Source organism: Triplophysa dalaica, chromosome 18, assembly GCF_015846415.1.
Source record: "Triplophysa dalaica isolate WHDGS20190420 chromosome 18, ASM1584641v1, whole genome shotgun sequence".
Classification (NCBI taxonomy): Eukaryota; Metazoa; Chordata; class Actinopteri; order Cypriniformes; family Nemacheilidae; genus Triplophysa; species Triplophysa dalaica.
Genome location: NC_079559.1, coordinates 4853096 through 4914043, shown reverse-complemented (window position 1 = coordinate 4914043; position 60948 = coordinate 4853096). Strand labels below are relative to the sequence as shown.

The 60948-nt window shown below is 40.8% G+C and overlaps 1 protein-coding gene across 1 annotated transcript; it reads right to left on the bottom strand.

Annotated features, from left to right (window-relative positions):
• Positions 1–2579: 2579 nt before the first annotated feature.
• On the bottom strand, positions 2580–59111 carry skia (v-ski avian sarcoma viral oncogene homolog a). The gene is made up of 7 exons (XM_056773215.1): positions 57753–59111; positions 10728–10847; positions 10115–10230; positions 8810–9087; positions 7792–8120; positions 7479–7709; positions 2580–6440 (listed from the first exon to the last, which is right to left on the bottom strand). The coding sequence occupies exons 1-7, from the start codon at positions 58662–58664 to the stop codon at positions 6243–6245; spliced, it is 2184 nt and encodes a 727-aa protein (XP_056629193.1). The 5' UTR covers positions 58665–59111; the 3' UTR covers positions 2580–6242.
• Positions 59112–60948: the final 1837 nt, after the last annotated feature.

Below are 60948 nucleotides of genomic sequence, written 5' to 3'. Positions count from 1 at the left end.
ATTATATTAGCAACTTAAAGATTGTGAGTTTGATTTCCCACTGAACACATACTGATAAAATATATACTTTAACTTGAATGCACTGTTATTCACTTTGGTTCAAAGTGTCTGCCAAATGCACAAATGTAGTAATTTAATGATATTAATGTTTATTTTGTATTCATTAGTTTGGGCATAAACCATGGGGACATAAAGTGGCAACATTCAACTCTATGTTTACTTAAAGTTGATTTTGTGAGAAAAGAACAAGTTCAGCTGTAATGAATTTCTGGGTCTACTTAATTCAAGAAACGTATATATATATATATGTTCTGTATATATAATGAGGATCTAATGGTTTCTGCACTTTAGGAAGGATTTTTCAAATGCATGACTGTCCTGCATCCTGACAGGCCTCCTTCATATCTCCTACATCTCTCCCTGGTGAACAATCAGAGGCTTACGGTCCTCAGAAACAGAAGCTGGAGTACCAGGGTGATCTCCATCCATGCATGGTGCTTGTGATGGAAACACCTGGATTTTTCTCCAAGAATTTTCCAGCCGGCTAATTTATTAAAGCCAGTTTTCAAACAACGGCGGTTAAAACATCAGTCGAGATGCAGAGATGGCCACGTTTGGAGCTGGTCCACCCAAACCACAACGTATGTATGTATAAATCAAATCTTAGATTTTTTGATATTACCACCCACAATACAATGTACAATGTACTTAGAGGTGGTGAATACTTGGCAGTGTAACATCTTTTGTGTATGAGAGGGCTGATTTATCATACCATACATTTATGCATTTGGCAGATACTTTATCCAAAGCAATTTGCAGTGAATTCAAGCTATGTGCTTTACTACTGCATGTACGCATTCACAGGGAATCGAATTTGTGATCTTATCCGTGCTGTTGAGCTACAGGAACGTGATAAAATCATCCATTAACTTTGGTCTGACTGCTTTATTCAGTAAATTCAACAGTTTGAAGTGGTAAATTGTCTATTGTTAAAACAGATAGTTAATGAAAATTCCTTATGTTATTTATTCACCCTTGTATCATTCAAACTATCATTAAAAAAACCCCAAAAGAAGATATTTTGAAGAAAGTTGGTAACCAAACAACATTGGATCCCATTGACTTCCATTGTAAGGACACAAGTCCACTGAGACATTTCTCAAACTATCTTCTCTGAAAGAGTCATGTGCAGTACAGGCTTTGAAGTGTTTTTTTGGGGGGGTGAATTATCCTTTAATAGCAATCGTTTTAAGGTGGCACCGTCCCAGCGGCGTCTGGAGCAAGAGAAGAATGAATCATCCAACTCCACATCATTCCCCTGGGAGAGTTAAAGAACTACATTTCCCATGTACCATAATTCAGTTTGTCAGCCCAGACGTCCAGTCACACACAGGGTCAACTGAAATCGACCGATGCTCGTCCCCTGAGGTTCACTGATTCAATAACAGCATCACAGTTCAATGGCACATTATAACACTGTACTCCTCACAGCTGCTATATAGCATTTGTCGTTCCAACAAGAAACATCTGCCTAGTCAAAACAGCATGCTGTTTGACTCCTCTTATTGTAAACAAAAAGGCCAGGGGTCTGATTACAGCTTAACACAAACCGTATTACCAAATTTACATTAGCCAATTGAAATAAAACCATTGAATACATTATATTGTGTAATACTGGTGTGGAATAAATAGAAAATAGACTTTAACGGATAAAATAACAATAAAGTTTTGCCAGTTTAATGTAGAATAAATATTATGATAATATTTAACAAGACAATGGATCTTTTAACAAATGTCCATTTGCTCCATTTAATGGGATAGTTCACCCACAAACGAAAATTCTGTCATCATTTACTCAACCTCAAATTGTGAGTAAAGATCTCGTCCCCCATTTATTGCCATACAGGGGAAAATAAATTCTGGGGCTAAAATCTGTTTGGTTACTGAGATTCTTCCAAATATCTTACTTTGTGTTTAGCAGAACAAAGAAACGTATTTAGATTTGGAACGATCTGAGATTGAGGAAATGATGACAGAATTTTCATTTTTGGGGGAAATATCCCTTTAAAGGCAGATTAATCTTTGATTTATTGACCGTGTGCTCCAGTGATCTGATTCATTACCTCTTGTGCATGGTTCTTTAAAGAGTTCAGTATATGCTATTATCAATAAAATCAAAACAAAAAAGTACTCCAAACGGTTTTGTCTAAGCTACATAAGAGTCTTTAATAGCATTTAGGCCTTTACTGGAATCTGAATAGAAACCTTACACTGTTAATGCACATGACAAGATATGAGATAATCTGAAGAATTTGTAAAAATTTCTTTTCTGTGCCTTCATTGGTCAATAACTTATCCATTTATTCGTTTTTGCATTAAAAAGCAGTTTAGCCTTATTAACGTAAAGGACATTATGTGTTTCACCGGTACACAATGTATCTTGAAACGTCTGCATTCACGCATTAAAATACTGCAACTAATGCACCATCACATGCATACAAGCACACATTACGTAGATACATTATTTGCATATTGTTTTGTTTCACAGCACGATAGATGAAATGACAAAGCACGCAACATCTGGACAAACAACTTTATTTTTGATTATGGGTCTATACACTGTACATCCTGACATTGCAGTATATAAGCCGAACTACTTTCAATTCTAGTCTCATAGAGCTGTCTATCTTACATTTTATAGTCCATGTGAAGAGGAGCGAAAGTCTAAGAGGGAGAAATTGGCCAGATCAAACTGTATGAGCGGCATCAGTAGAAGAAAGCATACATTAATCTCTTACATAAAAATAATTTCAAGAGTTGCAAAGTTTGTAGTATATTGTTATAGCAGCAGTGAAGGGCTAAGAAGATATATATTGGGATGGAAAAAAGAACAGATTGTTAAAAGAATGATGTGGATGTCTGATTCAACCAGAGTTTATGTATTTGATATTTAATCAACATAACACTGAAGACTGAAAAAGAAAGGCATTTACCAAAAGATTCTATTGAACATTGTTATTGTTCTTTGTAAAAACAAGATAATGTGGAATAAAGTTGTTCGTTTGTATTGGGGATATAACTTTTGAAATAATTGTTTTAAAAACATTCTTCTCGTTTTTAAAAACACAACGTAAAATTGAACAACTATTAGTAAGTTTTCTCATTCTGAAAAATGAAAAAGAACACAATATACATTTATGATACAATTTTGTAAAATAAAAAGAAACCAGCTATATACATTGGTGAATTTGTATTTTATCATCAGACTGGCTAATCCTACTCATTTATCAATGACGCTATGTTGTTATTGCTGTATCGTAGCTTCTTTTGTTAGCAAAAATGGCTCTTTTAGAAAAAAATCCACATTTATTTTGTATAATATCGGGAGCAATGGAGCTTCTTGAGAACAATATCTCCCTTTCTCATAGAAAACTGTGAACAAAGTAAACTACACGTATCAATTCGTGTGTAAAAACAACTACAAAACAACCTCATCTGAAAGATTTTTTTACTTTTTTTGGTCTGTAAAAACGCACAGCTTCTCTTTTGTTTAAGACCCTGGGCTTTCTCTAGACCCCTGTTTGCCAAAAAATGATAACCATATCATTTTAATAGCTCTTTTTTTATAACTATAGCAAAAGTAACCTTCTCTTAAATATATTTAGTTTATTCTTTAAAAACAGAGAAGAGTTTATTTATTGAAATACGTTTAAAAGCTATCTTACGTTAAGATTTTAATTCTTTCAGTGGAAATTGGAGCATTAGATTCTGCTATGCATTTATTTATTCATTCATATCTATAGAAGAAAACATCAAAGGAATACTGACAAACTGACATTAAAACCTATCAAATAAGCTGCGGCTTGCCCTTAAGCAATGATAGTCAAGTTCATTCTGGCAAAATGGGGTGAACCCAGTGGTGCAAAAAAGCGCCCCACAAGGTTCGCCCCCACGTGAGAGTGCAAATGGGCCGGCCTGCACGAAACAGGCTCATGTAATAATTGTTCCTCCTCTGGAACCCCAAGGGGCCAAAAACAGGCACTTGAGGGTGTCCAGCATTGCATATGCACATAAGGTTTGTATTTAGCCCAAGAGTAATGCCGTTAAATGTGTACATTTTGCATTTTTAAGAGCTCTCATAGTGAAATTTATTGTCGAAAGGGTGTCGTTTTCCTTTGTGGTTAAAAAAGAGATTAAAATAGCTTTATGTTTCATAACACAATAAAAATTACATATAGAGTTTTAATGCCCAATAATGAATAATGAATGGCAGACGTTTGTCTTTTTCTTTAAATTCCATGCATATGAAAGAAATTACATAAGCTTGCTATTGAAAGAAGGAACATAAGACGAGCAACAAAACATTCACATAATCTGAAAAAAAACCAGACGAAATGAAAGAGCCAAAACGTTACATACATTCTGATTGCATTGTACCCAATGTATATAAATCATGTATAAAATATATGTCTATCTCAGCTAATGTGTGAGCGCTTAAACATTTTTTTAAACCATCTAAACTTCGTTCATTCATCCATTCTCATCATGTTTGTACACAGTAATATGCTCTCTCTCACAGCACGACACCTTTTAGCCGAGAGAAGCACCTGCATTGTTATTTAAACTCCCTTTACCAATGCTGATGTGTGTGTCTGACGCCCATACGTTCCGAACGGTTATAAATTTGATTCTGAACCGTTCAAAACACGCAGGAATCCAGAACAGTAACAATAACACTTTAGCAACGATTATACTCATATATCGATAACTATGATAAATGTTGAATTAAAGTCGGATCGGGTGGACGCTTCACGTCCACGTTTCAGCAAGCAAGCAGGTAGAACCTTTATTCTTTTAAATTCTTGCGGTTTTATTTACAATAGTTTGTCTTAAACACATGATTACATTGCATTTATTAGAACTGCATATAATTAACAAAAACTTTAATTTTTATACTTAGGAATACTAAACTCTCTGAGATAAATGTGTGGGAGAGTGTGGGAGCGTAATGCGTTTAGACAGTATTTGTAATGACAAAGTGCGATTCATTATTGTAAAGTAAAAAAGGAAAAAAGCGAAAAGGAAAACATTTTCATATTTACATATTATAATTTACTTAAAAAGAAAAATGTGTGGTTCTTGATCACATGACACCTCCAGCCCTAGAAGCCGAATCGTTTTTTGCTTTTATTTTCTTTCTAAAATGGCCGCCCACGGTTGTGAGCCGGGCCAAATCTCTGCACCTCTGCCCACGGAGAAGCACTGCGCTGTATGTGTGTGTGAGCCGCAATGAGAACATAACCAAACCCTCAGAAGTCTTACAGAACAGGTGCCACAAACCTCCACACAGACACCAAACTGGAGTGCATTTACACGTCAACGCACACACTAATGACATCAAACTTTTATTTTAAGTCGTACGTGCGGTATGCACGTGGTGTGTCTGTGCGGTCTCGTGTACAGCTCGTGGGGGAGCATTTGTTTACCATTTAATTGAAAGTGCTTGTGGGTTGATCGTAACACTCGAGCACAAATATCTCTCCCCATTCAACAGAGCTGAACTTCTCCACCTCAAGCTCTCCACAGCCCTTCAACGCTCTCTCTCTAACATTGACAAGTGTGTGTGAGTCTGTGTGTTTAACTATTTGTGTCCTTGTCTGACGATGGCTCCTTTTAACCAGCATGACGTGAGAGAGATTCGTTCCTCTCTTTTTGAAGAGAGGGATCCATTTGAGGCTCTTGCAGACGGAAGGTTTTTCTTTTGTCTCATACACGCTCACCAAGAAGTCTCTGAAATAGCTTATTACAAAGTGAATTTCTTAGTACTTCCCCACAGAAAGGAACGTTAATTCGGGAGGGATAGCGAGTCTTTTTCTCCGACGTTGGGGCAGACAGCATGCTATAAAGGTAATAAAAACTCTCATCGTCAATTTATCATAGAAAAGTCTTCATTTGAAAATGGGTTCAGTTTCAGGCACCGTTAGCTTTTGTGCTATTGGCTTTTTCCTTTTCCGAATCGACGTTTCCTTGTTATTTCTTGTTGGAAGTCTGATGCGTTTCAGTGCTCTCAAAGTCTAAATCCCCTCAACAGAAGTTCCAGGATAGCTCCGGTTTGCGTCAATTTTGCACTGGCGAGGAGCAGGTGGGGCAGGGTCACCTGCTCGCTAGTTAACGTGATTGGGCGGTAGGTGCTGTCGATTAGGGCCGTGTTGATGCGGATTGGGTGGTGTCACGAGAGACGATTAGTTTTTCGAGTCTTTGGCGATGGGGGGTGCTGCCTCTGTGCCGTTCTTTATGGGGCTTTTGGGCCAGAGTTGTTCTTGTAGCTCTTTGACTACTCTCTCCAGATGCTCCCGGGCCTCCCGCTCCTGCATCAGATCGGCTCTGAGCTGCTCTCGGTCTGCCTCGGCATGCTGCAGTTTTACCTGCAGGTCCTCGATCTGAAAACATGACGGTAAGAAGGTGTGTGAGTTTATCCACAGGTTTAGTTGAAGTGTATCAAACATTATCTAACATAAACGCAGGACTGGGCCTATATCATTTTCTTTCCCTGTATGTTTTTGTTTTATTATATATGTAGATACATGGATATATATTTGCTCTAAATATCTAGAATTTCTGTTTTTGTAAAAGCTTGTTATGTTTCAACTTTTTCATCTCTCTGCTTTACATAACAAGCAGTCTGAAAGTCAGGAAGCTACAGTTTCATAGTAGCTTCCCCAACACACACACACACACACACACACACACACACACACACACACACATAGACACTGCCAGACAAACATCTCAGTGCTGTCTCTCTCTTCTTGTTTAGTCTGAACTACACGTCTCTGAAAGGAAGTAACCCAATTTCCTTCTGAGAAATGAAACGTATCTCACATCAGACTTGCAGAGACACACCCAGTCTGATAGTTCAGCTGAACGTGTAAGGGTGGGGTGTCTTGTTGCATGCATCTCAGCATACACACTTGTAAATGCTTATCCATACCCACTTCTACTACAATGACTGTAGATCACCCAAAAAAGTATGCTTTATAATTAATTCATGTGGTTATTCTGGTTATTCTTTTGCAGTGGGTTCCAACAAACCCGTTCAGTTAAAAAAGTGCTCAGGGATAATATGCTTACTGTTATAACTAATGGTAACTTAAAGGGATAGTTCACTCAAAATAATCATTTACCCATTCGTATGTCATTCCAAACCTATATGACTTTTTTGCAGGATACAAAAGAAGATATTTTGAAGAATGCTTATTAACCAAACAACATTTTGTGCCCCATTTCCTTCCACTGTATGGACGCTAAACCCCCAAGACATTTCTCAAAATATCTTGTGTCCCACGGAAGAAATAGTCACATGCAGGTTTAAAATTACACGAGGGTGAATAAAGGATGAAAGAATGTGAACCATGCCCGAACTAAAGCTACAACCTAGAATGTAGTCTGCATGTCTGTGAAAATCCGCTTGAACTAACCTGTGCAGAATACTTGGCTCGCAGACGGCCAGCTTCACAGCCCTTGTCACACACTCGCATCTGTCTGGCTTGCTCCAGCTCTCTCTTCAGCCGTATACGTGACTCGTTCGCCTCCCTCATCTTCCTCTCGCTTTCTGCACGCAGGCGCTCGATTTCCTTTCGCAGGTTTCTCTTGGCCTCGGTCGCCTCCCGTAGCTTCTCTTTCTTTGCGACGCGCAGAAACTCTAGCTCCTGTGGTGCAAACCGGTGATCAGTTATTTATGCCATGCTATTAACATCTGTGTAAATGTTTGTGTGTAGTGTGTGTCTTTACCTGTTGAAGGCTTCGTTTGGCCTGTAAGGCGGATCCTAGTTTCTCCTCCTGTTTCACTCTCATTTTCACAATCTCGTGCAGAAACTTTTCCTTTGACTCTTTTGAATCCAAACCGTGGTCCAGCGCCTGCCTCAGCGTCTCGAGTTCAGACTCCAGGTTAGTCATTGCGTGTCCCTCAGCTGCCGCTACCAGGGGGCCCTCAGGGGTCCCACCAGTCGGCGTCAGAACCGCCGGGACAGAGGCGCCGGGGCCGGAGGGAGAACTCAGGTCTTTAGCGGAACTCGAGGATGTGAAGGATGGAGATGAGAGAGATGAAAGTGATGATGTGACTGAAATAAAGACAAAGATTGAAAGTGGTTCAAATGTGTGAGCCCATATGCCTCATTGGTTCATATTTCAATAGCAGTTGCAACAGTGTTTTCATGTAAGCACCACAAGAAGTGCTTTAAAATAAGCCATAAAGAAAAGGGAGCGACTGGAGCGCCATTGATTTTCTGACACATTCACATGAAAGCCTTTCGAGTTCTAATCCACCTCTCCAGAGCGTTCAAGGTTGACTGATAATAAACTGTGTGCAGAATCAAGTGTGAATGTATTTAAATCAGCGACATAATCAGATGTTTCGGTTCCCTAACATGAAAATATACAGGATTATGAGATGGTTTGAAATCTTTCTACGGACAGAATATGTCGTATTACAAACAATCGGTCTTTTACCAATAAACTAAATGTGCTTGAAGTAACGTTATAATAAAAATTTTGGTAATTTTGGTAAAACTGCATATATTAATCAGTCCACATAAATTTATATTAAAATCTGTCTAAATCATTCTTTTACCAAAAGGACAAGAACTTCCTTTAAGACTAATGGACCTCTGTTTATGCATTACTGATGTAATTGCTACGAGCTTTTCGTGGCAATGATAGGAACTAAGTGAATGATTTTCGTTGTTAGTTTAATGTAAACAACACATACAATCTATGTCTTGGGTTTATTTCCATGCATCACTATACTCACATTCTTCACGGCTCTCCACTTCCACCTCCACGTCCGACTCTCTCTCCTCCTGAGAGGGTGGTATGGGCTTGCTGGCAGTGGCCGAGGGGCAGGGTTGAGGGCTGGGTTGGGTCTCGCCCGTCAGCCTCCGCTTCCTGCCGCGGCTTGCCCCTTCACTTTCCGCACCGTGAAGGTGTGAGGTGCTGGGGGCGGATGGAGACGCCTGCCCCCCTTTCTGGAGGGGCGTCAGGGCTACGTTGGGGGCCACAGCGCTCTCCAGACTCTTGTAGTTGTAAAAGCTGTGGGAGGCAGTGTGGTGAGTGAGCGGACCACGATATGGAACGATGATGTTTCTTTTTCTGTTATAGTTCATGTGTGATTCATAAACCAATAGATTTAAAGGAACAGTTCGATTAAAAACTCATTTTCTCACCCTCACGTTATTCCCAAATGGTAAATCTGCACATTGCTGGTTATATAAAATGTTACTTTTAAGAGCTCCAGTCCCCATTCACTTTCATTGTAAAATCATTGCAAAAGGTGAGTAGAATATTTAATTTTTCGAGGTTGAAGATAAAAAAGTGTTTTAGTTTTGGAACAACATGATTCGAGTAAACAATGACACAATTTTCAAGTCAAACATGCCTTCAGTTTTGGACTGCTTTATTACTGTTCTTGTGTAAGGGTGTTAGCTAACATCCCTTGTCTTAAAGCATAGCACTTAAGAAAATCCAAACCAAATGGCAGGTTGACAGGAAAAAAGCATCTTTTCAGCCCACAAACGAAGGGTGGGGAGAGAACAACGGCGGTTTCGAGCGGTTTCACAGAAACCACCGATCGGTGCCTTGATGAGGTGACTCACTCGAACCCTCTCCAGTTATGATGGCATAATGAAAACCACATATATCTAACAAGGCAACAGACAGCGAGCTTGCATAATGCCTCTCTGTGCCTAAGACTCCAACCTTCTGCTGACTCGCCTAACCACAACCAAGCGTGACTAACAAGCTGGTTTTATGCACACATTCGCTTTCACACAAATATATACACACCCGTTCTTATGGTTTTTCTGCACTAGGTAATTTGTACCTTACCTTTAGCAATTTCTATAAGCTAATGAAAACATTCCTGAGATCTTTCAGTGGTTTGGGGTTTCTATTTGGCTATGTTTATGGTTAGTTGGTCATTATTACAAAATAACCCCCCAGGAAGACCGTGGTGGATACCTTGAAGATCCTTGTTATGTGATACTGAGCAGCTGTTTACCAACATTTGGTATTTTGGAGTAGTGTGTAAGAATTTTAGATGAACTTTTATATTGCTCACCTATCACGTAACATGTTTGCTGGTCTGCCGACTCCTTCCTTGTCATTGACAGAGATGTTCGGGGACCATGGCCTGAAAGCAGAGGGTCTCTGTCTGGGCTGGATGCCGTTGAGCCCCTACAGAATGAGAGACGGCGAATAGATGTTTAAAGAAACAATATACGTACAAGCAATGCAATATGTGAGGCTATATGCACACGAAGCATGTGAAACATTGCATGAAATGTCTACAAAAAGTCCTTTGAACTGAACTGAGATCAAGACAAAGCCAGCTTAAATAATGACTTATTCTCCAAGCACTACGAGTACACCGAGGTCGCTGTGTCTTGTCTGAAATCGAACCTGTGCTACCCTATTTCCAGGCGCTTTTCATTTTAGGAGCGAATTGATTTTTCAAAAGAACATCATCAGTTATTTTGGGTCGAGATCTCGTTTCACGAGAACCCGATTCTGCGGCGAGAAAAAAGTTGCTCGGCTCCAAAAATCCTCATTGAAGAGGCCAAACGCCAACTTTCCAAACAGGCTCGTGCATTATTGATAAATATATAAATATATAATCATATGAGCTTGATACGCTATAATCGCTTGTTTCATTTGAGAAAGCGCTTTGTTACCTTATTGGCTGACGCAGAGAGGGATCGTAGCCAATCGGGTTGCTTGTCTTTGTCTCCTGAGGGCGACTGTGCTGGTAAATCATCGTGTTTGGACTTCTTGGCAGGAATGGGATCAGACGCCTAGAGAGAGATGGGATGAAAGAGAGAAAAGGATGAGTATTGCTTAGAATTGATAGAAGCATAAACTCACTGTTACACATCATGTTTTTGCATTGTACTGGAGTATAGGGTTCAGTACACATCGTGTCTCTTTGCTGTTTTACAGTCCTACGGCTCTAGATATATAGTACATTGCAGTAATAGTAGGATCGATGAAAGCAGTCTGACAGATTAAATGAGTGTCGAGCCAGAGGGCGTCTATCACCTCTGACAGAACCGTGAACAAGAGGAGACAGGTGCAAAGTGAACGTACAATATCTGCCTAAGACTCAAACTGTGAATGTTGTTTTTGGCGTAGAGAGTGATGTCGGAGTACACGAGGAAGGCCTGCAATGGTACGAACATCCAAACCAAACAAATGTAACACGCCATGACATGAAAGATCCGTATCTTGGCACGTGTTTCACTGTAATCTAAATAAAAGGTTGACTTACATCAGCATTTGATGATCTTAAATGAATTCTAGATATTTTGTATTCAACCAATGAAAATGTAGTAAAATAAAATGCAGTTGACCCAGTCTGGTGCCCTGACTGGCGCAGCAGGGGAGTCCTGGTAAAATTTGCATGGCGTCTGACAGTTTAACACAGTTAGCCAATCATCAGATGAGAAATCTGGAACGTTCCGTGCGACAGTCAGCAACTAAAGATTCAACTTTTCTATTGCGGCCAAATCGTACGTTTCTGCAGCTGAGAAAACAATTTATTTTCGGTCTCGGACTGAAAAGAACCCTCACCCAAAAGAACAGGCTGTGCATCGGCCCGCCGATGTTTGCATACATGAACGATTGCATCACGTATGACCTCATCTGCAGGCGATACGTTGGGCGTGGTGAACTTTCAGCAACCGAGTGTGATTATCTGATCCCAAGTGCAGCCATTTGCCACGTGCCTGTGTTTGTACATGAATCAGACGCTTGACATAATGAGGCCCTAATGTGCACTCGGGGCGACCGGGGGGGGGTCAGCATCCCTTGTGCATCTCTTATGAAGCTCAGATGGAGAAAAAGATTAAGAGGAAAGCGTAGAATCCATTAGAAGAGTGTGGAAGGAGTCGGGTAAATTTGAAATCAAATGAAAATACGGTAAAACGTTGACGTTTCGATTTCTGTCAGACATTTTCGTTGGTCAAAAGTGATGCCTTAATAAGAGATTATAGTTTCCTTTTTTCCAAAGAATAACGTTTTTTTTTTTTATGATGTAACCATAACTTGAAATGACTTTGTCACATTGACCGTGAAGGTTACTGGGTGAATTTTCAAATGCATGAGTAAATCAGTTTCAAATTGACTTCAAGAACCCTCCACCCTTTCATTCTCAGATAAAACGTTATGCCGTAAACTTCAAAAATTCTGCACATACCCGCCTGTGCAGCATATACGTGTGATGGAAAGGATGCTAGAGACAGTCATCCGAAGCTCTCTAACACAAGCAGACAGGAAATCACACCTCTCAATAAGACGCAGGACCTGGCAGCATGCGAGAGACTTTCTTAGATATGAGATTAACTTTAAAAAAAGCATGAAAACAGTCTTTCTTTATTTGTCTTTCTGAGGTATATCTTGCATCTATTTCTCGTAATGCTATCTTTGGCATGGTTGGACAGTACATGTGGGGGTTGACAAAAAATGTACGACACACACACACAACACTCACAAAAAGTGCAAAGGACGGACAAGTTTCTGCAAAGCAGTTTGTATCTGCAGGTGTCTAAGGAAGGGCGGGGCGGACTGTTGGCAATCACACACATAGGGTTCCTTGCACGTTGGTGTGAGAATGAAGGAAAGGTTTGTGTGCATTTTCGTTAATTCGCTCTAGGGTTTTGTCGCTTGCTGGAGGGACAACAAAGGAAATGTGTTTCGAAGGGTTGAACACCCACACGAACGTTTACTTCTTGCCACATTACACACAATTAACCTACAAAACAAGAGTTGCTAAATAGCCTTCTCTGTCTCTCCGTCCTCTTAATGCCTCCCCCTGTCTAGTCCTGTGTTTCCTGTGGCACAGATTGCAGGATTTCCCTCCTAAACAAGCAATCATGTTCCAAATCGCAAACACGATAACTGACAGAAACTTCCTGGTGTGACGCTGGCAATGTAAATATTGTCCTTAGGGCTCCAGGATATTGCGGACGTTTAAATAAAGCAAATAGCTGCAAAAAGGCATGTGTATATATGTAACTATGTTTATTATAAAATTATATTTATTTATTATAAAATATATACTATGTACAGTATATAATAAATATATGTATAAGGAGAATTGACAAATGTGTAAATGCTGTGCTCTGTCGGCAAACATGTATACGAAAATGATCTTCATAATTAATTTTGTATTATAAATATGAATAATTTAAAACAATACATTAACAGATTTTTTTTTAAAGTGCTATGTCACACCATATACACATCTACGTATTTTTTTTCAACTACCCATACTTTATATAAATGTAATACAAATTGTAATTTCTTTCTATAGTATATATATGTTTTTTTTATTTTTTCTAAATATTCAAAGCATTTTAAGTCTGTTTTAACGTTGTCATGTAACGCAGGAACCTTATGCATTTTAGGGACTTGCTGATTTGTCTCATCCACACCAAATTTCAAGTGAGAAAAAAACACACTTGTATTGTTTCTGCAACATATTCAAATCTAGTGCGTTCCTGTATATAAGTTGTTACAGCATTAGTGTTAGAAATTCAAAGGTCATGGGTTTTGATCTCTGAGAAACACAAACATGAGCACAGGGGAATTGTGCACCTTGAATACACTGTAAGTCGCTTTGGATAAAAGCGTCTGCCAAATGCATGAATGTAAATGAAGAGTGGGAAATGTGTATCTAAAGAAAAACATTGGCGTTGTTTCTTGAACGTATTCAAATCTAGTTTTTGCAAACTCTATGTCTGCCGTGCTGCGGCTTGTTCCTGTGCCGATTCTTCTCCTGGCATTTACAAACATGTTTGCTATTTAACCATGAGACAGGTTTGAGGAACTTGTGTACCCACACTTTGTTGAAGGTGAAAAGAGCAAACCAGTTTTTTGTTTGTGTGACTGTCAAAGTGTGTAAGCGATACTCCACCCTCTCTCTGACCTGAACATGGCCTCCCCCTTGAGCTCTGCTACAGGCCTCAGCCGGAAGGGAGGGACTTCCTGTAAAACTAGCAGAGCGCTGCTCTCTCTCTCTCTCTCTCTCTCTCTCTCTATGTCTCTTGCAGTCTTCAAATGGGCTATCATTTTTCTCACCAGGCAGTGACCACAGAAACCTTCAGTCTAACAGGGCATGTTCGAGTTCCCAAACTACAGGTCTCAGACTGCACATGACTCACAATGTCACAACCGAGTCATTTTCACTTAATATCCCATTTAACTCTCTACTATCTAATGTTTGGAAGCCTAGGCATGAGTGCTTTGTGCGTTTTGAAGTAAGTACTAGCACAAAGATGTGCAATATTACTTAATTTCAATAACTGCACTTAATGCGGAATGCAAGACTTTTAGGATGTATTTTAATGACGGATGGCCAAAAATGTCCATTTAAGTGTGCCATGCTTTAAAGAGGATCAAATTAAATTGTCTTTTGAGAAATCCAGAGTGGAATTTTGGGAGGTGAAGGCGTAAAGTGAAACTGTGAAATGAATGGTTCTCTCTTTCTCTTATGTGTCGAGGAGTGAGACGTGCACGCCGGGCGAGTACCCAGCTCATTAGAAATGTAGCGTCTGTACACCACCCCGCTAGACAAAACACCTCCCTAACTATGCCAACACAGACGCACACACGCCTGTACAGATGTTTAAGGCATTTTTCTCACTTTCCCAGACTATCAGATGTTCAGTCTATCACATCGCGACTTTAGATTGCAATCCAGCTCGTTCATCTCCAATCTGTTCACATGAAAAAATATAACCTTATGTAACGTGCTGAACTTTATACTGTGACCTATCCTTAGTGTTTGAATCACCGAAAATAACCGTATGTCAACACATCAGGGTCAGAGCTATTTTTAGTCATCAGATTGCATAGTGGTTAACAGTCTCTTGCTGTACACACTTGGACAAAGGTTTCGGGCGAGGACCTAAGCTCTGTCATTACTGTCATTAGCGTCTTTGGTGTGTGTGTTGAGCTTGGGCTTCCAGGAAAGGTCCAATGACTTCAGACATAACAACGCCGCACAACATTCACAGCACTCACAACTACACCACAATAAGGCAAAGCGACGGCGCTAAAAAAGACCATCTCCAACCAACGCACACGCACGGTCCGCCGCATGTACCCTAGAGACCGCACACACAGGAAAACATCAAAAGTTAGATGCACGGTGCAGCTGCATGCTTGCATATTCAACTACGCACACACATCAACCTGGTGATGTCTAAACTTGGGCACACCAAAAAGAAAGGATAGGGTTCCACTTCCTCTTCCAAATTTGCTTTGGCAACGGCTTGTGTGGGAACGGAGTAGATCCCGTTCCCCTCGGACGCATAGGGGGCAAGTCCATGGTTCAGGAAAGATGGCACACGTCCTGCTTTTTCTACCATTGTCATCACACAGCTCAGTGTAATCAAAACACAAACGTTCCTGCAACGTTTCAATCTGCAAAACAAACTTTATTCAAAGTTTGAACCTGCCCGTGCAACCAATAAAAAGCTTTTTGGAAGTTAATGTCAGGGAAAGAATAAGAGAGGGAGGGTGATGTATATATAGATAAAGAATGATGGAGGGGGGAGAGAGAGAGCCCTCGGGGAAAGGGGAGGAAAGAGAGAAACCCAGAGAGAGAGATAAAACTATGACTCATTTACTCTCAAAGTTAAAAGCATCTAAGAGCAAGATAATCACATTTCAGTGTTTTTCGAAAGTTGTTGAAATCTCTTAGGCTGGACTCTAATGGACGCTTATTGATCCTGGAGTATGTGTGTGTTCATAACTGTTGCTTTCTTTGACCATGTCTTACCTCATGTCTACCAATAGCCAGCATCTCTAATCTCTTGATCGAATCTGTTTTTGTCAATGGATTGTAGGGATGCACAAGTTTAGAGATTTCACAGTTTGGAAGCAACGTAAGAGAAATATTATAATTGTGAAGCTATATTGTTCTGTTGTCTTCCATGCTTTTAAAAAGTCACAATGATCACCAATTCTGAATTTTACATGCATCAAGTAAAATATATGTGTTCATTTTATTTGATACTATTAAGTTAAATGTATGTATTGTGTACATATCGTCGTTATAATGGCTTTTGGTTACTTTCCTCACTCAACATCAGTATGTACGCATCACCCTTTTGATAAACCCTTCTGTTTGTGTGATAGAAATGATTGATTTTTTTAACAGGTTAACCTCCATTTAGACACTATAAATATTTTGATGATAATCCTGTAAAAAATGTTGGACTAAACAGACGCAGTTAACTGATTTGCATAATGAAAGTAAATATGAGCGTTATTATTATGTATTATCATTATATTCGTGTTATTATTTATTATAAGTATTATTATAAGCTTTTCTCTAAGTGTCACTGATCTGCTCTCAGCGGTGAGACGGCGGTGGCTTTCTGGCTTTGCGAATGCCATTCGTTTCTAGCAGAGTTCAAATGCAGTGACACTATAAAGCGCCTCAGGAGAGAAGCCTCTTTCAGCCAGGACTCGTTTTTCCCTTCTGCCTTTTTTTCCTCTCGTTTTAATGACTGCCTTTCAGCACTGTCAAAAGAGCCACCACCACGAGTGCGCTCATAAAAATATTCAGAGATCCTCACCGAAAAATTCCAGCGTTTATGACCTCATAAAGTCAATCGTGGTGAGATAGAAAAGTGTCTGAGAGAGATTTCTGAAGGGAGGAATCGCAGAGAGATGAAATGACAGTCTGGGTGAGGGACATGATCTGCCAGCCAGAGCTCATGTGGATGTGTGCATGTACCAGAACGATGGCCTGGAAGGGGGTCACACACACATATTTTGGTGCACACTTTCACTTGAGAGCAGTGGAACACTGTAAGGTATTTCAGGAGTTTCTGTGTAACGCAAATGTTGTTTAAATGTGACTGTCCGAGAGGAGCACCAAAACACACAAAATATGAAACATGCTCAAAAAAACACATGCATGCAGTTGGAAGATTATAAGGTCGCAGGGACAAGCTTATGAAAGAAATGGAAAGAAAAAAGAGTGTATGTGTGGTCCCAAATGTCTCCACAAATATAGTAATACCAGTCATTTTTTATCCTATGGCGACATAAGTAAAAAAAAGATGTTTAGTTGATAGTATAAAGATGCTGAAACGATTTGTGTGATGGGGTTTAGGGGTAGGGTGAGGAAATATAGAATATCCAGGAAAGTCTCAAATTCTCATTTTATCAGAGTCCAAGAACTAGTAATGCTGATCTGAATGTGAGGTTTGCATTCTGTTGCATTGTGACTTTATATCTATTTATTAATTTGAAGTTTACAATGTATTGCCTGTCTCAAAGAATGCTGAAATCCATTGTCTACAAAATCTTTTTTTAACTCTCATTTGCGATAAGTCATTTCCTGTAAGCAGGAAGTCTAAAAAAACATGACTAACAGTGGCTGGGTGTCTCTCCGTCTGTTTAGTAATATTCCATTTTATCCCTTTTTGGAATTCCTCCAAAATACTTGCAGTCAACACAAATCGAGAAATCAATGGTCCGTTTACTTCCGACTTTGGGGTAAAAAAAATCTAATAAAACAAATTCTTCCGGCTTGTGGCCCGTAGAATCTATAAAGAAATTATTGCGGAAGGTTGGGTTAAAAATAGCGGAGATAGGGAAAAGACACAACAGGACAAACTCAAACCACCCCACCTCCTGTGTGCCGTATCCTCCCGGTATGCGTCGTCTAGTCGGAACACACGGGGACATGTCGGTCATTACCGGCTTAGATTCATGAAAGCATTCGGAAGTGTTGAGGACCGTTATGGAAAGTGGAGGACCGCTGGGGAACGGTGGAGACAATGCCTGGACCCTAACCCGAACCTGAGCGCCACACATACGGGATGCGGCACGGGGGGGTGAGCAGGTTTTAATTAGCCCGGGCGCTCTTGTTCCTCAGCGGCAGGAAGGAGAGACTGAAATAGAGAGCTACTATTAACAGCAGGCCTGATTATAGCAGCCATGAGCCGCCACACAACCAGCCCGCCCAGCAGTCTTCCGAACAGGGTCGGAAAAAGAAGAGCAGAGTTTTCTGGTGGAAAGTACAGCTGTTAGCGAGAGAGAGAGAAAGATGAGCATTCCTCCTTAGCAGCTGCCATTTCCACAAGAATATTCTGTTCTTCTCTTTCCATCGTCTCCCATAGCAACTGCAAAGCTGCATCTTAATAACAGAACAAAGATTTCTTTCCTTACTTGTCTTCCTCGCTTTTTACTTGTTTCGCTGCTTTTAAAATAAAGCTTAAAGATTTGGATGGGTAAAGGAAAGACCTTTAAAAGAATAGGGTACACAAATTCTTCAGGCATCATTTAGTCACCCCGTAGTTTTGTTTCAAAACCAAATGTTCCAAACCTGGTACATTAAAGTAGAAGCAGTTCATAGCTCATTCCTTATGAAGACTTATTATGATTCAACTATAGTTATAGTTATATGTTTTTTGGTAAGCTAATATACCAAGTTCTCACAATAATTGCTATAGTTTCTGGCCACAAGTGACTACCATGTCAGGAAAAAATACTTTATAAATGTCTTTGTTCTGTTGAAGCTATTTTAAAGAATGTAAGACAGCAAACAGTTCTGGGACACTTTTAACTACCATTGTAATTTTTTCTACTATGGTAGTCAATGGTGGCCAATGGTGTTCGGTTACAAGCATTCTTACAAATATCTTTCTCTTTGTTCATCAGAACTAAGACATTTTTACACATAAATAATGTCAAAATTGTTATTTTTAGGTGAACTTCCCCTTAATGTGCATAATGCTTGACATACAGCAACATAGTAACGGTAAGCTGTCAAACTCCCGAAGCATAAAATTTGTATGAATTTATATTTGTGAACTATTTTCCAAAGCAACATGACAGCTTTTCAATATTAACTGTTGTTATATGACAAGTACATTTTCTACTTAGTGTGCTCTACAGAACAAATAGTAGCATGGGGATGAAAAATAATGGCAGCCTCTACCCGGGTGAACAGGGTGCCAGTGCTGGATTGAGGTCACATGGCGGTGTGAACGTGGGCCGCTGACCAGGAGGGGGGCGGATGGCAATACCAGGTCAGGCTGATTTAGCATGTTATTGTCAGGTTCATTTACAGCATGGCTCCAGTCTCTGGCAAATTAATGGGAGATGGCCCCAGTCTAACACAATCACAGCTGACCCAGACACTGCTCCACTAATGTAACTCGCTCTGTCTCTCTCTCTGTCTCTCTCTCTCACATGTATCGTTGCATGCACACACACATCCTTTTAGTGTCCATCTTTGTTAACATTTAGGACAACAGTGATACGACTGTCTGGCCAAGCTAAATCCCAGTTATCCACCTTTCCAAAATTACAGTTTCAGTGGTTTAATGACAACTCCAAATGCCAAACTAACAGTCATGGCATGTTGTCCTCTGAAACAGACAGACAAATCCTCTGTAAGAGAGCCATGTGAAAGGGATTTCACAGCATGCCTTCGTATCATCAGGGGTTGCTGGTGACTGCTAGACAGCAGTCCACATACACAGCCTGTCCAGACTGAACGGATAAATAAAAGCTTCCCTATCTGAAAGGAAATAGATCATCATGGGAAATGGGGAAATGGATTTCCATAGATGTGAGGAAAAATAAAGGTCATTATTTCACAATGAACAGAAAAAATACCTTGCTTTTGTAATGTTACGCAAGAAAACTCTAGCATGTTTTGTAAACTCAGAAACACCAAATTTAGAAATTTGGACATGTACACATTTGGCATTTTTATACTTTTACTTTTAAATGTCTTACAGTGCATTCGAGGTATACATTTTATTTCCTACATACGCTCAAAATAGGGCACAATAAATTGTATTAAAATGAAGGAATTTTCCATATTGATTTTTTACAGTTGTTTCACCTCTGTGTGAAATTTAACACTGAACTGCGTTGTTTTGGCATTCATGGAAAAAGCTGTAAAAAGTAAAACATCCCGGCAGAAAAGATCAGTGCATTTTTTTAAATAGCGTTTTTATCAATATGCATTTGGGATATTTTGTATTAACACCATCTTTTAAGTAATAAATAATGCTAAAATGGTTTCATGTTTTATTGTTTAAGAGATTTATATTTTAAATTATTTCAATATAAATTATTTATATCATTTTTTAATATAATATTATGTGAGATTATATATATTATTAATACTTTAAAGTTCAATTAATATACATAACATTTAAATTCTACAAAGAATGCACTGCAAAAATGTATAACATAAAAAAAAACATTTAATTGAGGAAGAATATATAAGAAATTTATAAAATTATTATATCTGAAAATTACTCTTAGCATTTTTGCTAGCTGCCTTTCTGGCCCTCATATAGAGCACTTTTGCAGAGGTGTGCCTGTACTGTAGGTGTATTGGTCTTTGGTACAAATCAATTAAGAATGTCTCTGCCCTGATCCAAATTGAGTCGTTACCATTGATTCTATCTTTAAATTGACAGCTAGTAAGAAGAGCTGATAGAAACCAGGCTGATCCAAACATACCCACCAGATGGTGGCTGCACAGACTATGTGTGTCGCACCCAAGCTCTATTTACAAGATTTCCTGGTGGCTCTACAGCCAAATCTCATCAGACACACAAATGCACTTAGTCCACGAGGAACATCTTCCAGTGGTGACAGATGGGATTATAATCCACCCAAACAGACAGCCTTTTAAATGAGTATCCTAAAACCCTTACTAACACCCGTGGGACCCCTGTCATAATCCATTTGAAACTAGTTTGCTTGATGTTTCGTATATTGGTAATCAAAAAAGAGGGAAGCAGACTTCTTTACTATATATAAATGTGATGTAATGTGATGTATATTGGCTAGTAACACATCATTTGTGCTGGCTGTGCTATGACTGTGACGAACAACGTCAGGGCCAGTTGTAATGGAACTTTAACACGATCCTTCGCCAACACCGGTCAGCTGAGCTGTAGCGGCATTTCTGCTGACATCCACAGACAAACGCATACAGAAATACACAGAGTGCCATAATATTAGCATCTCAAAGCAGGCGGTCTTACTTCTCCAAACCGGGGATTGGAAAGTGTGCCAGAAAGAGAGAAAGCGAAGGTGAAAGAGTGGAAACGCTAGAAAGGGAGACATGGGAAAAAATGACTCTAATGTGCCCAAATGCCCTGTCCTACTTCTGTCAAACATCTCTAATTCCCGTCCTCTGCCAGTCAGCCAACTGCTGTCGCGTCATTCCGCACCCTTTTAGGGACACATTCTCGTACCGTTTTTTAATTGCCGGTACGAATGCGTCAGAGGGACGTCTGTGGCCTATGCAACATGAGCATTGCTTTTTTAAGGGTCCGGGTTGAGTTAAAAATAGTCTGAGTACTGTTAACCAGTGCAGGCCTTCTATATTCATTTGAAACCAGTGGACCAATCAGAAAAGACATATTAGTGTCTATGTGTTATTAACATAAAACCAGATAGAAACAGTTCAGCTGGAGAAATTCTTGTTCTGATGAAATGGAGTAATGGTGTTTTATGAATTCACTTTGTGCTGACAGTGTGACATGTAGCTGTTAACAGTGGTCAACACACACACACACACACACACATAGACGCTATAAGTGGACTGTGACTTTAACACACTCTGTCCTACACTGCTGAGTTCACACTTTGGCCCTCTTCAAACCGGCAATCAATTATCAGTCTAGCCGGAGCAAGGGCAGAACACATGAGACCTGGGTGGCTGTGTGTGTGTGTGTGAGTCTTGGCTGGTGTCCACAGCAGCTCGGGCAACTTTGCGAGTGTGTATATGTGTGTGTGTCTGCACAAGTCACGGGGTTAAAGTCAAAACCAGCACCTGCTGTTCTTAAAGGGGTTGTATGACACGACAAAAAAAGAATATTATCGTTAGTTTTAGATGTAATGTAATGTGTAAACACGATTAAGGTTAAAAAACGCTGTATTTTCCACATACCGTGCATGTTTGTGTCTCCTCTTTGCCCGCCTCTCTGAAACGCATGGATTTTAGCGAGGTGTGCTATGATTGGCCAGTGAACCAGTGCTAGTGATTGGTTGAATACTGCAAGCGTGTGACGCAAATGTAACTCCTCTTGCCATGTTTGGAAAATCAGGTTCCTAAGCAATTGTACTGACAGGTAAACCCACCTTACTTGCATACACATTTGGGCGGTCTTAGTCAAATCATATCACAAACTGACGTAGATTTGTGGGGGTGTGGTTACACGAGGCGATTCAGGCAGGTCTGGGAGAGCATTCGGTTTTGTTCTGACTCTTAATTTTTTGCAATTTTACGAGTCTAATACATGCATGGACAATTTATAACACACCAAAGACACATATTCGTGCCATATGAGCCCTTTGAGTGTGCACATTACGGGCCTGCAACATGAGACAGGGCAGACTTCACAGGCTCATATGTGCAACACAGACAAACTCATACACAAACACCCTCGACCTGAACACAAGATTTGTTCTTCATGTTTCTAATAAACATGATTTTTTTTTTCATCCATAACTGGAAACTGAGTTGCATTTAAAACGATGTATCTATTCAAATCTATAAAACTATATCTATTTATAAACCATAAGACATTGTAGCAAAGTTACAGCTAATGTCCCGCCCTCAACTTTTCTTATTGGTCCATTGGTTTAAAACTGACACTGAATTGCTGAAAAACCAAAGATTTTAACTAATTTTTGTCTATTTTCAGGATAACTTTAGTTTTCTTTCTGTTGAAGCTGTGTGACCAAACGTCTTGTCGGTCAGGCACCTGCACACCAGTATCCAAAACCAGTATATTGAAAACACAACATATGCTGGTCTTCTCAACAAGGGTGTTGAAGCATACGCACCACTCTCCTTGCCACATCTACGACAAGACCCTAAAAAAGCCCAATTCCTCCATTTAAAGCATAAAGTGTACAACAATTGAAAAAATGGTCAGATAATGCAACACTCGTGTTTAATGACTTTGCTGTTACTAGAGTATCTATGGGAAACAGGGCGTTTCACTGATGGCATCTTTTTTAAAAACAAAGTGACCACAGAACTGACCAGGTGTTAAACTGATAAACAGTAAAAACTGAAAAAAGTGGTAAAAGGAGAGGGGCAAGAACAACTGAGAGCTGTGAAATTGAGTGCAAAGGGCTGTAAAAAGGCAGGGCCTGTAAAAAAAACCAGGGGGTGAAGTTGGGGTCGAGCTATCTCTCTGTTTAGGTGGGTTCACTCGGAGGTGAGTGACCAGTCCTGAGTCGTAAACAGTCTGAAGTTTACAGCCATCATTCCGGTTGTTCTGCCTCCCCCCCTCGCGAATCAGGCTGAAGAAAGCAAGGCCACTATAAACTCCATGCGGAGAGGGGGGGCGTGCGCTCGCCAAAGCCAGGTCAGGGCAAAGCAGAGGGGGCAGAGGGAGTTCAACTGCCCTGCACTCAGACTGCTGGGAGATCGTAAATGTAGCTTTGTTTCCTCTTGGTTTCTTGAGATATTTTGAATCGAAACATTTGGGTTTGAAAGAATATAGTTAAATATAAAGTGTATCATTTTTTATGTTCAATTAATTTCTCATACAACTGAGAGACAAAAAGTCATTTGTAGACTGATTTCCCTCATAACTCTAAACACTGTAGCAAAAAGTGCTCCATTTGTTTAAGATTCCTGAACAAAATGCCAAAGCATTAAAAGTGTCAAACCAATCAGTGAGTTTGAGGCGGGACTATTGTTTGTTCAACCAATGGCAGATGGGGGTGTTTTCAGGCAACACTTTTTATTTATTTATTTGCAATTCAGTTGGATGCTGCAGAAGCATACTTAAGCTTTAAATAATAAATAAATTGAACAAGCAGTGGTTAAAAGATTGTTTATCATTGGGAAAGAGAAAGGATATGGGTTTAAAGAAAGAGATGCAAAGAAAAAGAGAGTTAAGTGGTCCGGGGTCACAGAAGATCTTAATTCCATCTGGTCCATATCAAAACAAGCATGAAGTGTGAGGGATATAGAGTAATGTTCCTTTGTCTTTGATGAGTGGAGGTGTCAAAGAAATAACAGCAATGAAAAAGAAGAGGGGGGGAGAGAGAGAAAAGAGCAAGAAAAGACAGGATGTTGTGGTTGGGAAAGAAAAAATAGGAAGGGAAAAAGCTTGGCACTTTCCTCACTGGAGTTGGTCTTAATTAAAAAGGATTGGTTTTATGTGACTGCCGGAGGGGAGAGACAATTTACTGCAAACATGTTCAGACAGACTGAAAGAGAGAGTTAGAGAAAGAGAGAAAAGGGAAAATATCTCGGTCTGGGTGGTTCTGTTTAATCTCACGTTTATAGCTGGTCTCAGACCCTGAATGAACATGTTTTGATGTACGCAAACGCAAAGGCAGCCCCAAAACTGAGATCCACAAATTCGCTTTTGCAGACGGAAGAAAATCTATAATCATTTTGTGGGATTTAAGTGATTAAAAAAGGCACTAATGTTAAATTTATTCTTAGATGAGTCAGTAAGATTAAAGGTTCAGTTAATGAAATTGAGCGGCATCTAGAGGTGAGGTTGCGATGTGCGACCTATGTCTCACTACACCCCTCCCTTTCGAAGCACTACGGTGGCTGACACAGAACTAAGATGTCGTCAAGTTAGATCAGTTAAGGTCAGTTTAGGGCTACTGTAGAAAAAACAATGGGAATTCCATGTAAGGGGACGCATGTGTGTAGATTGAAACTCATTCTAAAGTAATAAAAACAAAACGCTTCATTATATAAGGTCTTTATACACCTCTGAACACATAGCTATGTATATTATATTGCAATTCTGTCAGTAGATCCTCCAAAAAATTACACACTGGTCCTTTAAATAACCAAAACTGCATTAATATTACAACATAGTTGATCAATTAAAAAAAAAAGCATATATATATATATATATATATATCGTTGCAAAATCAACTACGTTATGTAACCCTCGAGTAAAATACACATACTCAAACCAGCCCATTCGCTCTATCCTCCTCAGGGTGTAAATCAGTCTGTCTATAAGTGTTGCGTGCACACACACCGACAACAAGCCCTACAGTCACCATGACTAACAGAGACATCACTGGATTATTAACGATCACTCATGCGCATCATTTCGATTAAAGAAGCACGTCTCACATCTACTGGCTTTCACACCCTTAATCTGACCCGTTAAAACGCTGTCTAGAACAAACCCGAGCAGCGCAATAACACTCTATTGCACCATAATTCTGAAAACACTTTTCTTGCAAACTGTTTCTTGCTAACCGTTCAGAGATCAGACAGGAAGATGGCTATTTCCTTTGTAAAAACAAGCTCTATGTGTGTGTGTGTGTGTGTGTCAACAGCGATGGCAAAAGTGCAATTTTGCTAAAGAATGTCTTAATGCAGGAAAGTCTGTCTGACACTATAACTGTACATAATAGGAAAGCAGTGACCTTTTCTTAGCCCCATCAGAAAACACTTTCTAGTTATTCATTCACTTCATACATCCTGCATTGATAACAAATCATTTAAAATGAACCATGGTTTAACTATAGTAACCGTAGTTTAACCATGATTTATAGTTAAACTACGGGGATACAAATGGTGATCTGTTTAAAAAGCAAGCCTTCTGATTTGGGTTTTTTGGGTTGTGTGAGTAGTCCCGTCCACAGTTTATTGTCATTGGTCCAACTGTCTGCCCCATGTATGTATTGTACAACAAATATTCTGTTTAGTTCTGTTTGTATTGTAAAGTGAGGCATTTCCATGTTTAGATGTTACGTCATAGAGATTTTGCTGAACTCACAGCGATATGTTTCTTTAGAAACATTGCACAAAGAAACATCTAACAAAGATATCCATCATGCCTCTTTCCAGACTAAACTATTTTAAACTTCCCACCACACACACACGCACTAGACTAAACTAGAATAAAGTAACGCCAGAAATGGCAACGTTATCCGGGCTGTGATCTTAATCCACTGACCGTAAACAGAAGGGTCTAAATGCGCATAAGTGTATTTTGCAAGCCGTTCTCCCATGTGTCCGAGAAAATCCTGCCAAATCTACAGTGCCACTGATGTTACTATAGCAATGCCCAACACACTGCAATCCAAATAGTTGCGTTTGTGTGTATGTTTAAAGAGATTTGTGCCCTGTTTGCCGTAGCAGTCAGGGTTAGTAGTGCATTAAAAGGGAGTGCCAGCTTCTGTGTGTGCATGCGTAGGTGTGAGAGCTTGTCTGGTGCACGCATGAGTGTGCATGTGTGCATACAAGCATGAATGTGTGTAAGCTTGTCTGGTGCACACATGCATGCGTGTGAACGCGTTTTGTTTGTCCGCACCTGCCTCTGAAGGTGGGCACATGCTGGCATTTCTCAGGGTCCCAAGCAGGGCTGTGCATACCTGAGCGCACCTGAGCCGACGATCTGATAGCAGCGTGCGAGTACAGACACGAAGCTGGAAATTCCTTTCCCTCGTTCACAAACCCCGCCAGAAAAAAAGGGGACAGGCCTCTATGAGGCGCTGAGGCGTATCCGACTGTACATCTGTGTGTCTGCGTGTTTGTTTAATGTAAATCTGCCTTTCGACAGTCTTCAGCAGGCAGAACGAAAGCTTCGGCTCTGACTGAATGAGAAACAAAAAACACAAAATCACCAAACCACCCACACACGTTCACACGCACAATCATCCGAACCCACGGTGACACGCTCTCTCACCCTCCCCAAATCCCCCCTAAATTGAAAAACCTACACTAAAACTAATTTCCTACTCTAGGAGATGAGTGACTTGACACACACACGCACTAAAGCACACAGTAATTATGAAAGTGCCTTGGGTTCTAGAGCGTTGCTCTCTTTAAAAGTTGACCTTTGCCTCAGTTCAATCTGTCGAATAAAACGCAAAGCATCAATCATCTGTCTCTCAAAGCTCTATCGCTCCTTTTCTCTCTTTCCCTCTATGCTAATGGGTCTCATCCCTCATTCATGACGACAGACAGGAGCGAGTTGTAACTCACCTCGTAAAATAGACAGATAGCGCGTCGTGCGCAGAACGCATGAGAGAGCGGCGGTGGAGAGGGAAGAGAGAAAAAAAAAAGCTTCCCTATCTGTTTTCATTATTTAATATTAGCATATTTTGGGGCCATGAAAAGAATGCGCGCGCCGCGCGTTCGTGCGAGAGCGCGTTATTTATCACTCAGTACTGCAAGATACGCCGTCTGTCTCCACACCCTAAAAATTCTTGGATGTGAGGTTTTATTCCGACGTGCTTTTTCTTTCGCTCCCCTTCTTCTCTCTGTTTCTTTCCTTCGTTCTTGTACGCTTCGGTGTCTGGCAGGGAGAGTGTTTTTCTCCATGGAAACCGACATAACAGTCTGTGTAAGCCAACTCCAGCTCTGCAAACAGAACCAAATCAAATCTATCATCCATTCGTTCTGTTCCATGCTCTCTCTCTCTCTCTCTCTCCTTAAGCTCGGCCAGTTCTGAAGGATACAGTTTCGAACACAGACGTCATTCCCAAACTCCCGGGGATCGTTAATATTTGTAAGATGAGGTTGCGCAAAAACGAGAGCGCGTTCGAAATATAAGGAATATAAAAGATGAAATCATCGACGCCACGCGAGGGTGTAAATTCAGTTCAATCATGTGGTTAACCTTCACGACTGCTAATACGATTTTGAGCGTGCATTCGACCAGAAAACTGGCTTTTCCTTTAATGACAGAATCCCAAATCTTGGTTACATAAGCGTTTAGCCCGCAGATGGAAAAGATGACGAATGTTAAGAAGTAATGCGTTTCCGAAGGCTTTCCCAATGAAACAATATGAAACGCATTGTTCTTTAACAAAACCTTTTGAAGGACTCAAATAAGGGAAAAAGCACACGCGTAAGCAGTTTTGTCTTGAAACGTTCCCATTCTTGCACCAGTCCACATGCATGAAGTAAGTTTGTCTGTGTGCACGTATTCTTTCATGCAGAGTGTGTACTTGTTTTTAGCAGTGATAGGCACACGATTGATGTGGATAAGCTAGAATCCCAAGTTTATAGACTGGAAGGTGAAAGGTCATTCACTTGCACAGAGCTTAAAATACCAATACAGGCAATTGACTCATTGGCTTCTTAAATGAACAGCATCTCTGAGAGATTTGTGAACGTTTGAGATTGCTCACCATGCTTTTTTCCCCACATATTACACTCTGTTTTGTCAGTGGTGATGTTAACAAGATTCCAGACCATTCAGAAGAACATTCATGAACATTTTAATGTTGAGCCAAATATAAAGAAACGTATAGAAAAAAGTACCAATACAGGAAAAAGAACCACAACAATTTCCCAGATTTCTTTCTCTTTAGTAATCTCTTCCTTTTCCGATTCACAAGTGAATATCACAACTTTGCACATCACAATGAGGTTTACTGCAACTTTTTCACGATCATGTATAAGGCATTCAAAAAGAGTTTTGCATAATTTTCCACATTGACTCAAGAGCGAGTTCCTTGGCTTGAGTCAGGCTTCCGCTTTTACATTTCCCCAGTCAGCCTGCGATGCAGTAAAAAAAATAGCGGAAGACAGCAGCTGCCTCTCAGCGAAAAGAGAGAGAGACACGGAGAAAGTTACGACAGGGCTGGGGGTGTGTTGACGAAGAGTAGGATGTACCAGCGTGAGTTGGCAAGACTTTGGATTTTCCACTAACAGGCCTCCCTCAAGGTTCCTCAGGCGCTTCCACACTCGGACGCTCTCTCGTACCCTCACTTTCTCTCTTCCTCTGTGAGTGGGTCAGTGTTTGCACTCTCTGAGCGGGGGAAGCGGGGTGGCTGGGAGAGGGGCGTGTTTCCTGCTGTTCTCATCGCCTGTGTCTTGGCTCGCTGAGGGGAGAGTTTTTTCCACACCAGGAAAGCCACGGTGGAAAAGAACAGAAGAGGTGGGGGAGGTTGAAGAAAAGAAAATAATAAAATAAAGCCCGAAATGGAAGGAAATCGCCATTAGGCAGGCGGATAGAGGGATGCCTTAAGGGAGAGCTTATGTTTTGCTACAGTTTTCTCTGTCCATTGCTATATGTAAACGGAAAGCATCACGTTTAGTAATTTAACAGTATCCGACAATTTCTGTCTCATCCGTCCCTATTGAAATATTTTTCAAATGCAGCATAAAATCTCAATTCTATAATAAATTAAGGAATTTGAACTTTGTCAATGAGGGGGGTTTGAATTCTGTGTGGTCCTTAAGTTGACATACTGTAATTCTCATCTCTCTCTCTCTCTCTCTCTCTCTCTCTCACTCTCTCTCTCTTGTCTTAGGCAAACATTGTCTTTATCAAAGAGTTTCCACGCATATAAACAATCATTTTCACGTGCAAGGCTGCATTCTAACAGGATGATTTGGTGTATGTTGTAGGCTCTTCTAGTCGTCTTCACACTGCTATGGATCGATATGTGTGGTCACCCAAAAGCTAACAAGCACCAAAATACAGCCACGGAAACCAAAGCAATGCCCTGCATGACCACGTGCTTTCACTAGAAGTGATGTTCCCTGGCGACATGCGTCTTAATCTCTCAAGGCATTGGCTGATGCGTTCTCGTGCCAAACGCTCTGAACAGCAGTTGGGCAGCTGTGAACGTTTTAGAGGGGAAGATTTGCACCAGGTTTTAACTATAAACAATGAGCTCATTCTTTTGCATCTGCGCCCAACGATGCCGTTCATTCAGCTTAGATTCTGAAATGCGAATCTACATTTTCTATTATGTGTCTCCACTAGAATGACCTGCTGTAATCTTTTTTCTCGTTTTTTTGTTCGTACTCAGTTGTTCTCAGTTCTGCCTTTGTTTTTCCATCCATTCTGTTACATCACATCAAATCGTCTCCAGGAAAAATGGCCTGACAGTATCAGAAAGGAAAAAGAGGGAAACATCTATCAACACCCAATATGGCAGCGAGAGAAACATCAAGCCATTTTGTCCGAGCCATTTCCTGTTTAAAGTAGAATGCGAAGGGATAAGAGCCAGTAAAGCTTTCCTGATGGGTTCTTTGCTCTTTAGCAACGTCACCTCTCTCGGTAAACAGCATTTCAATTAACTTGGCCTTCGGTTCGAGGGGATGTTTTTGACTTTATGCTGGAAACAGAGTGGTTTTGTGGTTTCAATAAGGAGAGTTTTTATATTGTTTTAGTTCTCACAGCAAGATCTAAATGTGCGTGTGAGTCAGAGTGAACTACATCTGTGCTTTTCTTACTTTACATATGTGTGTTTGTGAATAAATCTCCATGCCAGGGCAAGTGCAGGGGGTCACAATGTGTTGTGGCTGCGGAGAATGACAGCACTTATACGCATGTGTGTGTGAGAGAGAGCAAATGCCAGCCATGCGGTGGGGGGTCTTGTGCATTTTGACTGCAGCGCGAGGACAGACAGATGAGCAGGTGGCGCTCAGGTGGGGGCGAGTGTGGAGTGTGGGGGATTGTGGGTAATGCCAGACTTCTCTGCCCTTTACGCTCCACATGCCTTCATACTGCACATGCTTCAAATGAGCATACAGCCCCCCTCCACACAAGTAACTGTGTGCCGTTTCCTGTGGGTGTAAAGCACGTGTGTATTGTGTGTTTGTGGTTTAATAGTCTGAGCTGGATCGAGGAGTAACATGCACCGTTAAAGCCTTCTGTTAGTACAAAAAACTCAACTAGGATATAAACAGCCCCTCGTGCATCCAAACACAAATATGTTTAGTGGTGAGAGGGTGAGTTAAAGTGAATCCTCATGTATGTGTGTACATGTTTGTTCATGCATTCAGAAACCTGTCAACAAAGTTAATTTGCCTCTGTAAACTCCCTGAATAAACAGCGGCCAAACAGGTCTACTTTTCCCATGGCCAAGGGAAACAGACAACTTCTTTTGACAAGATCCTCAAAGGTAAAAAAAAGGTTTTTTATAGTTTTAGTAGGAAACAGTTTTATATGGGATGGGGTTTGGGTTCGCGTAAAAACAAAGACTCCAAGCGAGTGTGTATTTTTGTGAGTGCGATATACAGAAATAAGTTTGAGGAAATGTAAATGTAAACATATATTAGATCAATATTGGCTTGACGTGAGTAAATTACAAACAAAAATCAATGTTTATTTACAAACTGTTTCAAACTGTGTAAAATTGTATATTTCCTGTCAAGTTTTTATTTATGGGGGTTGCTGTGCAATTTGCAAGCAAGGTCACTGAAAAAAGAACATGGAATTAAGCCATCATTATCTCTCTCTCTCTCTCTCTCTCTCTCACACACGCAGGAACTCAATAAGTTTCTGCAGTCTAGCCAAAAGGCTACAGGCCCAGACTCCAGCTGTTCCATCATCTCTTCTTCTCTCCCACCCTTTTTTCTCTCTCTCTTTCTCTGCAGAGTTGATGCATACTGCAGGCAAACCAGTTTCTCCTCTTAAAGTAACAGGCGCAGTTTTTGGTCCCCATTTACTTCAGTTACGGCCACCGCTAACCAGGAACACAGGGCCCTATTTTTCTCGGCCTCCTTTTTTCCCCTTGTTCCCACCATCTCTTTAAACAGAACGACTGGCTGGAGAAGATATAAGGCTGACAGGAGCTGGGCAGAAGAGACAAAACGGATGCTATCACAGAAAGTCTTTTAAAACGTCTGCCTTTTAATTCTAAAAGGCTTAAATCGCTTTTTTTCTCATTTTGTTTCTGTTAAAATACTTGAATGACATGCGCGATCAAAGCACCGTTGCATACATCACAGCTGCGACTTTGCTGTAAGTGGCAAAACTATAGGAGGCGTCTGCTGCAAACTGTCTTCACAGCTGAATCCGTGGTCTCGCTCTGCAGAAGAAGCAGACGATGCTCTTCGCTGCCAGACGCTAATGTGCGTCTCCGTCGAGGGCTGTGGTGAGACTGTCAGCATTAGTCCTTCCTGTCCTCTGCTCTGATCTACCTGCTCAGTATGCACGCTTGCATCTCTCCCTCACTCGCTCTCTCTTTCAGGATTTTTTCCTGCTCGCTGAGTGAAAAGTGGAGCCTCGTGCCAGCCAGGAGAGGAAGCCATTAAAGTTTAATGAGAGCTGAGAGATACAGAAAACCCTCAAGGGTGTGCCTACTTCACACACACACAAACGCGTGCGGATACCCACTCCTCTACAAACTACCGTCAGCTCTTTTCTATTTCTTGACATTTCTCGCATCACAGCCACAACAGACGTCAGAACTCTGCACTAGCTGAATGGTGATGAAGGGAGAATAATATGAGAAAGTGAGGTACAGAGAGTTTGTGTGGTGTTGTTGTATAAAAGATATGCGACTTTTGACCTACATGCGATGATGGTGATGATGCACATGATGCAGCGCAACAAAAAAGGATTTCTAAGTAGTTCTAAGGAAATGTGGCCTTTTTAGATCTCTACTAAGTAGCATGTTCCCTGATCCCTGATTTTTCAAAATATTTATTTACAGCAACAATTTTAGTTTGTGGTTGTGGAACGAAATAAACACACTCAAACATACACACCAACTTCCTCCCTTCATGAAGCCACCAGATCATTGTAGCATAAATTTTATTTATTTATTGTTCATTGCCAGGTGACATGGTTTTCTCCCTCTAGTGTTACAAATCTTTTTATGGTTTGGTTTCCCCCCACAAAGAATACATTTTAAAACCAAAACCATTAGGAGGTGTTGTTCTCTCTACCTTTCTGATAAGATTGTGTGCGTGTGTGTGTGTTGTACTAGGGTGGTAAACCATCCCGGCCACCATAGAAGTGAATGTGGTGTCGGTCTATCTTTAAGCCACGCTGGCCTACATTGCAGTTTCGCTCCATGTTGTGAGTTTGTGTGCATGTGCATGCACTGTGCAAGCCGCTACCACAAAACCATTTTACCCAGATCCTCCCTAGTTAAGATCTTACTCACCCACATGTATCTCCATAGTCACAATTTACCAGATTTGTTTAGATATTCTATATTGGTATATAAGACAACAAAAAATGTATGACACTTACCTACATATGGAAGCAGCAGGTCCAGAGACATGAAAAAGAAAACAGAGAAACACTTCATTAGTTAAAACACGGCACCCCACCAACACCTCCAAAGAAATTATAATTATGAGTGCGTTTTATTGAGAAAAAATCTCTAAAGTTCGAGGGAAGGAAGACAGCCGCGGGCCTGATTGTGTTAAGCACGTACGTTTTAGTTCGCAATAAAAGAAAAAGAAAACAAATTCCACCCACACGAAACCACAAGGCAGCATACCGCCAAACAAACATTCAGAAAACACACAGACGCACATAGCTCGTGAAAAGGAAGACCTTTGCGAGTCCTTCTGCGTCTGTTTGCTGATCTCGCTCGATCTTTCTCTTTGTCTCTCTCTCTTTCTCTCTGTCTGTTTTCTTTAACCTCTGTATAAGTGGTGGAGGGCTGATGCAGTGCTGCTCATTAGAGATAGTTATAGCGGATAGAATTCCAGCTCGTAAAACCTCCCGTATGTTCCCCCAGAAAACCTGACAATTATTGCTTGCAGACTTGCACACGTGTTTTCATCAGTGTACGAACAAAGGTCATTTTAAGTTGCTTGAAGAATTTGACTTTTCTTGAAAAGCACCTTGATACTAATTCAATTTTACGTGACAATCTCGTTCCCATATTTTGGTGAGTTTACGCAAGTGTTTTTGCCGTACAAGTGATGCTCGGATATAAAGAAAAAATAAAGCAAAAGTGAGAAACCAAACCTCGCCTAACAAAGGTTTTCGAGCAGCCATGCACTTTTTACTTTGTGTAAAAGTAAAATGCTACATTAATGCTACGCTAAGCTTACGATAACCTTGTTCCCTGTGGAACTCAAGTGGGACCTTTTTGCTCTAAAAACACACACATGCTCGCACGCGCTAGCTTGTTCTGCTAATGAGGTGAAGCCGTGGCAAATCTGTTTGCTTCTCTCACCCCAACCCCTCATTAGGTCCAACTTCAGACACCCACAAATGATGATCATTCACCGTTATTTAACAGCGAGTAAAAAATAAATAAAAAAGTGAGGAAGAGGAAGTGTGCTCGCAGTAAAATCCTGAAAGCTAGCCTCTCTCACGTGAACTTTGGCAATGAGGCATTTTTTTGGAAAAGGAAAGCTCACGGTAATAAATAGCAAATTCGTCATCGCGAAAAATACGTTGAATGCAAATTCAACTGGGTCACTGGAGAATTATAGCATATCAATTTGTATTTCACGTCTTTAAATAGGATGTTTGCTCCGGTAGATAGCAAGGAATAAAACACATTCTTTCACTTGAGGTGCAGACAGATCAGCTGAAATTTAAGGTGGATGATTCTCTTCAAAGACGCCACTTTCTCATGGAGATTAATCGCTTAAGAAGATTGTCTTCCTCTCTTTTTCAATACCGATGCTGTTAACAGGATTGCTTTGGCTAATGTTCCTTATTTAACATATCCCAGACTGACTGAAAAGTGGCACGTTTTCATCTGAATGGGGATCATCCGGCAAGACAAAGCTTGAGAGATGATAGTTCTTGACTTCTTTTTTCTTTCTCTCCCCCTCTTTTGCCTGTGTTCTCTCTGTTTCTCAGCAGGCTTTGTCGCCCGCCAAGAGGCCTTGGTGCTGGCAGGGGGGCTGCATGTTATTTTCTGTTCCTTTGTGTGTAAACTTCCCAAGTTTATTCCTTTTTCCCTCTTAGGGCCTATACTCCTACTGTATAAAATACAGAGCCCCGTTCTTCACTGCCCGCATACATGAATGCTTTCAGTGGTGATGGGAGGGTCCGTTGAGTTTATCTGTCTTTAACCTTTAAACCTCACTTGTTCGCTGTGAACGCCCGGTCTAACTAGCACCCGTCTGAGAAACTGAGCACATTTCCTTTCTCACTACCTTATCAGCTGAAAGTCAGGAATCTAGTTCTGTATAAACCCAATGTTCAGAGGGGACAAAAAACGAGGCAACGTGAACTGAAAACGGAAAGAGGAAGACCAGTTCGTACAGACATGACACGTTCTCGTGAGGCATCTGTTATAAGTGTCAACCAGAGTACATCTCACTTGAACTGAGAATATTCAGCCCTGCTCTTTTCGACTTTGTGACACATGTGACGCCTCAGAGTGTGTTTCATTGGGGGTAAACCATTTGTAGCTGTCCGCTTTGACACTTTTCAGTTTAAGCTAATTCAATAACATTTGGAATGGCCTCAGATTTGAGCACAAAGGTGTTGAGATGACCTTGAGATGATGATCATACATTTAGTAGAAGAGAATAAAGGCTGACCTTTCTAACCTTCCCGCATCCTATTAAACCCAAAGGTTATGTGGCCGTGCAACTTTATAGTTGCCAGATGTTGTGCATGTTTTTGTGACCCTGGTCACAAAAACCTGGTGTTTAGGACCTCAAAGCGGGAAAAAACTCATACAGTCAGGAATACTCTCCGAAGGGCTACCTGCGGAACCTGGGAGAATCTAAAGGCACATTTTAGTTTCAAAATTTAAGCTTGTTTGTTTACTTATCAAAATGCTGACTTTCAATTTCTACATTTTCAGCCCTTCTTCAGAGACGACTCCATCCGAGCAGTGCAGCTGAGACACAGACCTGTGCTTGTCTTGGTGAGGTCGCGAACCCATGACCGCTCTACGCAACGGCTCACACCATGGGTTTACAACCCTTCACACTGTAAAGTTTAGGAGGGGCAGTCTGGAGTCCTTTTAAGAATAACAGCCAGGCACTTTAAGTGCTATCTTGAAAAGTGATCAGCAAAGACAAATCAGCTTAATGATGGCAAATGCAGCCTAATGAGCGTGGGTTTGCTAACAGCCCATGGCCCGGGTCAGTCTCAGGTCAGGTTGAAACACAGGGCGTCAACTTAAGACCTTCCCACCTTACAGGATCAGCGGCGTGAGTTGCCATTTGACTACTTTTATTAAACATACAAAGAAATTATTCATAAATGTATACTACATTTATTTTATTATATTATTAGTTATTAAAATTACATAATTGCATACTTTTGAATTATAATGGAACAGCTCGTTTAAAATAACCTGTCAAATATTACCTGTATACTTCCTGTATCATTCCCTTGTACATTGCTTTGCAATACACACATAAAAGTATTATTCATGTTCATAAAGTACTAAAAAAATCACGACTGAAACTAAATGGAAGATTATGTGGAGATCATGCAGGTATATTCTAATAGCTTGAGAAGAATGAAGGAGAACCAGAAATTCAGAGATTGTCTTTAGAGATCAACTAGACCGACAAAGGACATAGTTTGTTTGAGGAAAGAGACAGATGAGTGACTGCTCAGAAAGGCTAATACTTTATAGCTCAGATGCTGCGCTTTCAAAGCTTTGTGACCTTTTGATTCATTGTTTAATAATGGCGTTCACTTCTCAGACACTAATCTTCTCATTTGGGTAAATGTATAGCTCGAATGCATTTTAGGTTGCTTTGGATAATGGTGTCGGCCAAATCCATAAATGTAAAGTTTAGGAATACAAAAGTTAAATATGAAAGTATTTGAAAAAAACTGATCTCTTCTAAACTCTATGGACGACAAAACCAGTCTTAAGGGGCAATTTTTATAAAATAAAGTTTTTATAGATTTACGGTAGGAAATTTATAAAATATTTTCATGGAACAATATCTTTACTTAAAATCCTAATGATTTTGGGCATAACATTTTTACCCATACGCTGTATTTTTGGTGATGACTAAAAATGTTCCTGTGCTACTTTAGACTGGTTTTGTTGTCCAGGGTCACATATGTGTCATTTCTAAAGTCTGTATTTTTAGAAGCAAGCGATTAGAAAGTCTCCATCTAAACTCCATTTAATCCCATTTCTATCAAGGAGGTACAATTGACATTTGCCTATCTTGTATTTCCCTTTCGAGGGTAAAAATGCAAAATAATGTAAAAATAGAGAATGATAAAAAAATATGCAATCTGATAATTTGCCATTGCTTTTTACAAAAGCAGGGAATTAAATAAAAATGTGACTGTAAGCATTTTCAAGCTCCTGATATGGAGACCTGTTACAGCGAAAGATGGAATTTGAGATTGTTAAGAGCAGGAAAGAGGTGGCGTCCATTTTGTTTTACAAGATCCTTTTTACAGCATGGTTTTATTCCCTACTCTAGTTCTATTAAACATCTGGAGAACAGGGCTGAAACCGGCCCCTCCATCTCTGTTCCTCTCACATTGACGTCAACCTCCTTCTCTAGGCTGATGAATAGCACATGAGGGTTTAGTTGATGGTGATTTGGGGGGTTGAATATGTAACTGTTTTCCAAGAGGAAAGCCTACTATTAGGTCCATTTTGCTGTTTGCCATCATCCAGATTTCATTAACGAACATTTTAGCATTGAAAACAAATGTTTCGATGACAAAAGCTGGTTTTATGGTTATGAAAAAATGAAGTGGAAACCGGCACTAGACTAACCATCAACAAGAAATGATAACATGCTGCAAGATTGCAAGACTTTGCAAAAGTTGACAGACACTTTAATCCAAACTAATGTACAGTGGATTCAAGGGTAAGGACATTTGAAAATTATTTATGATCCCTATCAAAGCCACAAAGAAACAGGAATGCACTTACAGATAATTTTGTGGTCATTTTTTCACCATCATTTGTCATTTAAAACACGTACATGACTCTATACCGTGGAACACAAAAACATTTTGAGGAATGTGGTTTTGTGTCTATACATTGGAAGTCAAAGAGGGCCTATGTTGTTTGGTTACCAACATTCTTTTAAAATATATTTTTTATGTTCTGCACAAAAAAAACATGTCGTACAGGTTTGAAATGACATGAGGGAGTTACTGTAATGATGAAAAACAATGGTTTTGCGTGAACTGTCCCTTTAAACAGTATTTTCTCTCCTGAGCTAAATCAGTTCCAATAGACAATAGCCTATCATGATTCGTAATCTGTCTGTAAAACTTTGATATTTCAACATTGTACAAAGACTTTAATTTGATCTGAATTTCCTTCAAATGGATGCAGTCTCCAGTTCTAATTTTTGCAGTGTGAGAGACAGGGTCACATGCACAGAGGCAATAAAGGCCGCTTTGTCCCCAAGCGAGAATTTTTCTACCTCAGCCATTATCACCAATTAGAGAGTCTGTCCTCATTTTTGTGGGGCGGCTCTTCTCCTCCCCTCCTCTCCGCTCGCACGTAGACCCATGCACAGACACCAGCCTGAGGAAAGAAGCTACTCCATCCCCACGTCCTTACACCCTTCATCCCAAAACTCTGTGAGTCAGGGATTCGTGTTTGAGGGAAAGTGAGAAAAAAAAAAAAAGGGAGATGAGGGGCGACTGATGGGCATTCATTCTTTGAGAGCTTTGGGGGGTGAGCTGGGGGTTTTGTGACAAGGAGAAACTATTTCAGCCCTCAGATACTTCAGTAAGTATAAGTACATCTATTGTGATGCTCTACACCCTTCGCTTGCTTCTAAGGTCCTTACATTGGCACATTTTTTAATTATATTTTAAACTATAACAGTGCTCAAGAGACGAAGAATATCATATTTTAAACAGAATCTTTTTTCAATATCGTTTCTTCGTTCGTTCTTCTGTCAACTGCTGTGCTCTTATTGGTTCATCCGGTAATATTACTATTGAGCCCGGATGCTGGAATCTCTCTTAAGTCAATCATTGGGTTTCCCTGGAATGGACAGTCAGTCTATAATTTCGTAGCAAGTATTCCTGCTATGTGAATTGTCTGAGGACGCCTCTCCATCTCACTGCCGGATCTTTGGATGCGCGTAACAGCTGGCTAATGCTATTAGTTTAGGATATTAATGTGGGGGGATGAAATCATTACACGCTGGTCAGATAAGCCTGCGTAATGAAACAGACAAACATCCTTCTGCAACACGGGCCAACGTGGTTAACCCGTAGAACACAATTAGAGCTGTTCCACAACAAAATGTATTGATATTTTAGAGCTGCACAATAAAGCCTATTTTAATGGTGATTACGTTTCTTTCTATTGGATGATGGCGCACAATCGTCTGCGATATTGGGATAATCGAGTTAAGGCCCGTTCAATAAAGTTAAAAAAAAACATTCTAAAGAGAATAATGGAGTTCACATCAAAGCTATACCAATACACCAGAGTTATGCTTCAAATGAATGATAAAACATCGACAGCCAAATCCATTGGAATTTAAAGTTGGTGCACATTTCAAATGTGATTTTTTGATTATAATTTTGCCTGCAACATCAGCATTACAAACAAGCGTATATTCAGTAAGGCATTTTAAGTGAATAGTGTGCACTTTGCGGTTGATAAGCCTTGCGTGCCAAGACGAGGTGCTGATTACCTGTTGTCGGTGATAATCTGAAAAGCGGCTTTAGAGACGCAGAGAACCGGCTGCTGTCCTGACCTGAAGAAAGGTCTCTCGGACTGGATGTGATATCATTGTTCGGCCGCAACTGAGATGGATTAGATAGGAGGATTGATTAAACCCATTGATTATGTGATCTTCTTCTTATTGTAATTTTAACTCTATTGGTTCAGTCTCTAGATCATGATGATCTGCTGTTTGTTATGTTAGCTAACGGTTGTGGAAAGGACATGTTCATATGTGGATCAGGGGCGGATCTCAATTCGCATACTAAATATTTTGTGAGATTGGATTAGTCTATCATAGTTTTGCTCTTAATTGCTTTGAAAGTCTTGGTACATTTTGCCATTATGATTTAAACTTAATCTTGTTTTCACTACATTTTCATGTAAGCATTTGGTATACACTTATTAATATAAAGTATACATTTATGTGTATATTAAACCCACGACTGCTGTTCCAAACGCACATGGATCTGCTGTATTAGTCTAATCCAACAACAGTATTTTTTAACCGTGCTGTACTGTTCTACTATATATATACTTTCATTTCCACCGTATGAAGTGACTTCTATAAAAATAGGCTCAGACTTCCTTAACTACCACTCCCTCCACGCAAGCAGCCACACAGATACAAACATCACCACAGGGGCCAAAGGTGCTTTGCTAGGGGAGCGATAAGCTAACTCTAGCGGCGAGGGCCCCTCTCTGTAGCTGAAGAACCCGTTTCAGCCCTATCTCATTGACAACAGAGGCCTCTCCTCTTCCCACTCCCACCCCATCATCTCTCGTCCCCTCCTCTTCTCAGAAGAGATCTCTTAATGGCTGATATGGAAAGCCACATGGTGAGTCTTGTATAATGAAGGTCGATGTCTGTACTAGGCATATGCAAAGCTACATATTTAGGCTAGTTGAAGGGTTGTCTGGATGTCTAGACGAGTTGTTGTCAAAAAAGTGGCTTGAGACACCACACAATGGTCAGAGGTCTTCGTCTGAGTTTCATTTGAGAAAATGACATTTTTGTAGAGGTGCGCGTCACACATCACGTCACATGTTTTCTAGTAGGTGAAAGTGGCTATAGTGTTGAGATGAAAAAAGGACCTTATGAATAGAACTGGCCGATAGACATGGACAAAATAGCATGGAATATCTGAGACATATTTAAAAGGGTGAAAGAGCGAGTGAGAGAGAGAGAAAAACAGGAGAGAGAAAGAGAATGGAGGGATTAGAAAACAGTGGCGTTGAGTAATTAGGAGTGACAAGCCTGTGGTGGTGTGTCAGGCTTTGAAACAGGGCTGAGCTGAAAGTAATAAGAAAAAAAGATAAAAGTTCAGGGACCTAGGCTTTACTTATCCACCCTTCAATGTTCCGTAAAAAAGAAAAAGTAATGCCAAGAGAGAGCAGCTTTTTAGAGGTGACCCATGATCAAAGGCAGCAGTGCATCTTCAAACCCTCCCGCTGTGGAGTAGCTGCCCCTCTCTTCATCTCTCTCTTCACCTCACTCTCAGATCCGTGTAATCTCACCCGATCTGCCCGTGAATATCACAGATTATATCAGTCTTAAAAAGCCCTGGATCTACTCTCTACGGGGCCACCCTGCACTGGACAGTTCTTGGAGAGAGGGAAGAGTAAGCGCAGCCATGCGTAAAAGCATTATGTTAAACTAGGCACGGTTACTCCGCATGGCATTGCAGAGTCTGTCATGCCCACTGTAATACAGTGTGATCCGTAATAGAGGGAGAGAGAGGGTTCGCCACACTTGGCTGAATCAGGTCACAGACAAGCGAGCACACAGATGCAGCTCAAACACTCCACCTACACACGTGACTTGACACTTTCACTCCTTTTATTAAACGCTACCTGAAAATTCCAGCACCTCACACACTTTCAGAAAATCATTTGACAATTGTGTAAGACAACTTTTTCATCTCTTCTCTGAAATATAAAATGATGTCATTAATGTGATAAAAATTCATTCAAAGAATGAATGCTGGAAGTATGGGTGTATTTCACAAAGAAATGCCGGCCCGATACCTTATTGTGACTTTTTTGAAAGAAATTAAGCAAATCTTGCTTGATTCTTATTATTTTAAAGAAACTTTAAAAAAATATATTTCACATGATTGTGTTATATTTTTATACATTTTTTAATATATAATTTTCTATCTATCTATCTATCTATCTATCTATCTATCTTTCATCTATATTTTCTACCTTGGGCAATTTTTTTATATATTATATATTCTATCTATTTTTATCTATTTTACTTTTTTACACTTTTTAAATATATAATCTTGCCTTAAACAAAATCTTTTTAAAAGACTTATATATCATTAGATTCAGATATGTGAGGGGATTTTAAAAATCAAACATCACAAAGATCTCGACCACACTTCCACTCAAAAGAGAAAAAAGACTGCCTTGTGGTGAATTTTATTACCCAGCCAGCTAGCTCAGATCTCAGCCCAGATAAAATGCTAATACCCCGCTGATCTTTGGTCGGGATCCACTGCTTCACTTCTGTAATTAAAGAACCTGGATGCTATGAAATCTCACTCCCGCATGATGGACAGTTGACCTACGGCATTGAGATCGGCTTTCATGGAATGACCGGCTAGCCATCTTGAGCGTGAGAGACCATTACACACATGCGGTTTACATGTCTGCACGGCTACACGGCACAACTGTAATGTTACCTTACAGGGTTACACATGCCTACGTAACCGCACGCCGTAATGGCCGGCGTCTTTTTTAGCATTGATGAGTAGACGAAAGGTCAAAGGTGTACGGTCAATGGGTTCTATTTCAATTTCATATAAATACATGACCCAGTGTCATATGATTTTGCGATCATCTCATTGGGAAAATCCTCATTTCCTGTTTTTGAAAGGATGGCTGCAGCAAGGAAAACAAGCATTTGGGCAACCCCCCTCAGTAATGCAATTATTCTGCACATGAGCACAGCAGCCCCATTTACCACTGCAGGTCTGGAGACGGGGAAGAGCTGCGTGCGCGGGCTTTTCTAGCCCACCAGCCACGAAACCATCCAGTCAAGCTCTCATTTAGCACAGGAAGTGCAGATTTGCTTAGCAACCGTATTAATTCTCCGCTCACTGAGGTATTTGGAATTATACCTCCTTGGTGACAGCCAGACGTGCATAGGCAGGCGTATTATACGCACACACGCACACAAATGCCTGCTTTCCTGATATTTGAACTCGCGGCGGAAATACCAGTCCGGAGACGATCTGTAGGAAATGGTTTCAGTGGGCCGCCTCAAGCCGCTGTGCACACACTGGCACCCACCTGAGGGACTTTCTCTTCCGCAAATTCCTCTACGTCTCATTCATAAACCATATTTTTATTTACATTTACACAGCCAATCAAACTTCAGATTCGAGCCAACTACGTAGCATACAGGCCGAGTCAATCTATGGGCTCTTTGACTGATAGTTCGACTCCGATAGATTGTTTCTATCTCGGAAGCCAGAAGAGATTATTAGTTAGACGTAAAGTCGAGCCAGCTCCACTCGACAGAAGCTGAAGGGGCCGGCCGGTTTGTTATCGAAAACTAAATAAACATTTATCAGCGTGCATGCTCCGCTCGGCCCAATCGCTTCCCTGTCTCCGCATCTGGGCCCCAACTCAGGTTTCAAAGTTCAGCCGCACAATTTACTCGCCAAACAAATCCTGGACTCAGCTATTAAACACAACCGACTGTGATCATCCTCAGTCAATGTACTCGCCCTTGAAGCTGTCAATCATGCACAATGGGCCGCTACACAACTGGGGTTTGGCCGCTATCGTTTGACGGTTTACACACAATGAGTTCTCAAGGCTGGTCACCTTTGGTTGAGACGATAGATCGTTTATTCAAGCGTCAAGATGAAACAAAACACTTTTCCTATTTTTTACAGTTGGGGCTTTTGAAACAAGAGAAATGGAAGCGCATACCTTTCACCAAATCTTTTCTTATCAAGTCGCCTGAAACGTTTCAACGACTGGCTCCCTAACAAATTCAACAGTTCCTGCTTACTTAGGGCTCTGTGGATGGAGAATTGTTGTGCTTGTTGGTGCCGCTGTTGTTGTTTGGCAGCCCTTGTCTTAGCAAGAGCACAAAGGAGCTTTGATTTGAGTGTGTGATTGTTAGAGTTGTGTTGACATCTGTGTGTCTGTGTGTGTGTGTGTGTGCGCGCCCATGTGTGTGTCTCAGAGTGGCGCTGGCCTCGACTGAACGCTCAGCAGGTCGACTAGAACATGCTGGCTCTTTCCCTCAAAGCCGCCAACATTCTGTTCCAAATGAGTTCAGCTCGGGGAGAGCCTTCGCTCTGGGGCACAATCACAAAGCTTACTGTTACAGGCATAAAAGAAGGGAACGGGGGATGGAACCTGTGAACGGGGACAAGAGAGATCCATCCGGAATGAGAATAAGCGAGAGAGACAAAAAGGAAGTGACTGATACACTTTTAAATACCTTACATTGCTTTAAAAACCAGCCGTTCCAAATTTGACTGCGGTGAAAACAACATTTAAGATCCCCGTTTCAGATCACCGTGAAGTTCATCTAGAGCAGGTCCGACAAACTGAATAGACCTTGGGTAAGTGGAGAGCCCCAGGAAGTGGAAGAACTGGCTGAGAACCAGCTGGGGTGACTACACCCGGGCGGAGGAGAGATCTGGGCCTCCTCAGGAGACAGCTTGAGCGCAGAAAAGAGACGGGTCCAATTTCATCTGATAAGCAAGCCGAGCTGGAACAGGGTCCCTGCACAAGGGACCTAGAGAGTGTGTGTTCTTTTGTCATCGCTGCCAAAAACTACACACTCAAGAATAGAACCTGCTAGATTGAGATACTCTCCCTTTCCTCTCTGTCTCTTTCCCTGACTTGTCAAATATCTTTTTTTACAATAATGTTAGATATTCATGAACTTTAATGGAGCGAGTGTTATCACATTAGGTAGCAAGCTCTTGCTCTTTGAGATTGAAGGAATGTTAAGCTCAGTTGACATTTGTGGCAATGTCCGTAACAAAAAAAAGCAGTTTAAACCTGAAAATGAGGGTTACATTTTTCAGGAACAAAAATGTGGTTACAGTAAGACATTTACAATGGGAGTAAAAACACTGAAATGTCAATGTTAAGTTGCGGCGGTTATAGCTGCAATTCATTTTGGGTTATAAATATATAATTTTTTTTAAACTTTCATTTTGCAGGAAATGGCAGCTTGATGACTTCAACCCACATAAAAAGATAAGATTGTGCAATTGTGTGTTTTTAAAACAGAGCTGGAGGCAGAAGTTATAGATTACAACTTTAAACTTTTCTAACGATTAAATATTAATTAATAAAGATATTTGGAAGACGGTTTGTAACCAAAGAGTTCTTGGCCGCCATTGACAACCATAGTAGGATAAATGTCTTTGTTCTGTTGAACATAAAAGAAGATATTTTGAAGAATGTAGGAAAGCAAACAGTTCTAGGGCACTTTGGACTTCCATTGTCATTTTTCCTACTTGATAGTCAATGGTTGCCGAGAATTGTTTTCTGTTTTCCACACGCTTTCTCTGTGTTCGCCGGAGCAAAGAAATGTATACCATTTTTGAACAACCCGGGGGTGAGTAAATGATAATTTTGGGTGAACTGTCCTTTTAAATAAAAAAACCACTTCAGTTTCAAAGTCAAGTACAAAACATGTCAGTTTAGATTATGAAAGGATTACGAAATACAACCCGATGACCTGCAAGAATCAGAAACCATTCCCAATGGCATCTGAACTTAAAACTTGCCACAACCTCTTGTTTAATTGTCTTTTCAGTATTATCAATTTAAATATATCTATCCAAGAATATTGGATACGGTAAATGGTGTCTTCATCCAGCCAGCCCAATCTTCCAACTTTCATATCGCCATTCATTCCTCCATCAATCTCCTTACAGACGCTAATGGAAACATTAGCCTGCGTTAGCTTCAAGCGAGCTTATTATGCAGCCCAGGCCTTATCAATTCACTTCTATCTCAATTAGCATCAGCTTTACGCCGCCTCTCCTCCGCCGCGAGGAACCGCATCGATCCACGACTCAATAGATCTCCTGAACGATTTAACACGGACTGGGCCGGCACGCAGCGGACATGTGTATTCAAAGTACGTGCGTACTGAAACACTTTACGTTTCATAATGACCATCAATGCAATCAAGTTATCGAAGATATATTAAGGTCGAACTGTTTAAGTGTAAGCGGTGTGGTGGACTGCAGTGCAGAGCGTCTTTAAAAGCAAAACTAGAGCAAAGCTGCGGTTTCATACATTTTGCAAAAGGCATGTTGTTTTTCTCCGTGTCTGATTAAAGTGCAAGGGCAATTTGTTTATCCGCTCACGCCCTTGTTAAAGTCTGTGTGTGTGTGGGTGTATGGCCATGAGATCTATTGATTATTGCAGGAAGCACATTCTGATGTTACACCGGTCTTCCTGAATTTGATGCCATCTCCTTAGACATTTTATGTGAAGGCATTCTGACAGTATGTGTGTGTGTGCGTATTTCTACCGCCCCACAGACACAAAGACAAAACAGCTAAACCTCTGTCCTTCCTTAAAGACAAAACAGTTCTCGCTTACCCACAATAATGGGCTTCAGCAGTGTTTCTGTATAACACCACAGCCACAGAGCGGCCACATTCTCCATCTTATGAAACAGCTTTTCCACAGTTTAAACTATTGCTCCGTAACCAAATAAAGAATACATTATCTCTCCAAACCTACGGAGCATGGATCTATTATTAAAAGAGAAAAAAGTCAAGTAAAATTTACACAACATTGACGTATTATTGGAACCGAAGCAGACGGGCTGCATTAATATTTGGAAAAGCATGTGTGCCAGATTCCTTCCATGCAAAAAGTCTATTTAACTTAGTGTTCAGTGTATTGTCTAGGCGTCAGTACAGAGGATCTCTAGCCCAATGTTGTTCATGTAGCCTCATGGCTTATCAACAACCCAGCCGCAAAATACAGTGAGAACCTTGACCCACTAAAGGGAGGGATTGTTAGACGCCAAGGTAAAGAGATAATTAAACAGACCGATATTTTTGATGGTGAAATGAAGGTCAAAATAAAGAGAGAAAGCGGGAGAGAAGCCTACGCGAGGCAAATGTAAATACTAGTAGGCCTAACCCGTAATTAGATACCTCCACCCGTGTAATACGTGTCAGACGTTCGACTTGATCGAGACAGCATTATAGAGAAGAAACAAAGAAGTATTGTCACATATAGGATGGCCCTTTAAAACCGGGCGGGCTAGTCGGAGGCTAACAGCGTACAATTATCTTCAATTTCCTCTTGAAAAAAAGACCTGACAGAGATTGTGTTCGGCTTTCTCTCCGTTTCTATGTCTGTGCGAGCTCGCGTTTGCGTGTGAGCGTGTGTGTCGGTCCTTTTCAGTGTGAGATTACATGCGTAGGCGGGCGAGGAGTGGCTTCAGACAGTAAATCAATGGATTCCACTGTAGTGGTGGTGTAGGACGTCTACAAGTTAGCGCAGAGCTCGGGGGGAGCCATGTGGCTTTAACCTGAGCCTTTACCTTCCTTCACAGGCACACACACACAGATCTGGTTTCACACACACTTTGTTTTATTTAGCATGTCCGCTGTCAGCTCATTTGGAGGAGTGGTACTGGGTTGGAATAGTATTAATTGCGAGGGATCTATGACCCACAAGTGCTAACCTAAGGCATAGCACCGGCCCGGGTGCTTATGGTATTAAATGCCATTGTTTCCAACACTTTTAATTCAACTGGAGTAAGGTGCCAACATACACACAGTATACACATCCACGCTCCTAACACCCCCAACCTCCTGGTCTTCCTTATGATGTACCAATTGGATTTTTCCAAATTCCTCCCCACTGACGTTACGAATTTGGCGATATGTACAATTTCTATCCAAAATGACTTATAGTGTATTTAAATTATATATTTTATGAGATTGAGGATTGTAAAAAGCTAACATAACACAATGTCTAAACAGCTATTTGGCTTTTGGTAACATTATGATGTCAATAGAAATTGATAAGATACAGTAAATCCTTCACAATGGTACTGGTAACCAGAAATACCAGTAATGCATTAAATAAGTTATAAGGGTCTATAAACTAGGGCTGTAAAACGATTTATCACGATTAATCGCATCCAGGATTAAAGTCTACGTTTACACAATGCATTTCTGTTTACTGTGCACATTAATTGTGTGGGTTGAAAAAAAACACGCATGCATGCAAAAATTTACGAAAAATATAAAAAGGAATAAACAGTTATATGTAATTTTAATAATTGGTTAATATAAATAAATATATTCAAATATTGTGTATATATGAATCCATGTAGATGTGTTTTTTTTATACAAAATGATTATGCACTACACAGACATATTATAAACACAGACTTTTATTCTGGATGTGATGAATCACGATTAATCGTTTGACAGCCCTACAACTGTGTCATTTGTGAAATCCTGTAAGAGACCAGACAGACTTGATGAGGTGGAGTAAACAAGTCCCAAAAGAACAACATTCACTCTTTACCTATTCAATTGTTGGTTTTAGAAAAACTAAATCTATTATTTAAGATTCAATCATCCATTCAGTTCACCACAAGCAAAATCACCACCGACTTTTTATTTTAACAAATTATGATTTTGAAGCAAAGAAGCGTTGCTGGCTTACCACAAAGTGACATCATTTGAAAACCACAACATGATTTACTCTGAGGGCCAACAGCTAGCGTGCCATTGTTAGCGTATGACAGCCAAGGCTTTGCTGAGAGAATGAAAGGGGGAAGGGTTCGGTTTAACAGAGACAGACATTCTTTTGTTACCTGTTCAGCAAAACCAAAATAGCCTCCAGGCTTAAGGCTGGAACCGATACACCAAGTCCCTTAATCAAAGAACGAAATGACAAACTCTCTGTCACGCCTAGCGTGGCTTCTCCACTATAGCTGCAGGCCTAACAGGCAACCATCTTTAAATACACCAAGATTGAAAGTGAGAAGATGTGTTGTGTCTGGTGTGGCCGGGATGGTCTATCTAAAACATCATCTTTCTTTATCTTTTTTAATCTTTAACTTTTTAGTCAGAAGATATACTCGCAATAACCTCACTCCTGATAGCACACGTATGCTGTGAAGTCCTGAAAAGTTTAAGAACTTCTAACTCTCTTTATACAATCATGGATCAAGAAATTCGCTGTTTTTCAGGAAATGTAAAAAAAACACTACTTTTTACAGATAAAATACTGTGTTGTCAAAGCAGACATAAACTTTTTAAAACGTTTTATTGGTTATATATTGGCAAAACCCAATGACAAACAATAATAATGATTTTTGGCAAAAGATATATAAATCACGAAATATGGAGATACAAGGTATCAGAAGCACAACAGCGATATGCTCGTCTGTAATACGTAGGTTAGAACACCAATGAGAGAATGTTTTTGCAATGTTTGCAATTTATAACGTTTATAATGCTTTTCGCTTTGTGCAGACATCTCTTATAATCAGGTGTGCACGCTGTTCTACATTCTTCGCGTTAAAGCATCAAATCGATGTTCTCGCCCATATCTGGAGGACAAAAGAAAAGTAGAAATATACTAAAATCCCACGGCTCCCAACGAAACATAAGATAAGTCAGTGGACTGCAGTGCAGGGTTTGTGAGGACCACAGCTATGACAATAGACTCAGGCCTGGGCTTTGTTTCCTAGTCTTGGTTCCACGAGCCCCAGCTGATTCCTTTTAAACATCTGAAGGACAAAAGAAGGCCAGTGTAACCTCAGGATGAGAGGTGGGACCCGGCGCGCTCTCCATCACCCCGAACACAAAACCCCTCCTGTGATCAGGAGTGTCTCTCGACATTGGGTCTGCACCCTCCTTTTCTTCAATACTCGACGCTCTTGCACAAGACACAAACACACACTCACGCGCACACAAAAAGAGCCTCTCATTTGCCTCCCAACGCAGACGGCAGAACACATCAATGGCAAAGCCGTCTTGCGTTTCAGACCGCAGCTTTGTGGTTGTTAATTTAGAAAGGGTGCGAGGCCATGCCTTTGTGTGCTGACACTGACTAACGTCCACACAAACAAGCACGCTCTTGCCCTCTGCCCCAGTTTTGTGGCATGTTATCTTAAAGGCTAACGTTGAAACAAGATTACTGTGTCTTCCTCGGTTTCCGCAAGCGGAATCTATACGTCTGTAACCTCAGATAATACTGGAGGAATGCTGCGTAGGCAAAATGAACCTCTCGTGGTGTTTGTGCGTGGATGTTCAGATTCAATGACCAACCATTTTTGTAGGTGAGAGACAGACGTAGTTAAGAGCGAGTAAATGCATTCACCTCTTTACGCCCGTTCACACAGAATTGTACGATGCAAATCATCTATACCACGCTGCCAGGCTGGTGCTGACAGTCATGATAGCAAACCCATCATCTGTTTCTCTCTCTTTTCCTCTTCTGTAGATGCAGCCAAGAGTCCAGACAGCAGCATGTTTCATGCTATTTAGCTATTTCACTCGTGCAGACATAACTAGAGGACATGAGTTACATTTTTTCAGCCGTGTACTGTAATAGTATGTCTGTCTACTCATTTCTACTTCAAATTACACATTATAAAGTAGGGCCCCTTTGTGAAGGGAATGCTTCAAAGAGCAGCAGTTATATAAGTCAGACAGACCAAACCAAATTATGGTGCATCTTAAACCAATGCCACTGGCCCCAGACGAGGGCTTCATTTAGAACGGGGTGAGCATGAATGTTCAGTTATTCGCGTGTCTATTTCTTCCTCTGAGACTCTTCAAGTCTTACGTGCCTGTAAACGATTGCATTATATACATATTGCAGATTCTGTGTTAGATAATCTCTGTCGTCTGCTACAAACGCTCCCTCAAGCTATGGCATGCAGATTATAATATTTAATAATGATAATTCGTTGCATTTATATAGCGCCTTTCTGGGTCTTCAAATCGCTTTACATGGACGGGGGAATCTCCTTTAGCACCACCAATGTTCAGCATCCACCTGAAGAAGGCCGACAACACACCAGCGTATTTGTGGAGAGGAGACAGAGATATATAGATGGTTGCTATAGGGGTAGTTTGAGTCCAAATACAACACAATATTTCAATTGTCATTCTGTTTTAGGAACAGACACTGTGTGTTTGTGTGGTTGTCGCGCTGCTTCTGTCATACAGACATCTGTCCACTGAGAGCCCTATGGAGCCTCCTGATTGGTGGGTCTGTTTAAAGGGGTTTGATGAGGAGGGTCATGTGTCAGATTGCTTTTAGACACACACACAGTCAGCTAAAGGCTGAATAGGGTTAAGCTGACACAGCAGCAAATCCTCATGCACGCTCACAGACAAACACAAACACACACACACACTTAAACACACATATTTGCTTAGTAATTTTCAATCACACTGCCACTCAAAAGAACTGTGCCCGTGAATTTTCATTCATAGAGGTGATCTTGTCTCGTGTATATTTAGTGTGTGAGTAATACAGATCGACAGCGGTCAATTATACAGTTTAGCCATTGTGCGATGTGACAATATTTGACCACAGAATGATGTGATTGCCCAACCAGAAGTATTGCAGAGAGATTTCTGATTATATACATTGTGTTTAAATAGATTGTGATTCACGAACGATGAACTAATATAAATTAATATACTTTTTTCTAAAAGTCGTGATGCCTACATCCATACGTCAGCAGAAGTAAAAAAAAAAAATCTTCTTTATGTTTCTTTATTATATTTGAGTTTAATTTTAGAATGACTTAATAAAACTAAACAATTATAGCCTTTATAAATCTATATGATAAATATATATGTTCTGTATCTATACGTATAAAGGAATAAAATATTATGCTCTAAAAGCAGAAGACATGTCTAATGAATTTTTTTAACCAAAACTCATCTAGCAGTTAATTTATAGATTATAGTATAATAGACAGAACAATAGGCATCTACGGTAGCAGAATGAATGAAATGAATGAGTTAATAGCAAAAAGCATTCAATGTACAATAGACTGGCAGTTGTTTGCTTTCGTTTCTTGGTTCATTACTTTATTCATTCATGCATTCGTTTGCATTTAAAACACAATTTTCTGCATTTAAACTATGTGTTTTAAAAGGACTCTGTAAATGCAAATGACCCGTCTTGACAGAACCATGTCCTAAGGCATACAACCTCTGCTCCATGTTTTCACTAAATCCAAAATTTACTTCACACCTTGTTACATATTAGCACGTCTCACATAGCCCATCATAGTATCCGAGGAAACACGCACCCCCGCACGCATCTATTTTCCCACCCTCCTCCTTTTTTTACGCCAGACATAGAAAAAGGTCCTCTTCTGTCTGCCAACCCCCCATCACATCTTCCTCCACCTCCCCCTGCCGCCCCATCACGCAGGTATATGAATGCTTTCCTAATGGCCAGCCAATACAAACACACACACAGACAGCGTTGACTGATGTGCGGGGGCTGGGTGCAAGGACTGTGAAAGGAGAGGATGCCCCGTGATGAACCGCTCTCTCTTTTATCTGTGTTTATCTCCATCTGACATTAATGAGATTTTAGCTACTGCAATCTGGGGGAGGGGGATTGCAGACTGGGAGGATTTGCTTTGTGTGTTTGTGACGGTGCAGATGTGATGTCACATCTTAGCCATGACTCAGGAAAAACAGAGAAACAGAATAATTATAAAAACTCTTTAGCCATATAAGAGATTCATACGGCCATATAATATAAAAGGATTAATAGAAGTCTGAGCTTTCTAAATCAAAACGGTTCTTTGTTAGTTTTTTTGGAATTTCATTAATTGTGAAGGCAGTGAGTTTACCTTTATGAAAACCCCATAATGCTTTACAAAGCGAATGCATTTTTTTATACATAAAACGCCTCACAAAAATGTCACAGCCTCGTTTTTGTTTGTGTCAAATAAAAAAATGATGTGAATAAAGTCTCTTTTTTTAAAGGGATAGTTCATCTCAAAGAATATTATTTACCCTCATGCTGTTTGAAACCTTTGTGTAGCACAAAATAACATTTTTGAGAAACGTCCCATGATGGAAGTCAATGTGGGTCAATTACCAACGTTCTTTAAAATATCTTCTTTTGTGTTCTGCAGAGGAAAGAAAGTCATACAGGTTTGTAACGAGTACATGATTTAAAAAAATATATATATTATATATACAGTATATTAATTTAATAAAGAAAAGTTTTAAGTCATTGTGGACAGTACAGGGAATGTGGCGCGCCCCGCTAAGGTTGCTAAATGACATTGAAACAGCGAGGCTGAATAAGTGCCATTTTGATTTGAAATTCAGCTGGTGAGGTGAAAAACTGATCAAATTAGCAAGAATGTGGCAAATAAGCCGAGCGTGAATCTTCACACCTGAACTGAAGCATAAAAAAAACTAATGAATTGATTTGCATTTGCATTCTATTAGAGCCACGGAAGCAATTAGGCTTTCAAATTTTTCCTGGGAGATGTCCCTCTCTTATCTCTAAAACAAAGCTTCACATTTTCTCTTTGCCTAGTTAATCACGGTTATGATCCATCAGTTCGGGCTTGTCAGTGACGGACCATTTGAAAAATCTTAATTAGCACCTAAAGGAGACTAGGCACAACACTTGTTAAAAAAAACGTTGAATTTTATAACCATCTACATGTGAGGGACATTTACTCAGCACCGTTGAGAAAATGAGCCCTGTTATGAAAGAAACAGATTATCTTATCTCTCCGAGTTTCACGTTGAGTAAAACCGGTTGGGTTTCTCGTCTGGCGCTTTTTGCGCAACAATAAAAATGACCCTCGCGGATATCCAAACAAAAGTCTGTTCATATCAGTAACCCACTGAACAACATAGAGTCCATTTCTCCGCCTCGCAGGTCTTCGACCTCACGAGTATAAGCTCTGGAACATATGAAGCGTTTGACCCGTGAGGTCCTAGATAGAACAGCCGTTCAGCTCGGTTCTCAGACGGATCCTCTGGCTCACATCGCCAGCAGCTGCAGGACTATCCGTGCCTGCGGAGCCCCCCGCATTCTGAAAGGGAGGCCGAGCAATGTGCAACTGCAGCTCTGCGTGCTTCGGCCATTGATATGCATACCACAGGCCAGCTGCCGCTGAGCTGAGTTGATCTGTCCGGTGTGTGTATGTGTGGCTTAAGAGTGATATGCCTGGCGAAGGAGATGGGACGTACCTAATATCCCCTAAGGGAACTGGCTTCCTCTCCCAAAGCTCTTGCACCCTCCACTAAATATCCCAGAGTTCTCTGAGGCGATATGAGGGGGGGGTTCCCAGGCTCTCTCCAAAAGAAAAAATCCCAAGTCGGCCAAACCGTATGGCAGAACGAAACTAAGCACACAAGGTGTTTTTATAAAAGCTTTTTCAAGGGTGTGATTTAGACTAAATGATGTAGCTTTGTTGCCAAAAAGTGAACAATTAAGCGAGAAAATGGCTTCAAAGGCTGAGAGCGGTTAAATCCCGCTTTAATGACTGGATGATTAGAGAAGTTTACAACCCACTTCCAGCACCTGGAGGGAATTAAAGAATGAGAAATTAGAAACGAAAAAACACTTGATTGTGGAGGAGAGAAAGTCAACAGAGGGTTGAGATACCGAGCAGGTGTGTGCATGCACGTGTGTGTCTATGCATGCGCGACTGTGTCGGGGGCTGACGCGCAGAGAATGCGAGAGGGCACGCTTCATTCATGCCCATTCATACTTGCGTTTGCATAATCAGCCGGTTCTCTCTGCTCAGGGAGTGGTGGTCCTGGAATGCGGCTGTCGCAACTCTCCCTTCCTGTCACTGAGCTGCGGTTTTCCTGCACTGGCGGCGAGAACGCACCGTCTGCCAAAACTCTCTAAATAACCCCTGATAAAACGCCTACACGTTTAACAGGAAGCTTGGGGGGGAAATCAAATGGATGACTAAGTAGGAAGTGATCATGATATGGGCTTTCTTTTGCTTATTGGTCTGAAAAATGGAAATGCCGAGTATTTCGTCTGTTCAATTTCACAATGGTGGGTGTGCTTTAGGGATATGCTCGTCTTTTTACTGGACTATTTTGAAAACCATATAATTTCAAAATCACTTAATTTAAAGCTTACATTTCCTTTTTTATTTGAAGTGGTACTGTACATAACGCAAAATAACTAAATATAACAAATATAAAAAAATTCCTAAATTATTCGTTTCGATTACCACAAGAGAATTCTATGTTTACAATGACATGAGTATAATAACTAAATATGCTAAAATGTATTTTTTTTGGATAAACTGTCTCTATAATCAATAAATTCAACATTCCTGACAATCACTTCCAGACATTTTTATCAGCGTCAAAATTAATCACGATGGCTCATAAAGCCAACTCCACACCCAGGCTTACACTTTGAACCTGTAAACTACAGTTCAGTCAACATCGAACCTTGTTTGCCAAGCGGTCAAAAACGCAAACTCTTATGAACCCTCAGAACGAGATTTGTAGCGCATGCGCCTCAAACTACAAGCAGAAACGATTTGATATCATACAATATTAAAAGTACGTACGTGTCAGACAGCTTGACAGTACATAATAGCTAGGTACAATTTTACAACTATTAATTCTGAGTGTGTGTCTGTGTGTGACACACAGAAGTACAGAACATCCTGTCTTATTGCATCTTCCAGCTGCAAGCACCAGACAGACAAGCACACTCACAAACACTTATACACACACATATATGTCGAGGGGGTTGAGTAACTACACAGTCTATGACCTCCCCTCAGCAAGCAGCAAAGAAAGAGGAAGTTCCTTCACCCCACCCAGAGAAAGCGAGAGAACGAGAGAGACTGCCAGACTACTTCTCACAGATGAGGAAAGTCTCAGTTAAACTCGGTCAGTAACTCAAACATACAAAAGTAAAAAAAACTCACAACATGTATGCAAGAAACATACTTTGTGAAAGCATGCAAACGTTTTGTCAACGCATTGCAGTGGTGCAGTCCCGATTCACCACTTTAAATTCCCTTCAATTGTTTGTGCCATTAATCCAGATGTGTTGTTATTCCAACAGCGTTCTTAAAATATGTCTACAGTTTTTTTAACTTTCATTTTAAAGTGTTGTACCATAATGACAATACCTGAAAGACATACAAAATCAAACAGCTTTGCAACTGCAATGCAACAAAATTAAAGCACCGACGTAAAGTTGCACAGACTATTTTAGGCCTAATCTTTATTCTCATGTCTGACTAGCAAATGTAATCGTGTAGCTACGTTCGTGTGCGAAGAAGCCATTACGGAGCCATCAATATCAAATCACAGAAGTTTCCTGGCAGTCTGGCGTATGTAAAAATACACCCCTCGCTAGATAAACCTCCACGCATATTCCACATCCTCCTTATGTATCGAGACGGTTTTCGAGTGCTCCCTCTTGTGAGGCAGGAAAGCTCTCCAGATGTATAAAAGCCTTCTGCGGGGGGTCTGATAATGTGATAATGCGGAGAGCTTCGGGACATTTTGGTCTCATTTGAGTTTGAGGAAACAGCTCGATGTTAACAAGGCAGCGTCGTTTACCATAAGCACATGTTCAAGCGCATGCAACACGCATAACCGGTTAACAGAGCAAAAGGCACCCCAAAATAACAAATATGTGTAAACGTTCCTCCTCTTTCTGAGATGGAGAACAAACCTTGTTTTACATTCTCACCCTCACACAATCTAACCAGAGAGAGTCACTAGGTAGAGGAGTTTGTGTTTGGGGGGAGGATAAGGGGTGATCAGAGAGAGAAAAAGAGAGAGATTGGAGGGAGGAGATGTTGGTGAATGCACCTCTTTGTTGGTTCATATTCCGTTTCGACCACAATACTCCAATCCCTGCATCATCAACTCCATTCAAGGGGAACAGTGCATGCAAATGACCAGGCCGGCCATTCATTGAATGTTTGTGTGTGTGTGTGTGTATTGGGGGTGATGGCACACCACAAAAAAACTTTTCCTCTAATCCTCTACCTCACAAACAGGACCCTGTCTGCTGCAGATGTCAAGCACTGGAGTCCCCAGAGCTCGCCATGGCAAAACAACCGAAAGAAGAGCCGCCCGCCACATATGCGAGTAACCTGAGACTGGAGACAACCCGGAGCAGATAAACATAAAACGATCGTCCTGAGACTTCACCACTGGCTGGTTTGCACTTGCATTATGCATCTGGCAGACGATTTTATCCAAAGCTACTTTTGCAGTGTATGTGTTGATCAGTTTGTTGGTTACCTGGAAATCAATCCCATATCATGGGTGTCTGGTGCCATGCTATAGTTGAGCTACAGAAACAGAAGTTCAGCACTTTTTACTAACTAAACACTGAGTTTTTGTTTAATTCACATAATGCATACATAAATCTTTAAGCATAGCAGAGCATACATTGTTAGAAAACATGTTTCCCAGTCTGAGCTCTACTCTTTCCACAGCTCTGTGATTAAACCTTCAATGGCCCAGTCATTAAAAACGCATCTATTGTCAAGTACCTGCGATAACCAAATGACCCAGAATTAGCATAACATGACGCTTTTGCCGTGGGACACGTGGAAGTCCCGCTGGGCTCGAGACAGGCAGATGAGTGAATGAGATGATACATACCAAACACTGAACCTTAAGCCTCAGGATAAAGCCTGCAAGCGCCACTTTAATAGCTCTAAATGATTGTTTGTTTATGCGGTCAGGACTGTATCTACAGTGAAGGACAGAGGTCACGACACCTAACGTCAATTAGTTGGGTTGTTTGGGCAGTTCAATTCAGAACGTGAAACCCCAGACTCAGTCAGGAAACCTATCTCCGAGATTTTCGTCCACAAGTTAAATATTTCATACCATTAAATTCAGACCAGCAAGGCGGCTACTTTATCTCTGCGTCCGCCCGCAGAGTCCACATCTCATCCCCCAGATATCAGGTTGTAACATTTGGATTGGGAAACCAATATCATGATAGTCTCTTGAGTCTGGGACTGGGTCACCAAAGAAATATCACCCTTGGCGGTGTTCCAATCAGGAGAGCTGACAGTACTTGGAACCGATGCAAAATTTAAGACGGACAAATGTCATTCCAGTAGGACTGGAGATGCAGACCCTGGGGTGGTGTGGCACGGCGGTTAAAAGTCTTGTAACTGAAGACTTAAGATTGTTGGTTGATCAACATTGTGCCCTAAAGCACTTAACCTTTCTAAACAGGGACATACAATAAGTCTACTGTCGAATAAGTACTTTGCATCACCTTCTCCGAAGCACATTCATCTGACACTTAAAAAATGAAGAAGAAAAAACAGTAACAAATTTCCCGTTTGTTAGTACAGCTGATACAAAGTAGTGGCTCACCCGTGATGCTTTCCGCTTGTATTTATTGGCGAAGTCAAATTTCTCCTTAATGTCATCCAGGAACTGCTCCAGACGCGCCTTCTCCTCTTTCCCCGTGTAATCCGGGCTCAGGAGCACATACGCCCTCCAGTTGGCCGAGTCAAAGCCCCAATGGCAAGTCCTGTTCTCCAGCGATTTGTGACTGTGCACCACGAATTTTTGGGTCGGGTACATGAGCCTGCAGTCCATGCACTGGACGCACGGCGCGTTAGGGCTCGTGTAGAGCTCCGGAACGAACAGACCCTTGCACTTTCCGAAACACTCGTGATAGACCTTGAAGCTCTTCTCGGTGAGCTCGAGCTCTATGGAGCCGTAGAGCTCTTTCTTGCAATGCGGCGGATACGTTCCCCCATATATAAGCGCGTTGCACAGGCGCTCCGCGTCCGTTTTGGTGATGAGCCCGCAGGACGGAGCGGAGAACGGCAGGATGCCCATCACTTTCAGGATCTCCAGCTGGTCGGCGGTGCACCGGGAGCAGTAGATGTGCAGGTCGTCGCACACCGAGTTGATCTGCTGGAGCGAGAAATCCCGCAGCACCGTGTTGAGAATCTGCGGCAGGCACAGACGTTTCTCACCGCCGACCGCGAAGCAAGATATGGTCTCGCCCTCCAGCACCGTCTCGCACCTCTCGGTGGAGCGGTCGGACGGGATGAAGAGCGGCCCCGGCATCACCGGAGGAGGCTGCATGGGGGGGAGGTGCAGCACGGGCTCCGGGACGTCTTTCCCGTCCTTTTTGAACAGCAGATCGTGTTGCCATCTGGCCGAGAAAGCGGCCGGTCCTCCGAGAGAGCTCATGGAGCTCAGGTGGAACTGTTTGAGAGTTTGTTGCAGTCCCGGGTGAGGCTGGAAACTCTGCCGCGTTAACGTTTCCATGTTTTACGCACCGTCTGACGATTAAAACTCAGAGTCCGCTCAGAAATACAACTTACGGATCCTCGTTCCTCGTCTCTATTTCCAAGTCTCTGGAAAAAAGCACAATAAATCGAGTAGGGCTTCATCAAATATCCAACAATCCGGTAGAGCTTTTTTCCCAGTTAGACGAATGTTTCCAGCGGCGCGTCTTCTTCCCCTGCAGTGGGATCTCTTCTGTCCATATCCACAGACGGACGCGAACGGAAAACTCAACTGTAACAGAAACAAAGCGCCCAAGTTGCCACAAAAGTATCCCGTGGGGGAGCCGGACTTCCCCACTCCAAATCCACGAGTGAAATACACAATCCACAAACTTTAAATCCTTATTTTTTCTGCGCGTAGAAATCGTGGCAGCCGGACACGGCGCGTCGCCTCCACTCTGCCCCTGCAGTTCAATACGACTGAGTCAGTGAGCACATCTCTCTCTCTCTCTCTCTCTCTCACTCACTCACTCACTCACTCAGTGTTTGTGTGTGTCTGGCTCAGTCATTGAATCGCAGCCAAGAATGTGACTGACTCCGCAGGCTGTGGCTCTTCCAAGAACTCCCCACTGCTGTAGAGATTTGCTATAGCCTGGGAAGTCAAGCTTTTACAATCACTTTTTAAAATACTTGCTTTACGTTTTTTATTCCCCACTTTCTTTATTATAAGTAAAATAGTTTAAGGACACCCTGAATGTTGAAATTCGACTTAATTTACTCCACAAAAAATTATTCTATTTGTAAATGATTCAGTTTTGTCTACTTTATATTCGTTATTTTTTCACTATTTACATTTGGAGCAGATAAAAAATGCTTTGTTGCTAATGAAAATGTATAATGCCATAATAATTACATACGATTGAATGTATTGATTATTACCAATATTCTAAATCATTTGAATATCGGGAAGACAAAAAAATACATTGTCAATGCACTAAAAAAAATGCTATACACATACATGCATATTTTTGGTTTTGCTTTACATCATTGTAACATCATTTGTACAATGATCATGTCAGAGATACACAGAGAAACTCAGAGAAATTGGTGCAGACAGACAGGGCAGTTTGTTGAATTAAGTTGGTTGATGGGTGGAGTCTAAAACAGACGCTCTAATTTAGACTGACTGCGGTCTGGGTTTATAAGCTTTGGTTTTCCTGAGGCCTCTAGACTGAGTTGAGCTCACTAAACTGACAAAGTAGTGAAATTACATGATTAATAAACTCTTTAAACATGTTTCATATCATTGAATGCAACGACACCGCATGTATAATGTTATGATAATTATATTATAAGCACATCAAACAATAATAATATTATATCTTTCAACGTGCTATAATTATTACTCATCATGATTTCGTGGTAATTTCGTTTTAATTTTCTGTAATAATGTTTAGTGCCACTGTGAAAACGTCACACTGTATTTTCCCATACAGACAATACTCTAAATCCACTTTCTGTGAATAATCCTGTGACCTATATATTCAATTTTCATATTGTTTAGAACAGTGTGTTATGTCTGTCTGTGGATATCTAAGGGGCTCTTTATTCGTAAGGGCCCATCCTGTTCTTCTGACACGGCAGTGCATCGATTCAATAATAATATTTATATTTCATTGAGTTCAAAATTATGCATGTGGCAAAGGTAATCTGTTGCAGTAGCCCCCTCTAGCTCCAAGGGGATGTTACTGCAGTAGGGTTACTATAGGACACAATGGCCTTGATACATAGGTATCAATTTGCGAGTTGCCAACATGTAGCAGCAGGGGTGCTATGTTACTTTAAGGATAGGAGTTAACATATTTTAAAGATTAAATAAAAGATAAAGATGAACTTTTGGATATGGATGCCAAAAGAGGCCAAATCAAATTTGCTTGTCTTGAGATTGTAAAAGGTTCAAAAAGATTAGATGGTCTCAGATGTGAAAATTACATTTATGCCTTAATCCAGCTTGTATTTAACGTTGCTGAGTCTGACCTACTGTTTATTATTTGCACAACTACCACAAAACTCAATCTTTGATTACAGATTTTATGGTGATGTGCTGTGTTGGACCCTTAGATATTTTAGTTTGAAAATGTATATTGCACCAAAGGTTTTTGACGAGTTCTGTGAGTTTGACCAAAATATCATTAAGTCTGTGCTGTCTCTTTTGCACATATATGGAAATGTATTCAAATGGGTGGTGTGAATGAGTACAGCTGACCAAAAGTCAGATTTTTATCTTGTATTTGTTTATTTTCTGGTCTGATTTAAACCGCAAA

Coding starts and splice junctions, on each gene's coding strand:
- skia (XM_056773215.1), bottom strand. CDS start 58,664: ATGGAAACGTTAACGCGGCAGAGTTTCCAGCCTCACCCGGGACTGCAA. Junction 10,231..10,727: donor TCTCTGCGTCAGCCAATAAG/GTAACAAAGCGC, acceptor CTCATTCTGTAG/GGGCTCAACGGCATCCAGCC. Junction 6,441..7,478: donor GAGCCAAGTATTCTGCACAG/GTTAGTTCAAGC, acceptor TCATGTTTTCAG/ATCGAGGACCTGCAGGTAAA.